This window comes from Mercenaria mercenaria, chromosome 13 (genome assembly GCF_021730395.1).
Source record: "Mercenaria mercenaria strain notata chromosome 13, MADL_Memer_1, whole genome shotgun sequence".
Taxonomy (NCBI): Eukaryota; Metazoa; Mollusca; class Bivalvia; order Venerida; family Veneridae; genus Mercenaria; species Mercenaria mercenaria.
Window position 1 is genome coordinate 35951630 of NC_069373.1, and position 62784 is coordinate 36014413.

General features: G+C 36.0%; 1 protein-coding gene across 3 annotated transcripts; it reads left to right on the top strand.

Annotated features, from left to right (window-relative positions):
* The first annotated feature begins 323 nt into the window (after nt 1-323).
* LOC123529639 (uncharacterized) lies at nt 324-38835 on the top strand. 3 transcript variants are annotated; one of them, XM_045310041.2, is made up of 10 exons: nt 324-418; nt 16433-17035; nt 20077-20155; nt 21788-21929; nt 25916-26028; nt 26681-26783; nt 28572-28676; nt 29274-29419; nt 30635-30775; nt 34432-38835. In XM_045310041.2, exons 2-10 carry the CDS (start codon nt 16443-16445, stop codon nt 34561-34563), a joined length of 1554 nt encoding a protein of 517 aa, XP_045165976.2. In that variant the 5' UTR covers nt 324-418; nt 16433-16442; the 3' UTR covers nt 34564-38835. The 3 variants fall into 3 exon arrangements, with proteins under 3 accessions (XP_045165976.2, XP_045165978.2, XP_045165974.2); XM_045310039.2 differs by lacking the exon at nt 324-418 and adding an exon at nt 7683-8265; XM_045310043.2 differs by lacking the exons at nt 324-418; nt 30635-30775 and adding an exon at nt 7676-8265.
* The last annotated feature ends 23949 nt before the right edge of the window (nt 38836-62784 follow it).

A 62784-nucleotide genomic window follows, 5' to 3' on the forward strand; every position in this document is an offset into this window, starting at 1 on the left:
GTAGATCACAAGTTTTAAAGAAGATATATCAGGTGCTATTGACATATTCTATTTTCTACACGAAGTTGCTATGCTGTTTAAGTCACTGTGGAGTTCTGCCTCTTGTAAACTCGCCAACATTAAATCATACGCATGTATTTGAGTGTAAAATATATTGACTAAAAGTTAGAGTTAGGTTTAACATTGGCCTACATTCAATGCGAGCTATACGGTACCAGTAAGGGGAAGTAACACTTTCTTGGAGTCGGATCCATAGAATAATTGTAAACGAAATTGTTTCCCTTTTACGATATGACTGTTTTGTTAAGATTTGAGTTACGTCCCTTTAAACCAATAGCTCCCTTTGTAAACCTGAGATGGGTGTAACAGTGTAAGCTGTTATGAGCCAGATATCGTTAAAATGGGTAGAATGAATTCGGTACGTCAGTAGTTTTATAGGCATAAATTGAGTTATAAACGTCCGATTTCAATTCCAGTACATGTACTTGTTTTAAAAACGGACTAAAATGTTAGGGAAATACAACTGATTTTTTTTCTCATAGTTTTACGAGGATGTTGACTTTTAGTTGTTGTTTTTAATTCAAATTAAATTCCCTGTCAATAAAATAAAGCAAAGTCTTACAACCAGCTTTCACATCTCCTTCTCGCCCTGCAGGTAATGTCACATGCGTCCCAGAAATAAACTTTTGGCACACCGGACTGGCGTTTCTGGTGATTTTACCCATGCCAGCAAAACCCATCTGGCACCCCCCATGCCAGATGACTCTCGCGCTGTTAATGACAACTAGTGGTTCATGCACTGATAATATATTGTTTATGTATAAATACCAAAAAAGCAGGTGGCTAGACTTTAGAATCTGTCCGTAGCTATTCTCGTTATTTGGGCATTCTTTTATTTATCGATATGGTAGCATGGATATATTTTCCTCGCCAGGTTTAGAAAATGCGGGGGGTGTGGGGGGCAGCAGCCCCCCAATTATGAAATATACAAACTAAAAAAGCCTTACCTTTATTTAAACCATACAGGTACTGGATATTGCAAATTATGCAGATTTTACCTACGGACAGATTCTAAAAGTGCTCCAAGCAGGTACCTTGATAGTTTCTCTCCGTTCCTTATAGTATATTTCTCGATTCAAAATACGTTAGTTTACCGTTAGAACAAACGATAAAACTAAAGTGGAACTTTGTTATTGTGCGTAATGCAAAACATCGTGAAGTCACTTCTGTTTACGGACGTTAATTTCCCGCGCTCTAATATAAGAAAGAGTGCTACAAAGAAAGTACGGTATTTCTACCTGTTATTTGTAAAATACGGTATGCAAGAAAAATAATCTGCCAGAATAAAATGCTAACATGTATACGATATGCAAGAAAAAATATCAGTCACGTTTACGAATTGAATGGAAATATCCGTCCCTCGGCCACCTGCGCATGGGCGGTAATTCGGCAAGCCTCTACTGCCCAATGCGCAGGTGCCCTCGGGACGGATATTTCTATCCGATTCATAAACACATGACAGATATTATTAATCTACTTGCAAGATATCTATGAACATGTAAGTCAAGGTAGCCGGCTGTAATAAACTGTATAAAAAAATATCATAACTTTATCATGACAGCACAGTACATTAGGGGTTATAACTGACCAATCAGAGAGCTGCATTTTCGAGTACCTGCCAGTTTCCACTTGACAATGCACATAATTATTATAATGACTTTAGAAATAAATATCACACTATTTTAGAAATCAAATTAAGATTTTTCATTGATTTAATACCTTTATTTTAGTTTGAGATTTTACACACGGAGTCTATGATAAAACTAAAATGTAATCATTACCCAAGTGAAATTAGTATCATTCCTCAATGTTTCGGACCTGTTAAAATTAATGCGTAAATATGGTGAAATAAACAGGAAATCAAAAATAGTAAATAATAAATCACAAGAAATGTAATTTATTTTACTAATATAATGATCCTTTATAGACACAGTTTATTAAGGAGCTGACTACCTTGACTTACATGTTCATATACGATATGTATATAATTATATATATAAAGAGCCGGCTATCTAGACCTTTAGTCTAGGTAGCCGGAACCGGCTACATAGACCTTTGGCCGTATATGTTCATATATGATTTGTGTATATAGAGCCGGCTACCAAGCCACTGCCAATTTGATTATTAAGTACGTACCCTATAATCCATTTATTTGGACCTTTTCAGTTAATTAATAATTTGATTTTTCTTTTGTTTACAAATTTCACACGGGGAGATAAAATCAAACAATTTAATAAATTTGAAGCATTTGTACTACAGTAGTTACATACCGGTACATGTACTAGTTTTTAAGTTTTCAAAATTGGGTTTAAGTAATTTATTTACCCCAAAGAAAGGTTAGGGTACTTATCCTACAATTTTCTATGTAAATAGGCTTGATAGAATGATGAGCATTCAAAGTTTACGAAAATAAAAACTTAGATCACATTTTTAGGAATGAGGCCAAAATTATCTATTTCTTTCCTTCTTTATATCTTTACATAAATCAAAGTCCTTAAAACAGACAACATTGGATCAAATGCCAGTATAAAAGCACTGAAAGATATCATACCTACTTAGCTGGTAGCGACTTTACCCTGAATTTGAAATAATTAACACCTTCCACAATGTTTAAAGTAGACGTCGTAAATGTTTGATATATGTTGATCTTTTATCATTTCATGAATGTCTGTCCATATGGGATTAATTTTAAAGACCCACCACATTCTAATGACATACATTTTATCCCAAAATCATCTTGCTCTTATAGCTTTACTTCAAAAATGACACTTGGACAATTTAAGATCCTTCCTGAGTTTTCCCTTTTATTTAGTCAGTATCTTTTCAGTATATTTTTAAAAACACACAACTTAATAAATGTCATACACTGTAGAAATAAAGTATGGTCTAAACTTAACTGAATATACCATGGACTGTGCATACAGTTACATTAATTCAATAAACATTTAGGTGACATGTAAAAAACAGGACGGCCCGCTTAGCTCATAGAGCATTTGGGAGAGGTGAGTTACGTTGTTGTTTAAAATCTGATTTATATGTGTATTGTGTTTATGGTAGTTAATATGCCTTTGTTAGAAGTCCATGAAGCAGTCGTATTTAGAATGTATGCACAGCTTTTAGTTATTTGTAACCTTCACTATGATCAATGTAAACTAAAAGCAGTGATGTTTTATAAGCAAAAGTAAAATATGTATTTGTCCATGAGACCCCCTTTATTACGACATCCTGGCGTCACAAAACAACTGTTTTCTATTTTTTGTTGGAGTATTGCTTGTCATCAGCTGTAAAACACATTTTAGACTGATTCAATTTACTGAACTGCGCGTTTATGTTAGAAATATGCAATTGAAGTAGGTTAGTATATTTTCCCTTTCATGACCATGGTTTTTATAGTATACCAAGAGGTACTAAGGGTAAAACTTGTACAGTGTTTTTTTCTTTCTAGTCTAGTGCCAGTGGGAAACACCAGGTTAGGTTTGAGTGAATGTAATCAGTTTGTTCACACAGATTTTGCCGGCACAGTAAAAGTAGATAAGTCTTTTAACCTTTACCCTGCTAGATTTCTAAAATGGACTGGTCCATCATTCAATTTTGCCAATAGTATTTTTTATTTGAAGGGGTGTCCACTAAAAGTTTACTGACTGAATAGTGAACAGTGCAGACCATGATCTTGGTCTGCACTGGTCGCAAAGGCAGAATCAGTTGCCACCAGCAGGCTAAGGGTTAAACAAGTTCTTCTCAAGAACCACTTGAGAGATCTTCACCAAATTTGATCTGTAGTCCCCTTGGTTTGACCTCTCAAGTTTTTTCAAATGGTTACACATTTTTGGGCTAGTCCGTTAAGAAACTTTGAATGAACTTACTGTTCACCAAACTTGGCCAAGGTCCCCTTTAGGTGAATAACTTAGGCCAATTTTGACCTCTTGTTTATATTATGAAATTGTCACCTTTTTTAAATGTGCTTCATTTTTAGCTCACCTGTCACAAAGTGACAAGGTGAGCTTTTGTGATCGCGTGGCGTCCATTGTCCATCGTCCGTCCGTGCGTGCGTGCGTTCGTGCGTGCGTAAACTTTTGCTTGTGACCACTCTAGAGGTCACATTTTTCATGGGATCTTTATGAAAGTTGGTCAGAATGTTCATCTTGATGATATCTAGGTCAAGTTCGAAACTGGGTCACGTGCATTTAAAAACTAGGTCAGCAGGTCTAAAAATAGAAAAACCTTGTGACCTCTCTAGAGGCCATATTTTTCATGAGATCTTCATGAAAATTGGTCAGAATGTTCACCTTGATGATATCTAGGTCAAGTTCGAAACTGGGTTACGTGCAGTCAAAAACTAGGTCAGTAGGTCTAAAAATAGAAAAACCTTGTGACCTCTCTAGAGGCCGTATTTCTCAATGGATCTTCATGAAAATTAGTCAGAATGTTCAACTTGATGATATCTAGGTCAAGATCGAAACTGGGTCACGTGGGGTCAAAAACTAGGTCAGTAGGTCTAAAAATAGAAAAACCTTGTGTCCTCTCTAGAGGCCATATTTCTCAATGGATCTTCATGAAAATGGGTCAGAATGTTTACCTTGATGATATCCAGATCAATTTCGAAACTGGGTCACGTGGGGTCAAAAACTAGGTCAGTAGGTCTAAAAATAGAAAAACCTTGTGATCTCTTAGAGGCCATATTTCTCAATGGTATTCATGAAAATTGGTCAGATGTTCACCTTGATGATATCTAGGTCAAGTTCGAAACTGGGTCACGTGCGGTCAAAACTAGGTCAGTAGGTCTAAAAATAGAAAAACCTTGTGACCTCTCTAGAGGGCCATATTTCTCAATGGATCTTCATGAAAATTGGTGAGAATGTTCACCTTGATGATATCTAGGTCATTTTGAAACTGGGTAACGTGCGGTCAAAAACTAGGTCAGTAGGTCTAAAAATAGAAAAACCTTGTGACATCTCTAGAGCCCATGTTTCTCAATGGATCTTCATGAAAATTGATCAGAATGTTCCTCTTGATGATATCTAGGTCAAGTTCGAAACTGGGTCACGTGCGTTCAAAAACTAGGTCAGTAGGTCTAAAAATAGAAAAACCTTGTGACGTCTCTAGAGGCCATGTTTCTCAATGGATCTTCATGAAAATTGGTGAGAGTGCTCAGCTTGATGATATCTAGGCCAGGTTTGTAACTGGGTCATGTGCGGTGAAAAACTAGGTCAGTAGGTCGAAAAATAGAAAAACCTTGTGACCTCTTTAGAGGCCATATTTTTCATGAGATCTTCATGAAAATTGGTCAGAATGTTCACCTTGATGATATCTAGGTCAGATTCAGAAGTGGGTCACGTGCCTTCAAAAACTAGGTCATTAGGTCAAATAATAGGAAAACCTTGTGACCTCTCTAGAGGTCATATTTCTCAATGGATCTTCATGAAAATTGGTCAGAATTTTTTATCTTGATGATATCTAGGTCACATGTGCTCAAAAACTACGTCACTGTGTCAAATAATAGAAATAACGACGTCGTACTCAGTTCAACACTGGGTCATGTGGGGATAGGTGAGCGATTCAGGACCATCATGGTCCTCTTGTTCATGTTTTTAATACTTTAGAGATGACATTAATTCCATTGAAGCGATTTTAAAGTAACTTATTACAATAATACTTGTCATTAAGAGAAATTGTAAGACATCATAACCATAAATCTGCCCTGAACATTGAACTGGTTATATGCCAATTTGTCACTTCTCCAATAATGATGTCAAGAACGACAACTCTGTCATGAATATTTATAAAATAAACTCCCTTTTTAGCTTGTCTGATTTTTTTAAAAAATCTACGAGGTATTGTCGTCACTTGATCGTCAGCATCGGCATTGGTTAAATTTTTTGTTTGGGTTCACCATTTCTCAGAAACCATAAGAGCTATAGCTTTTAAACTTTGCTCACTTGTTTGTCATTGTTAGGTGACTTAGTACTGGTAAACCAAGAACCAGAACTCTGATATGCATTTTGTCAGAATTGTGGCCCTTTTTGTACTTAGAAAATTTGAGTTTCTTGGTTAAATTTTTTGTTTAGGTCCACCTTTGCTCAAAAACTATATGAGCTACAGCTTTGAAACTTTGCACACTTGTTAACCATCATTAGTTGACTACGTAGGTCAAGAACCATAACTCTAACTGGCATTTTTTTAGAATTATGGCCCTTTTTGTACTTAGAAATTCTGAACTATAACACTTCTCTTACATACTGACCAGCACTTGCAGACGAACGATGGCAACCGTAGGCGTTGCTCTTGTTTGTACTTACTTTTCATATTTTTTAAACATTTAATGACAATGAAAAGAACAACATGTAACTTGATACAATGAACACAAAAACATTCATCTGCCAGATTGAACATTAAAGTGGAATTATACGCATTTTTTCAAGTAAAAATCCAGCTGAAATAGATGTCTGTGTAAAAAGAGTGGAGGAAATTATACCTTTTAACCCGATATACCAAACTCTTCCTGTTACCAGAACAAAATAATAACTTTCCAAATATGACTTTCTTATTTTGACTGGGGCAGTTTTTTAAAGAAAAGTCAAACTGCACGCAGGAGTTGCTTCTCTTCAACTTCAGAAATCTCAACCTATAGGTAAGGGAGATAATTGCATAGAAGTCTTGTGACACCCTTAATCTTGGGACACCCCTAAAATCTGGAAAAATAATTATTTTTCTTGTCCCTAATTTTTTTGGACATGTACTTTCTCAGTGTATTTTTCGTCCCTAAGTGTTGGGACTATGGTTGTTTTAGTTGATATTCCTTGACAGTAAAGTGTTTTTTACCATACCAGTTAAGTGGTGTATATTTTTTTTTGCTGCAGCCAGGAAGTCTGTTTTCCGTCGAACCGTATTTAGTCTGATTTCTTTATTTCTAAAGAATCAACTTCAAATACTTATGCAGCATTATCGTTAATTTAACACATTTAAATGCACAGCAGCCGAAAATTGCTTTTGTAAAGCATTCACCAAAAACAAACTATGTGCAGTAAGATGCGCATAATGTCACTTTAAAGTTACAGTGGTTGTTATTTATTACCATTTTAAAGTTTCAAGCGTCTAGTGGGGGGTATGTATCACATGCAGCGATAGCTCTAATTACTTTTTGCTGAAGGGGGATATGAAATAATAATATATAACCATCGGCTGGCATTCTTCACCCTGTTTCATGATATATTGTATGATTATTGTTTAATCAATGGAATATTTGAGAATAAAAGTTGCATGAAATGTCAGTTTGATAGATAAGCTGAAACAAACCTTCTCTAATCAGATAAAAAAAATTGTACTCTGTCTTTATCAGACATTGAAGTGGAAATATGTTCTTACAGATTTCTATACCATATTCAAACCAAACTTCGATATCAGTTATTAATTATGTACATTTGTTGTTGAAAAAAACCTATTTATTTTAAAAAAAGGGAATTCTGATTAGAAAATTGAACACTTGAAAATGTATGTGAAAGTGACAAAAGGTTGGTTGAAATTTTTTTTTGAAGGCTAAACATGTATTACAAGTTGGATAAATTTGAAACTGCAAATAAAGGATCTATGACAGCTGATTTTTTAAAAAAAAAGTTCAGGATTTGTTTAGGAATAGCTTAACTTGATTAGATCACAGAGCATTAAATATTGGCTTTACTCAGTTGAGCGATCAAAGATTGTCAGGACTTTCTTGTTTTGATTTGGTTTTTTTAAAATCTGCAGAATTAGAAAACGATAAATCTGTGTCATTTATTTTTATATTCATGACAAGAATTCTATAAGTGACATAGCTCTTGCCAGTTCAAATATTTGAGCATTTCAATCAATATTGTTGTTGTTTTGCCTGTATTTCTTTGATGATGAATAGTGATATACCTGCAAAATTTTCAGCTGTCAATATTTAATACTTCCCGCGAGCATAATCATTGCTATAGAGACAATTGTTTGATTTTCATTTATGAAATGAAATGAAAGAATAATAGCTACATGTGAGCTAAGTAACACAACAGTCAAGTTTTAAAATATATAAAGGTGAATCTTCAACTTCATAAGCATTTTATGTACATGTCAATGTTGAATAATGATGTCCAGGAGATACACGTTGCTAAGGAGTAGGCAAGACATGCGGAGTTCGTCAATGAATGATATATATGGAGGATTATATGTACGACAAACAAGCAATTCTTCGTAAGTACACAGAATCATCACTAGTATCAGGGTTGGGATAACACATTGGGTCTCTGGGATCATTTAAACAAAGTCTTGAAATTTTGTCTGTCATGTGTATTTTTCTCCTGTTAAAGATTTATGGAGTAGATCTGATAGTCATCATGAAACTGCAGTTCTTTCTGAACTTAGTCTGCAAAGGTTATTTTCTAATAGGTGACAGTTTGATAAGAAACCATGTAAAGTGTCTTATCTGTATATTAAAGTAGGATTTATTTAGTGCACAGCTTGCATGTAGGGCTTATATTCCCACCGGCTAATCCTATTAAGTACTTAAGACTGTACATATGTCATGATCTATAGAATTTTTCTCTTAAGTGAATGCTCATTCATTACTTTTTCTATCGTTAATGTTTCTCTCTGGTAAGTGAACTTTATTTTAAATATGTTAAATACCTCTGTATGCGTGTTTTGATATTTTTTTTGTGTTTTGGTGCTTTTAATCATGCTAAGTTAATTTTTTGTTAATGTAGTGCCAATAAAATAATAATAGGAATAGATATTTTGATTTTTGTGAGAAGGATGCACAAGTCCGGCAGCCGGAACATGCCTACTTCAGAAAAGCATTCTAACTCTGTGAAGGAAGGAGGGCATATTTCCTGATGCATAGCTGGTAATTTTATTATTACCATAAACACACATTTAAACAAACAGTACTATATAAATGGTTTGTATTTGGTTCTTGAGTTTGAATAGATTGCAGAAGATTGCTACAATGGAAGCACTGATTTTATTTGAAAAGCAGTATTAGATATAACAAAAGAGGCAATCTATTCGTAACACATAAACACTGGCAAAATTAATGACTTTTTTCTTCATTTCTAATTGTTTTATTCTAAGGGCCTTATATGACTTCCTGTGTAAGACAGGGTTTTTCCAAATTAGGGGAACTGTGTGGAGCACTAGCTGTCCTGAGCATTGGGAAACAACCCGTCTTGCTCAGGCAGATATGTTAGGTCCTTTTACTTGTATTGCCTGCCATCAATATAATTGTAACATTTTCAAGGAGATTGTAAATTAAAAATTGTTCATACTATGATGTCATATTATGACATCAACACTTCTCTTTTTCCTAAGGAACCTAGTTCCCCTGTCCAGTCCCTCTCTCCAATTGAGTAGACAAGAAAATTTATTGTATACCTCATGCTTAACTTGGTTGTCTGGTATGTAAGGATCTATGATGTCACTGATAAGCTCTGCAATCTGAAGATAACACAAGTCTCATTGTGCAGACAAGCAATCAATTTGTTCTTTAAGGTATCAACAATAGTGTAAATTTGTTTTTGAGAATGCTTTAAGTTTTGGATTTCTCTTTTTTGTTTAGGTAAAATATACAATTTACAAATCTCCTAATACAGAACCACATACTTTGCCAAAATCTTTCTTGAAATTTTATATGCAGGGTGTCAGTAATATTGTTCTTTGAGGTATAGCCGGACACTAACCCAATAGCATCGTTTTTTATGATGATTTTCATTCCTAGTAATGAAATTTGCTTGTATATAAATGAACACAATTGTCATGTACATTTTGTAAAATGTAAATATAATCATATTATTGCATTATTTGATTTTGTTGAAAGTTTGCTCTTGAAAGTTTACATCATTGTATGATATACATACACAGTTATTTTGGCCTCATAGTCAGATTCCTTCATTGAATAAATCTGTCTTGTACGTTAATCACAATTTATTACAAATGACCCATTAGTGTTACATAGAATATTTTGAGTTTTGGTAATACCGTATTGTTCAGATGTAATTTGCGAAAACATGCTGATAATCTGATGTATTGTTCGTTTTAATCGACCTGGTGGGGCACGGTTGAGCGACGGTCCAAGTTGAAGTGAGTGCATTTGTGCAGGATATGTAGTACATAGAACCAATGAGGTGTTGAATTTTAGTCGTTGGTTACCGAAGATTACCGAATTAAACAATTATAAATTGCTCTACCTATTTTGCTTGTTTTTAGCTCACCTGTCACATAGTGACAAGGTGAGCTTTTGTGATCATGCAGCGTCCGTCGTCCGTCCGTGCGTCCGTCCGTCCGTGCGTCCGTAAACTTTTGCTTGTGACCACTCTAGAGGTCACATTTTTTGTGGGATCTTTATGAAAGTTGGTCAGAATGTTCATCTTGATGATATCTAGGTCAAGTTCGAAACTGGGTCACGTGCCGTTAAAAACTAGGTCAGTATGTCTAAAAATAGAAAAACCTTGTGACCTCTCTAGAGGCCATATATTTCAAAAGATCTTCATGAAAATTGGTCAGAACATTCACCTTGATGATATCTAGGTCAAGTTCGAAACTGGGTCACGTACCTTCAAAAACTAGGTCAGTAGGTCAAATAATATAAAAACCTTGTGACCTCTCTAAAGGCCATATTTTTCATGAAAATTGGTCAGAATTTTTATCTTGATAATATCTAGGTCATGTTCAAAACTGGGTCACATGAGCTCAAAAACTAGGTCACTATGTCAAATAATAGAAAAAACGACGTCATACTCAAAACTGGGTCATGTGGGAAGAGGTGAGCGATTCAGGACCATCATGGTCCTCTTGTTTTGAGATTACCATTATTTGCATAAGTCAGAGATTAACTCTGCCCCGCCATGTCAAATAAAATGCACAATAGCACCAACAATACCAAAACCAAGCCAAGCTATATACTTTCAGTCAAGAAAATGTTTGACTGAGTTTCAGACCACTACTGACATCCCAGATGTCTCCAGTCGAAGACCTGCATCAAGTTGGTGTCTAGCATTGTGTGAATCAAATATATGATATGAAAAATGTCATGAGTCTGCAGATATATGCTTTGAAAATCATAAATGAAAATTATTTTTACTGGGTATGGTACTGTGATCTTAAATGTTGTGCCGTGTCGTAACCAAAGACTTGTAGCTTCCACGTTTGGTGCTCAGCATTAAGAGGATAGTGATAGGACTGATTCGCCCAGTGTCAGTATAATATGAGTGAGTGGGATATCATGTCACGTGTCCACGGGAAGGTATTCCAGTGAAGCAGCACTATAAGTTGGGCATTGTGCTCACTGCTACAGGTAGACACCGTCATAAAAATTGTTGAAAAAGACATTTAACCTGAACAAAGACGCACGCACACACACACACGGTGTATGTGCGTGCATCTGTGCGTGCATGCATCTGATTTTGTCTGGACCATAACTTTGACATGCATGAACCAATCTTGTTTATATTTGGCATGAATGTTTATCTTAATAAGAAGGCGTGTCATGCGCAAACCCCATGTTCCTATCTCAAAGGTCAAGGTCACAGTTGCAGGTCAAAAGTCAAATTGAAGTTTGTCCAAAGCATTTCTTCTTCATGCATGGTGGGATTTTGATGTAACTTGGCATGAATGTTCACCATTAGATGGAGTGTCATACGTTAGAATCAGGTCCCTAGGTCTTAGGTCAAGGTCACACTCGACAGCTGGCAGGCTCGACATTCTGCCCGTGGGCTTACTTGTTTTTCATTTTGTCACATAAATGCTTACTTATGGTACTCAATCTGTATCATAATACGTACAGTATAGTTGGATCTGTATCCTGATATGTATTGTATTGTGAGACTAGCATATCGTTACACCCATATCTTGTCACATGTTTTACGATTCTTTGTATAGTTGCACAAAAGCATCTTCTAATAGAATGGATGTTTTGTGAGTCCATAATATGTATTCCAGCATAACAAACCTACACTATGCTTGATAGATCTAGCATACCATTTTTCCAGGGGTGTTCAATAATTGCCTAGGAAATTGCTCTCATTTATCTTCATCTGTCATTAAAAATGGATGAAACTGTAATAGAATCTAGGATAAGGAAATTATTTAAAACTTGATGTGTCAAAATCATGTTTTCTTAGGACGATTAACAAGTATTTAGGTAATGCTTGTCCGTCTGGCAACATCATGTAACGTCATCTGGCCCATTATCATATCTTTTCTTATTTTACATTACATTTTTACTAAGACATATCTTGCCACTTACTTTATATGCCTGAAGGGATGTATTACGTTATACCCCCGGTGTCTGTCCATCCATCTGTCCGTTAGCAATTTGGTGTCCACTCTGTAACTCTTGAACCCCTTGAAAGAAACTTTACACAAATGTTCACCACACTTAGGGGTCAATAATCATATGAGTGTGTTTCGTGTCCGGTCTGTATCTCTTGAACTGCTGGAAGGATTGGTTAAAAGGAGATATGCGATATCATTCTGTATTTTGAATAACACTCAAGAAAAGAGTCAGTTGCTATGCTGCATAACATCTCAGAGACAATTTCCAGAAGAAAACAATGCATTATTAGGGGTATGGGAGGTTCAAAAGTGACCATGACAGTCTTGCTTATGACTTGTGGTTCAGAAGGTAATAACTTTCTGTCACATTTTGAAAATTAAAGAGCTCTTGATAATGATGGGTAAAACGGATAACATGTATTTTACTAAGTAGTAATTTGATCTTTCTGATTTATTATTTGATCACATGTTTACCATTTAATCAGTACTAATCGGGAATGTTATATGAATAGTTTTTATTTGTTTGTAGAAAAGTGCCCGGCTGAGAAAATTCCAGAGGTTTCAATGGAATGTGTATTAATTTCCATGGAAATCCGGACTCGAGAGTATTCAAACAAACTTTCCAGAGTTCAATATTATGGAATACTGCCGAAAAATGAATTACATCACCTAATAAAGTTTCACTAATTTTTACACAACTTGTTTACTGAAATTTATAATATTACATAAGCACATTTAAGCATTATTCAGTAAATTATGTTAACATTGTTATTAAATTTAGAAATTAATAGAGCATTTTTCTTGGTATTTATTGAACGCCCCTCGTATATAGGACTTAATCATGATTTTCAATCTGTTGGCATCTATAAGTAACTGGATATTGGGGACTCTAAAATTTTCATTTATACCACCTCTATAGCTATGTATTTAAAAACAAGAGGACCATGATGGTCCTGAATTGCTCACCTGTTCCCACATGACCCAGTTTTGAGTATGATGTCGTTTTTTCTATTATTTGACATAGTGACCTAGTTTTTGAGCTCATGTGACCCAGTTTTGAACTTGACCTAGATATCATCAAGAAAAAAATTCTGACCAATTTTCATGAAGATCCATTGAAAAATATGGCCTCTAGAGAGGTCACAAGGTTTTTCTATTATTTGACCTATTGACCTAGTTTTCGAAGGAACGTGACCCTGTTTTGAACTTGACCTAGATATCATCAAGGTGAACATTCTCACTAATTTTCATGAAGATCTCATGAAAAATATGGCCTCTAGAGAGGTCACAAGGTTTTTCTATTTTTATACCTACTGGCCTTGTTTTTGACCGCACGTGACCCAGTTTCAAACCTGACCTAGATATCATCAAGATGAACATTCAGACCAATTTTCATGAAGATCCATTGAAAAATATGGCCTCTAGACAGGTCAAAACATTTTTCTAATTTTAGACCTACTGACCTAGTTTTTGACCACAGTTGACCCGGTTTCAAACTTGATCTAGATATCATCAAGATGAACATTCAGACCAACTTTCATATAGATCCCATGAAAAGTATGGCCTCTAGAGAGGTCACAAGGTTTTTTTATTATCTGACCTGCTGACCTAGTTTTTGATGGCACGTGACCCAGTTTCAAACTTGACCTAGATATCATCAAGGTGAACATTCTGACCAATTTTCATGAAGATCCATTCAAGGGTATGGCCTCTAGAGAGGTCACAAGGTTTTTCTATTTTAAGACCTACTGACTTAGTTTTTGATCGCAGTTGACCCAGTTTCAAACTTGACCTATATACCATCAAGATAAACATTCTGACCAACTTTCATACATATCCCCTGAAAAATATGGCCTCTAGAGAGGTCAAAAGGTTTTTCATTATTTTACCTACTGACCTACTTTTTGATGACATGTGACCCACTTTCGAACCTGACCTAGATATCATCAAGATGAACATTCTGACCAATTTTTAGCTCGACTATTCATAGAATAGTAGAGCTATTGGACTCGCCCATGCGTCGGCGTCCGCGTCCGCGTCCGCGTCCGCGTCCCGATTTGGTTAAGTTTTGTATGTAAGCTGGTATCTCAGCAACCACATGTGGGAATGGATTGAAACTTCACACACTTATTCACTGTGATAAACTGACTTACACTGCACGGTCCCATAACTCTATTTTGCTTTTTTACAAAATTATGCCCCTTGTTTGACTTACAAATTTTTGGTTAAGGTTTTGTATGTAAGCTGGTATCTCAGTAACCACTTGTGGGAATGGTTGAAACTTCCACACTTATTCACTGTGATAAACTGACCTACATTGCAAAGGTTCCATAACTCTATGTTGCTTTTTTACAAAATTTATGCCCCTTTTTCGACTTAGAAATTCTTGGTTAAGGTTTTGTATGTAAGCTGGTATCTCAGTAACCACTTGTAGGAATGGATTGAAACATCACACACTTATTCACTGTGATAAACTGACCTACATTGCACAGGTTCCATAACTCTATTTTGCTTTTTTACAAAATTATGTCCCCTTTTCGACTTAGAAATTCTTGGTTAAGGTTTTGTATGTAAGCTGGTATCTCAGTAACGACTTGTGGGAATGGATTGAAACTTCACACACTTATTCACTGTGATAAACTGACCTACATTACACAGGTTCCATAACTCTGTTTTGCTTTTTAATGAAATTATGCCCCCTTTTCGACTTAGAAATTGTTGGTTAAGGTTTTGTATGTAAGCTGGTATCTCAGTACACACTAATGGGAATGGATTGAAACTTCACACACTTGTTCACTGTCATGATCTGACATGCACTGTATAGGTCCATAACTCTACTTTGCAATTTTTTCAAAATTATGCCCCTTTTTAGACTTAGCAGTTTTTGGTTAAGTTTTTGTATGTAAGCTGGTATTTCATTATCCACTTATGGGAAAGGATTGAAACTTCACGCACTTGTTCACTTTATGAGCTGATAAGCACTGTGAAGGTTCCATAACCCTTTTTTACAAAATTATGCCCCTTTTCGACTTTTGTATTCATTCAGTTGACAAGGCTGTTGAATAGTCGAGCGTTGCTGTCCTCCGACAGCTCTTGTTATGAAGATCCATTCACAAGTATGGCCTCTAGAGAGGTCACAAGGTTTTTCTATTTTTAGACCTACTGACCTAGTTTTTGACTGCCTGTGACCCAGTTTCGAACCTGACCTAGATATCAAGATGAACATTCGAACCAACTTTCATACAGATCCCATGAAATGTATGGCCTTTAGAGAGGTCACAAGGTTTTTCTATTATTTGACATACTGACCTAGTTTTTGATGGCACGTGACCCAGTTTCGAACTTGACCTAGATATCATCAAGGTGAACATTCTGACCAATTTTCCTGAAGATCTTATGAAATATATGGCGTCTAGAGAGGTCACAAGGTTTTTCTATTTTTAGACCTACTGACCTAGTTTTTGACCGCACGTGACCCAGTTTCGAACTTGACCTAGATATCATCAAGATGAACATTCTGACCAATTTTCATAAAGACCCCATGAAAAATGTGACCTCTAGAGTGGTCACAAGCAAAAGTTTACGGACGGACGATGGACGCTGCGCAATCGCAAAAGCTCACCTTGTCACTTTGTGACAGGTGAGCTAAAAAGCAAAAGAATTTCATAAAGGTTTCTGCATTCTTTCAATGTTAAATGAGTACTGTTTGCTGAGAGTTAACAGGAGCATGGTGGGTATTTTATAAGGAATTTACATATGCTTTGTAATGTTTAGCAGTTATGAGAATGTCTGTTTTACTTGAGATAAAACATTGTTATTTAAATCGAGAGGATAAATTTTGGAGTAATTTAGAGACATCATTTGTTTTTGACAACTAGGACGTCTAAAATTTCAATCAATCTTGTCACTTTTTTCCTAATCCTAACTGTATTTGTTACAATGCTGTTTATGTTATGTTTACTTGATTGAAATAAATACTGTTTAAACTAAAATTTCAATCAAAAGGTAATGAATTAAAAAATCAAACTAAAGTAAGACTGAAGACATACCTTGAATGTATTTTATTGAGTATATTCTATTTTAATTTCAGGTTGGATAAAATGTCGAGGAGAAGGGCCTCAGAGGGATCAACCTCAATATCTAACGTAAAATCTAAAAGAACTAAAGTACAAAAGTTGAATACAAGTCAAGGACCTTTTTCCATAAAATTGATCGTTATCACTAGTTGCATTTTAATTATAGCCTTAATTATTTATGAACTTCGACTGGAGTTGTATGATTTTGTTAGTGTTAACTTAATTAATGATAAAAATTCTACTAATGACTCATTGAACACTGACATAGTGGAAACTGGCGGTTGGCGATTAGCAGATGAACAAACTAAACAACTTTATAGCAGTGATTTGTGTAATATAGATAGGAAATTCGCACATGAACTTACTGATAGAGATTTTGAAAACACTTATCGACATAAAAGACCGGTGATTGTTACTTTTGAAAATGGTGCCAAAGACTGGACTGATCCAAGAAAATGGACGGTAGATAGTTTGAAGCAGGAGTATGGAAAATGGTCAGTTTTATCTGGAAATGCACGAGAAATTGTTCGCAGGGGTGGCACTGGATACGTGGACACCTCATTTTCAGAATATGTTGATGATCTCATGAAAGGTGATGGCCTTAGTGGTGAACCATTGTAAGTACAAATATATCATATTTTTCGTCTTAAATCAAAGGCATTATTAATCGTACTTTAATTTCTGCTTGATATGAAAATTTGTCAGATTATGAAATCCAGGTCAAGTTCGAAAATAAGTTACCTGAGGTCAAAAACCAGGTAATCCAGGGATTTTTTTCCATCATAAACTGACCACTCTGTCCCCAGCTTAAAAAGTATGCTTCCTCCTCCCCCAAACGAAGGCAGATATGCCCCAAATTCAGTTGCCAAAAAAATGGAAGCTTATGTTATATCTGAAAGCTGCATCTGAAAACCTTAATATGAACATTATCTTTTAAGAGAAACACGTTCAAACACTGCCGAATATTTCTCGCAGCAGACAACACTACCTTTGACGCCGCTGATGATAGAATTTAGTCATTTACGTTCAATACAATTTGTAAACAACTGGTAAACTAGACAAATAGTTCGCTATTAAAAATATTAGGGTATGGACAATGCAGATGCATATTTTTTTGTATTATTGAAATAATATGTGTTAAAATTGATGTATGGATGAACTTAATAACAAGTTATGGCCGTTTTGCCCATAAAAATCAGAGGTAATTGTGGACAGCATGATAACTTTTCACAATCCGTATTTTGTTAGATGGATGGCAGCTATAAAATATCAGATCATAAAATAAGCCATCCCATTATGCCAAACACCAAATATTTAGACTACCTGCAGCACTAGATGTACAAAATGTCATCCCCAAAACCATCGAGTATTACACCTGCTGCCCCACCCACAGCTATTAGTAACACTGCATCAAATTCTTTTTTCCCCAGATCTTTATTTTATGACACATTTTTCCCCATTTTACTGGAACTGTTACCATCCCCAGAATTTGAAAAAATCTCTGTACCTAGATCAAATTATACGATAACTATGTTAACATTCTAGAGGCCACATAACTAGCATGAAATATTAACTTCACCAAGACAACATGCATAGTGCTTGACCCAGGTCACTCAGCCCAAGTTTAAGATCACACTTGGAGGTCACAAGTCAGATAACAAGATTTTATGTCCATTCCATGCTTTCGAAACCTGGTCAAAGATTTCATAAAACTTACATCAAAAAGGTCAAAGTCACACTTGAAGGTAAAGGATCAAATAGTTAAAATTTGTGTCTACTCCATTATCTTCGTAAGAACTAAAAGGATTTTCATAAAGTTAGCCTCATCAGGACCACTAGCAGAGTTCAGAGCACAGGTCACAGGTTAAATATTAATCAATGCATGTTTCCATTCTCTTTATTATGCCCCCCTTCGAAGAAGGAGGGGTATAGAGAATAATAGGTTAGTGCCGTAGATGAGAAAGTTTATCTGGCGAGGTGGAGGAGGTTATCGGGTGAGCTGAAGGCGAACTTGATAACGTCCGGGCAGAGCCGAGGCAGATAAACTTTCTCCGTCTTAGGCACTAACCTGTTATTCTATTTATCTTGTCATTACTTCATTTTCCGATATTTGGCAATTTATTTTACAAAAATAAGTGTGCGACAACCGCTTCAATGACGTCATATTCGTAATGACATCACTTATATAATGACGTGATTACCGGCAAAATCGCAATAACTTCTTCGTTTTTGAATAAAAACTCATTATTTGACCACTCATTTTCTTAGTTCGGACATTTCCAACACAATGATGATGGTTTCGTTGCAAAATTTCTTATGACAACAATATCGATCATAAGGTCACATGATCAACTGACCATATATCACTGGTCTCATGATCAACTGACGGTATATCAAGAAAGATATACGGCACCCTGATATTGGGTCGAAAATACTGCAAGTGACAGGATAAATATTGTTTTGCAGAATGTCTGTCGGTCGGTCTGTCGGTATGTAGACCAATCCGTTTCCGGGTGATAACTCAATAACGCTTGGGCCTAGGATCATGAAAGTTGATAGGATGGTTGGTCATAACAAGCAGGTGACCCTTATTGGTTTTGAGATCAGTAGGTCAAAGGTCAAGGTCACAGTGACCCAGACCAGTTAAATGGTTTCCGGATAATAACTCAAAAACCCTTAGGCCTAGGATCACGAAAGTTGATAAGGAGGTTGACCAGCAGATGACCCCTATTGATTTTGAGGTCAGTAGGTCATAGGTCAAGGACACAGTGACCTGGAACAGTAAAACCATTTCCAGACGATAACTTGAGAACGCTTGGGCCTAGGATCACGAAAATTAAAAGGGAGGTTTATCCTGACCAGCAGATGGCCCCTATTGATTTTAAGGTCAATAGTTCAAAGATCAAGGTCACTTTGACCAAGTACAGTAGAACTTTTGTGCACAGTAACCATATAATTTCTGTTCCTTGTGCAATTACTGAATGCATCAAGTGGGGGGAGGGGGGCGCATTTCGTGTTCTACGAGCTCTTGTTATATTCTGAAACAGTATCAAACTAAACAGTTTTTCATGCCTTTTATGGATGTGCATTTTTTAAACAAAAAAAGACACAAATAATCTTATTTTCAGAAAAAATAATTAACTTATTACTATTTTGAATGAATGACCATCTGATCTTGGTTTGCGCTGGTCCCAAAGGCAGAAAACCTTGCCAGCAGACTAAGGGTTTTTCTAAATATCTAAGTATGACCAGTCTGATCTCAGTAACTGTATGCAAAAAAAATTGTTTTCCAAGCAAAAATGTTGAAATATATCCATCTGAAAAAAGGGGTCCACTAAATTAGGCTCCGAAACAGTAATTTCTTCTGTAAAATTAGTTAACAAAACGCCAGTTTTATATGGCGACACAGTGCCATACACAGTAATAATTCCAGGCTGTGAAAAGTCCTGTTAAAATCTGAGGTTAGATCCAGCTGAACTCTAGCTGGTATTTGCTGAGACAACATTTACTGTAGGAACAGATATATTGGAATCACCTTGGTATATTTTGTTTACGAAAACTCAATTTCACTTTGAAATAGGACTTAGTAATTGTATTTTTTTTTGTTCAAAAGGTGAATTAGTGCTTGTTAATGAGAAATTTTGTATTTACATTTCAGTTATGTCTTTGATAGAGACTTTTACAATGACTCAAGTCTTCCATCTACTCTGAAACCACCAAGCTACTTTCATATTCAGGTAGTATGATTTCTTGTAGTGCCATTATATAAGAATACACAAAAATAACATATATTGAAGACAGACTCAGACAGAGATTATGCTCACTGAAACATTTTCTTTGGTACAGACATGAAGTTGCCATTTTTAGCTCGACTATACGAAGTATAAGGAGAGCTATCCTACTCGCCCCAGCATTGGCGTCGGCGGCGTCTTTCCGCATCCCCACCTTGGTTACAGTTTTTAGCTCATCTGATTTTTTGAAAAAAAATGATGAGTTATTGTCATCACGTGATCGGTGTCGGCGTCGGCGTTGCCTGGTTAAGTTTTATGTTTAGGTCAGCTTTTCTCCTAAACTATCAAAGCTATTGCTTTGAAACTTGGAACACTTGTTCACCATCATTAGCTGACACTGTACACCAAGAAACATAACTCCATCCTGCTTTTTGCAAGAATTATGGCCCCTTTTGGACTTAGAAAATATCAGATTTCTTGGTTAAGTTTTATGTTTAGGTCAGGGTTTTTTCCTAAACTATCAAAGATATTGCTTTGAAACTTGCAACTGTTGTTCACCATCATAAGTTGACCCTGTGCAGCAAGGAACATAACTCTATTCTGCTTTTTGCAAGAATTATGGCCCCTTTTGGACTTAGAAAATCTGATTTCTTGGTTAAGTTTTATGTTTAGGTCAGCTTTTCTCCTAAACTATCCAACGTATTGTTTTGAAACATGCAACATTTGTTCACCATCAATAGCTGACCCTGTACAGCAAGAAATATAACTCCATCCTGCTTTTTGCAAGATTTATGGCCCCTTTTGAACTTAGAAAATATCAGATTTCTTGGTTAAGTTTTATGTTAAGGTCAACTTTTTCTCTTAAACTATCAAAGCTATTGCTTTGAAACTTGCAACACTTGTTCACCATCATAAGCTGACCCTGTGCAGCAAGAAAAATAACTCCATCCTGCTTTTTTGCAATAATTATTGCCCCTTTTGGACATAGAGAATCAGTTTTCTTGGTTGAGTATTATGTTTATATCAACTTTTCTCATAAACTATCAAAGCTATTGCTTTAAAACTTACAACAGTTTTTCACCATCATAAGCGGACGCTGTACATCAAGAAACATAACTCTATCCTGCTTTTTGCAAAAACGATGGCCCTTTTTAGACTTAGAAAATCATGGGTAGGACAATATTTCTATTATACAAAAAAATCAGATGAGCGTCAGCACTCGCAAGGCGGTGCTCTTGTTTTACACTTTCTTTTGTACTGAAACAGAATGGCTTAGGCAATTTTGGTAGAGGGTCACCTAGAGATCTTTTCAACAAAATATTTTTGAAATCCGGCTAACAGTTTCTGACAAGTAGATTTTCAAAGTTTTTCCTTTCAGTTGCCATGGCAACCAGAGTTCTGCATGGAATTAAATATTATGGGCAGTTTTAAAAGGGGGCCACCCAAGGATCATTCCTGTGAAGTTTGGTGTAAATCTGCCCAGTGGTTCTGAAGAAGAAGATTTTTTTACAAATTGTTGACACATGACACACAACGGACGATGGACACTGAGCGGTCACAAAAGCTCACCTTGAGCCTTTGGCTCAGGTGAGCTAAAAAGTTCAGAAATAAACATGTTGTATTTTTTGTTTGTTTCAGGATGGAGTAGATGATAGTATATTTTTCCTGGGCAGCTCTGGTTCAGGTGTCAGTTTCCACAAGCATGCAGATGCCTGGAATGGGGTTATTTTTGGCAAAAAACGATGGTTTCTATACATGAACAGTAAAACGCCACCTGGAGGTAAAGTATAGGCTGATTTCAGAAATGAAATATTTTGTCCATCATTAATGACATTGTGTTGGTTGCATTGTAGTGTTACCCTTGTCCTTATAGCTCTGCTTTTATTTATTTGAAGTGGTGTAAAGTGTCACAGGTCAGAGTCACAATTTGAGGTAAACGAGTCTGTCATTTTCTTGTGAGACATTCATGGTCTTGTCTGGTTTATATTTTTTTTTAAACATGGACAGATATTAAATAACCTCGTGCTCAGTTCTGGCTCAGAGGCAAAGGTCAGACATGGAGATACAAATTTATGCCTGTCTAACCTGTAGCCTGCTGGCGGTGAGTTATTTTGCCTTTGTGACCAGTACAGACCATGATTAGCCTGCACATCCGTGCAGGCTAATCATGGTCTGCACTGTTTGTTATCCAGTCAGTAAATTTTCAGTTAACACCTCTTCAAATGATAAATGGTATTGCCCAAATTGAACGATGGACCAGCTCATTTTAGAATTTTAGGTGTCTGGTACAAACATCAGAACCCTGGAATATAGAAAGGTGATGATGGGACAATATGCAGACTACAATATGCAGTGCAGCAGTTCACATATCTCTTTCCTCCCCCTCCTCCCACATTGTTTTTTTCACTTGAGGGTTCTTGTGCCTTAGTATCCAGGCACTGCACAAAGCCTCCCAACTATCCAATCCCCCACCTACTACCAGATTACTCGCCAACCCAACCTCAAAAACCCAAATTTTTCTCTCCAATCTAAATCCTCACGCATAAGTTGCCCCCAGCATGCAGATTCTGGTTTAAACATAGTAACTTTTCAGCTACAGAAGGGAATTTAATGAAACATTATACAATGATAGATGGCTTAGAAAATGAAATCTACATCAGTGGTTTGAGTCACCTTTTGTGATAGCACTAAAGTGTGATACAGGTTTAATCTTAGTTTGTACAAGAGAGAAGGTAAAGTACTGATTTCTGCAGTATTCTAGACTGCAGCCTCTATTAACCCTTACCGTGCTAAATTTCTAAAATGGGCTGGTCCATCATTCAGTTTGGGCAGTACCACTTAGTATTCGAAGGGATGTTCACTGAAAATTGAGTGATTGAATAGCGAACAGTGTAGACATTGATCAGCATGCATGGACTTTGCAGGCTGATCTTGGTCTGCACTGGTCGCAAAGGCAAAATCATTTGCCACCGGGAAGCTAACGGTTAACCATATACCTTACCTCACTTTTCTTTACCTTCTTGGTAGTTTAGTGATAAAGCATCTGCATGAGTGCTGGAGGTTGTAGGTTCGCTCCATGTATGAGTCATACCAAAGACTTGTTCCAGTTGTTGTTCAGGTTTATCAAACGTGCAGAACTACCTTAACATAGTTCTGCACTTCAGGTTTATCAAACGTGCAGAACTACCTTAACATAGTTCTGCACTTCAGGTTTATCAAACGTGCAGAACTACCTTAACATAGTTCTGCACTTCTGGTTTATCAAACCTGCAGAACTACCTTAACATAGTTCTGCACTTCAGGTTTATCAGACGTGCAGAACTACCTTAAAAAGGGAAACTGGCTTCTTCTCTCTCGTATTCTTGAGAGTGTTTAATGTACGTTTCACTATTGATGTAAGACAAATTAGTACAAAAAGTACAACCCTTATTCTTTTTTAGCTCACCTGTCACAAAGTGACAAGGTGAGCTTTTGTGATCGCGCAGTGTCCGTCGTCCATCGTCCGTCCGTGCGTCCGTCCGTCCGTCCGTCCGTAAACTTTTTGCTTGTGACCACTCTAGAGGTCACATTTTTCATGGGATCTTTATGAAAATTGGTCAGAATGTTCATCTTGATGATATCTAGGTCAAGTTCGAAACTGGGTCACGTGCGGTCAAAAACTAGGTCAGTAGGTCTAAAAATAGAAAAACCTTGTGACCACTCTAGAGGTCACATTTTTCATGGGATCTTCATGAAAGTTGGTCAGAATGTTCATCTTGATGATATCTAGGTCAAGTTCGAAACTGGGTCACGTGCGGTCAAAAACTAGGTCAGTAGGTCTAAAAATAGAAAAACCTTGTGACCACTCTAGAGGCCACATTTTTCATGGGATCTTTATGAAAGTTGGTCAGAATGTTTATCTTGATGATATCTAGGTCAAGTTCGAAACTGGGTCACGTGCCTTCAAAAACTAGGTCAGTAGGCCTAAAAATAGAAAAACCTTGTGACCTCTCTAGAGGCCATATATTTCAAAAGATCTTCATGAAAATTGATCAGAACGTTCACCTTGATGATATCTAGGCCAAGTTCAAAACTCGGTCATGTGCCGTCAAAAACTAGGTCAGTAGGTCAAATAATAGAAAAACCTTGTGACCTCTCTTAAGGCCATATTTTTCATGGGATCTGTATGAAAGTTGGTCTGAATGTTCATCTTGATGATATCTAGGTCAAGTTCGAAACTGGGTCACGTGCTGTCAAAAACTAGGTCAGTAGGTCTAAAAATAGAAAAACCTTGTGACCTCTCTAGAGGCCATATATTTCATGACATCTTCATGAAAATTGGTCAGAACGTTCACCTTGATGATATCTAGGTCAAGTTCGAAAGTGGGTCACGTGTCGTCAAAAACTAGGTCAGTAGGTCAAATAATAGAAAAACCATGTGACCACTCTAGAGGCCATATTTTTCATGGGATCTGTATGAAAGTTAATCTGAATGTTCATCTTGATGATATCTAGATCAAGTTCGAAAGTGGGTCACGTGCCGTCAAAAACTAGGTCAGTAGGTCAAATAATAGAAAAACCTTGTGACCTCTCTAAAGGCCATATTTTTCATTGGATCTGTATGAAAATTGGTCTGAATGTTCATCTTGATAATATCTAGGTCAAGTTCGAAACAGGGTCATGTGCGACCAAAAACTAGGTCAGTAGGTCTAAAAATAGAAAAACCTTGTGACCTCTCTAGAGGCCATACTTATGAATGGATCTCCATAAAAATTGGTCAGAATGTTCACCTTGATGTTGTCTAGTTGAAGTTTGAAACTGGGTCACGTGCCATAAAAAACTAGGTCAGTAGGTCAAATAATAATAAAACCTTGTGACCTCTCTAGAGGCCATAATTTTCATGGGATCTGTATGAAAGTTGGTCTGAATGTTCATCTTGATGATATCTAGCAAGTCAAGTTTGAAACTGAATCAACTGCGGTCAAAAACTAGGTCAGTAGGTCTAAAATTATTAAAATCTTTTGACCTCTCTAGAGGCCATATTTTTCAATGGATCATCATGAAAATTGATCTGAATGTTCACCTTGATGATATCTAGGTCAGTTTCGAAACTGGGTCATGTGCGGTCAAAAACTAGGCCAGTAGGTATAAAAATAGAAAAACGTTGTGACCTCTCTAGAGGCCATATTTTTCATGAGATCTTCATGAAAATTAGTGAGAATGTTCACCTTGATGATATCTAGGTAAAGTTCAAAACAGGGTCACGTACCTTCGAAAACTAGGTCAATAGGTGAAATAATAGAAAAACCTAGAGACCATATTTTTCAATGGATCTTCATGAAGATTGGTCAGAATTATTATCTTGATAATATCTAGGTCAAGCTCAAAACTGGGTCACATGAGCTCAAAAACTAGGTCACTGTGTCAAATAATAGAAAAAACGATGTCATACTCAAAACTGGGTCATGTGGGAAGAGGTGAGCGATTCAGGACCATCATGGTCCTCTTGTCTATTTAAGGCAAACAGCAGGAGAGTATTTAATTAACTTTTCCGCCTCACAAAAACATTAGATTCATAGAAAACAAGCAAAATTCTTTCCTCTTATGTGTAATAGTGCTCACTGTGGGTAAGAAAAAATTAGCGTGTACAGGAAACTGTTATTTAAACTATGCAGTAGGTCTGATGTGCTAAGTGATGATATTGTAATGTTACCCCCAGGAAGAGACTACTTTATTGTATGTATAATAACGAAAAAACAATCTGACATTTTGCAGTCTGTGTTTTAGGTGTTTATCCTGGTTATACTCAAAGAGAATGGTATGAAAATATTTATCCAAGTTTATCACCATATGACAAACCACTAGAGTGCATTCAGAATCCTGGTGAAATTCTGTACCTGGTAAGCTTGTTCGTTTTATTTCTAACCAAGTTTTATTTTCTTCATTATAATGTGAGGGTTAATCCAAAAGTAATGTCACTGGAGCCATAAGAATGTGTAGAATAAAAAGAAATCAACAAAAATTCCTACCCAAGTACCTTGATCTATTTGCAATATTTTGTGGAACTTTCATTGTTGTTTACTTATAGAAATATTGACACACACAGAAAGGCATGGTCATGAACTTTGCCACAGGTTATTGGCATTATTGACATTCAGAAATTGATTAGTTTGTCAATAAGCAATAACAAGTCTTAGCAAAACATAACAAACTTTATCCTTGAGTATGCCAATATTGTTTTCACTGTGTATTACCATAAAGTTTATACCATACCATACCATATGCCACAGAACTGTAAATCTGGGACACACTGTAGCCATTGAAACTTGATTTCTAATTCATTCTCCTAACTGTTGTAGCCTGAAGGAACATGCTATGAGACTATAATTAAGACACTGATTAGTGGTTGAAACTAATTCTGATGCATTTGCCCTACTTCTTTATTACCTTAAGCCTATACCATACCATACCATATGCTACAGAATTGTTAATCTGGAAGACACTGTATCTGTTGGGACTGATTTCTTATTCATTCCTCTTACTTTGTTGTAGCCTGAAGGTACATATCATGGAACAATAAATCTTGGAGACACAATAGCAATAGGTATACAGAAAAGGGAGGCAGTAACTACAGTGGAGAAACTTTTCTATGATGGTTTGTGTACTTTAAATATATGTTTTTAATGCTCCCTTGTGTTGAAGACCAAGACGGAATATAGTGTTTGAATTGTTGGTCAGTCTATCAGTCTGTCTATCAAACTTAGTTACGTACTTAACTCCTCTTAAGTTTCCTTTCAATTCAAATGAAACTTATTATATGTCATCAGCATGAAGTGATACATTGGATTATTATTGAGACTTCCATGTCCAGTGATTTTAGTTTTTGTTATGCCCCATTTTGGGCTATTTTTGGTGGTTATTTCTTGTTTTGGTTCACTTTTCTTGAATATAATAGCTTTGGAACTTTATACACATTTTTGTCATCAATCAGGAGTAAGATTGTGAAGAACTATACCTCTTTTCATGCATATTGCCTTACCTCAAGCACTTACAGACGATCATTGGCACCCGCAGTTGGTGCTCTTGTTAGTTAGCACAATGATTCTTGGCAGCTGACTTCTGGTAGAAAATATGTTAAATGCTCCAGACAAAAGGGTTCTGTTCAGTTTAGCATCTTGGTAGAACTGCTAACCCTCTCTGCAGGGCAGCTTGTTTCTTGCATACCAGACATGATAATGTCTCCACCCCCCCCCCCCCGTGTCCATCAGTCAGTCCGTCCATCCGTCACACTTCATTTCCAATTAATAGCTGGAGAACCATTTGACCTAGAACCTTCAAACTTCATAGGATGACAGGGCTTATGCAGTAGACAACCCCAGTTGTTTTTGGGGTCACTCTCTATCGAAGGTCAAGGTCACAGGGGCCTGAACATGGAAAACCATTTCTGATCAACAGCTTGAGAACTACATGACCCAGAATGTTGGAACTACATATGATGATTGGTCATGCAGAGTAGATGACCCATAATGATTTTGGGGTCACTGTTAAAGGTCAAGGTCACATTGGCCTGAACATGGAAAACCATTTCCGATCAATAACTTGAGAACCACTTGACCCACAATGTTGAAACTTCATAGGATGATTGGACATGCAGAGTAGATGACCCCTATTGATTTGGAAGTTTACTCTATTAAAGGTCAAGGTCACAGGGGCCAAAACATGGAAATCCATTTCCAATCAGTAGCTTGAGAACCATTTATCGTAGAACCTTCAAACTTCATAGGGTAATAGGACTTACAGAGTAGATGACCCCTATTGTTTTTGAGGTCACTCATCAAAGGTCAAGGTCACATGGGCCTCAACATTGAGTGAGATGATTGGACATGCCAAGTAGATGATCCCTATTGCAGCCACCCATCAGTGTCTCTTTGACTTTCACTCCTGTCTCCTATTGACTTCTTGCCTATTACTACTATGCATTGGGGGAGACATGTGCTTTTCTACAAAAGCATCTTCTAGTTCTACCTTGGTTTTGCTGATGCCGAAAAAAGTTGTCATACACCCAGTGTGTAAGATGACTGTCCCTGTTATACTTAATGAATGGATATGTAAATTCATATGCTACTGTAGTAAAGTAATTCTTAATAGAAAACTAATTGTTTTATTTTGTTTCTTGTGTTATTTGGAGAATACAGTAAGCAAGAATGAAGAATATTTCCAGTTGCAGATGTGGATGGAAATATCTGACTTTTGGATAACTGCTTTTGTAGTAGCTCAGTAGAGCCTTATTACCATCTTAAACAGTTACCCAACACTTTATGACATCATCTTCAACAATTAGGGGGAATTAATTCAAAGTTGGGGAAATAATTTAAAATTGGTGAATGAAAGAGAATGCAGTGAGATTACACTTTGTTTATAAATATTTTATCATTTATTACAGAGAGAAAACTTGTTGAATCTATGAGGAACAAAGATGAGATAGAGAGACAAAAGATTATGAACAAAAAACTGAAGATTGTTGAAAAACTTCTGGAATTGTTGCCAGGTTTGTACACAATCAACTGTAACCATTTCAGCTGACCTGTAAATGTTGCATGCACTTCTTAATCCAGTTACACTGCATATTTTTTCTTTAAATATTAACGCTACTGTCCCATTTTGTTCCATTTGAGAAAGTTTTCTGTTATGTAATATGCTTAACCCAAAAAGGTTTTCATGACTGTTTATAGTGGTTGTCCTTAAGAGTTCTGGTTATAATTCCAGAGTAATTAGTCATGATTGCCCTGTTTTACTTTGTTAACACAAAACAGCTGCATTGCATTAGCAGTTTTTATGAAACTCTCAAAGAATATATATTACTTAGAGATCTAGTACAAGTTTAATAATGAGTTAGGTTGCTTATATAACAAAACAGTTGTGACCCTTGCATTTCTCCAGATAGCCTTATTTCGCATTGCTAAACCAGCTGCATTTCTTGAGCAGTTTCCACTCATAGCTTCTTTCCTGCAAGTATTATGAAAATGAATATATTGTTACCAAAGTTATAGCCCCTTAAATGTTTTAATTTACTGCTGTTGAATAACTTACTTTTTATTTACCTTGGAATATGAGTCCAGCAAAATTGCTTGTCTATGTTTCACAGAGAATGCAGAAGTGCAAATGAAGGTAGGGGGAATATACTCCGAAGTTGGAGACTTTGTAAAGGCTCGGCATCACACGCAACGAGCCATCAAACTGGACAAGCATTTTGTTGTTGCAGTTTTGAATCTTGCCGGTGTTGAAACAAAGGTAAATATAACAAGAATGGTATTATTTGATTGATAAAGCATGCATGAGTTGATCTTAAATGAATCTCTAGCATAAATAAATAAATAACATAATGCATATGTAAAGAATCTAACATTTACACAAATGCTTGCAAATCTGACTAACATCAAGAAATTAAAACTTTATCAGACCAAAATTAATCTAATCTTCATAAGATAGCCTCTAGACATGTGGTTTTGACAAAAGAAATATGCATGGAGTCATTCTTCTTCCACCTCTGTTGTCAACAGAGAATAAGTCAGTATTGGATGGGATTCAAGGCCCAGTAGTTAACTGGTTGACATCACATATGAACTGAACTACAGTTGAAAATGATGTTATATCCATATTAAACAAATTTATAAATTGTATTTCTTGGCACAACTGTGAATTTTTATAGTGATTTTGATTATGATATACTGTGAAATCATTAATATTCGTGAGGGACTAATTTTCATGGATTTCTTTGTTAAGTCAATCCACGAAATTTAATCCCAACAAAAAGTAAAATTCCCATTCATTTTATGTTCAAAAGTTGAAATCCACAAATTCATATCCCCACGAAATTGCTGTTTTGACCAAAACCACGAAATTTCCTGCCCATGAAATTAAATGATTTTACAGTAATCAATATTCCAATGTTACTGCATGGATAATATTTATTTCATAAGCTTTTATTTATTGATATTAACGTATTTTTCCTGCAGTTTGCTTATTATGTATCTGAATTATTATGAATGTGGACAAAATCTACCCTGCTCAGTTTTGCTTTAGAATTAAAGAATGTCCATGTTTTTTTGCGCCCCCAAAAAGTGTTTGAGGTGGGGTGGGGGTACTTAGAGTTGCCCTGGTTTGTCATGGGGGCATACATGCTTTACAGACTGCTCTTGTTCTGAATAAACCTGGTACTTGACAATAGGGAGAACACACATTATTCTTTAGTTTGTTCAAACATCAAAAAAAAATGAGTTGCTAAGGCTACATTTTATTTTGTTGCTCCTTCTTAAAATTTCATTTCAAGTTCTTGTCACCTGGTAGGGGATGTTTATTGCTAGGCAGCCATCTTTCTGCATTTCCTTTGTCCAGTTGAAATAATTCAAAGCATGAAAAAGGATTTTCCTCTGAAAAGAAAACTGAGCAGATTTGCCCTATATTCATGTTACTAACATTGTATATAGCATGATTATTGAAATTTAGTTAGGTAATATGGAAGAGGCAGAACGTTTGTACAAGCATGCAAGAGAGATGAATCCAAACTTGTGGGATGTGTATGCACAATATGGGGACTTCCTAATGAATTCTGGACGCGCACATGATGCAGTACACATATACAGAAAGGTGTGTTTGTTTGATCTTTGATTACCTGGCAAAAAGAGAATTTGTCATTTCTTTCATGTTCATTCTGGCACCAAAAATGCCATGAGTTATGCCCCCTTTTTACCAGAATTTCTGGTTTGAGTTGTGATGCACTTCTGTTCTGTCTCACCTATTTGATTAAAACTTCAAATAGTTGCTCCACATTATTAGCCACATGATATGACACAATGTCCTGGTGCATTACTTTTGCAGAAATTTCCATAAATTATGTCTCTTTTATACTTATTTAATGTTTTGATACACTTGTTTATCCCTGTTATTATCCCCCCGCCAAAGGTGAAGGGGATATTAGAAATGCTCTCCGTCCGTGCGTGCGTGCGTGCGTCCGTCCGTCCGTCCGCAACATTCTTTGTCCGGAGCATAACTCCAAAAGTACTGGAGGGATTTTCTTCAAACTTCATACACTGATAGAACACATTGGGAGGAAGTGCAGTGTGCAAGAACAATAACTCTACCTTGCCTATTTTTGAGTTATTCCCCTTTATCTTATTTTCTTAAAAAATTTTGTCCGGAGCATAACTCCAAAAGTACTGGAGGGATTTTCTTCAGACTTCATACACTGATAGAACACATTGGGAGGAAGTGCAGTGTGCAAGAACAATAACTCTGCCTTGCCTGTTTTTGAGTTATTCCCCTTTATCTTATTTTCTTAAAAACTTTTGTCCGGAGCATAACTCCAAAAGTACTGGAGGGATTTTCTTCAAACTTCATACACTGATAGAACACATTGGGAGGAAGTGCAATGTGCAAGAACAATAACTCTACCTTGCCTATTTTTTGAGTTATTCCCCTTTATCATATTTTCTTAAAAAAAATTGTCCGGAGCATTTCTTCTTCATGCATAGAGGGATTTTGATATAACTTGGCACAAATGGTCACCACCACGAGACAGAATGTCATGCGCAAGATCCAGGTCCCTAGGTCTAAGGTCAAGGTCACACTTAGAGGCCAAAGGTCAGATACAAGAATGACTTTGTCCGAAGCATTTCTTCTTCATGCATGGAGGGATTTTGATGTAACTTGGCACAATTATACACCATCATGAGACGAAGTGTCATGCGCAGTTCCCTTCTTTAGAATTACCTCCCTTTGTTGTTACTTTAAATAGCTTTTATTGTAACTTTTTCATTACTAGTCGTATGGAAAAATCGAGACCACTTTTCTGTAGTACAACATGCATGCTACATCCAATTTTGAGGTGTATTTTGACCAATCTCTACCTGGTAAAGATTTTTTTGTGGACTTGGAATTTTTTTTTTTTTTTTTTTTTTTTTTTTTTTTTTTTTTTTTTTTAAGATTAACTTCCCTTAGTTGTTACAATAAATAACTTATATTGTAACATTTTTATAATTGACCGTAGGGAAAAAACAAGACCACTTTTCTGTGGTACAACATGGATGTTACTTTCCAATTTTACGTGTATTTTAAGATATCTCTACCTGGTAAGGAGTTTTTTTGTGGACTTAGAAAAACAAAAGACTTACAATGATTACCAAACAACCACAAAATTAAAATTCCATTTGCAAATACAGCTGCTAGAGTAAAGAAATTTGCTGTGACGGGCATATATTGTGACATTCTGGCACTCGTGTTCCCTGTTAGCTTTCCATTCCTTCTTTTTACAGTAGCCATATAGAAAAACATCATAGCTATACTGTTCATGATAAGTAATAAAATTTAGCAGTAAACCACCTCACCATGCACTGACTTATTCTTTCTTCCACATCTTTAAAACCCCTGATGCGGACCACAACTAAATGGTTCTTCAAAGCTTTCCCCAAAATTAATACTTTCAAACTTGCCAGGAACTTTAGCCTTCAGTTATAATATGCCCGGCGGGGGGATTGGCCATGTCTAACATGGCTCTTGTTACTAAATACATTTGACACAGACTTAAGCTATTGTCCAATATCTTCATCCACATTGGAGTAATTAAACACTTCAGTGAAAGCTGCAGCTTCCTCACATGTACACAGTTTCACTATCCGTCATCAAAATAGTTGAGCGCGCTGTCTCCTGTGACAGCTCTTGTTCATCCATTCCTTTTGTGGCAGAAATGGCAGTTTTCAGCAGGATTTTGCTCAGTTTGCTACTTAACAGGAAATAAAATCAGTGAAAATATCCATTGGAATCATAGAACATAAATCTGTAAAAATATCCATTGGAATCATAAAACATGACCAAGCAACGAAGTAGTAGACTCGGTTTGATTGAGTCTATTCATGACAGGGAATGAAATGTACAACACTGCTCACCCCCTAGCTCTGGCTTAAATGTCATACTATTACAATAAAAGTGAATGCACTCAATGTATCCCAAAGGAACAGAAAATATTACAACACTGAGTCCAAATATGGGAAGCCTTTTCTTTTTGCTCTTTTTGTTAAATTAGCCAGATTGTAATTGAACTTTGCATGAACGTGCATTTTGCAGTTCAGTTATTTTGATTTGTCAAAAAACATATCCACTTCTTCAAACACCTAAATTTTCAATAAATTTTACAGAAATTAGATATTCTTTCTTTGTCAGTATGACTAACATTTTTCTAAGAGTCCATCTTTTACAGTGAGGCAGATTTTCTGTCCAGGTTAATGAGGATTTGATTGAAACTTTACAGTATGTAAGAATATTAAATCTTACCCTGCTAAATTTCTAGAATGAACTTGTCCATCTTTCAATTTGGACCATACCATTAACTGTTAAAAGGGGTGCTTACCAAAAAGATACTGGCTGAATAGCGAACAGTGCAGATCATGATCAGACTGCATGGATGTGCAGGCAGATCATGATCTACACTGGTCGCAAAGGCAGAATCAATCGTGTCCAGCTTGGTAAGGGCTAAAATACTGTATAAATGTATTGTATGATTGTTTATATTAGTTGTCTTAACCGCCTCAGTAGCCTAGTGGTAGAGCGTCCGCTTCGAGTGCGGGAGGTTGTGGGTTCGATCCCCGGCTGCGTCATACCAAAGACGTAAAAAATGATACTAGCAGCTTCCTCGCTTGGCGCTCAGCATTAAGGGGATAGTGCTAGGACTGGTCAGCCCGGTGTCAGTATAATGTGACTGGGTGGGGTATCATGCCACGTGTCTACGGCGTGATATTCCAGTGAGGCAGCACTATAAAGTTGGGCATTGTGCTCACTGCTACAAGTAGACACCGTCGTTTATATGACTGAAAAATTGTTGAAAAAGACGTTAAAGCCGAACACACACACATATTAGTTGTCTTAAACCTTGAAATTCTCCTGTACCTCTAGTCATGAAGAAAGCATGTATGAATACTACAGTAGGACTTAACAGTAGTTTTGCCAAGAAAAAAAAAGTGGATACTAGTGGATGTGGCTTGTTTTCCCTATATGTCTTTATGGATACTAGTGGGTGGGACTTGGTTTTCCTATATGTCTATGTAAGTTGATGGGGCTTGTTTTCTTTATATTACTCCAGATACTAATGAACATTTATGGAAAAGACTGAGACTTTTTAAAAGGCTTTTACTAAAACACCACACTGTGCAGAGATGCTGTATTAGAAGCGTATTTTACTTTTTGTACAACTGTGTCACAGTGCAGATGAGATTCTGCTTTTGTAAACTTCAGTGTGCTGTTTTGAATTGCAGGGTACAGAGCTAGAACCAGATACTCTGCCTTTCTGGGTTCAGTTAAGATATGCACAGCAAGTGTCGGGGGATACTGCGGGAGCAGAGAAAACACTGGAAGTGATAGATCAAAAGAGGTCCAAACGTAAATAAGAAATCCACATTTGTATTTAATTTTATGTTGTTGTTTTTATAACTTCCATGATAACTCTGGTTTATTTATAGTATGGCTTCAGGTTATGAACAAAAAGTCTATTTATTTTCTCTTATTTCATTTTTTGGGCAAAAGATATGTCTTGCATACTTAAAACTAGATAGTGCAATTAAGTGTATTGTTAAATCTGTTATTTGTAATTATCTCCCTTTATAGCTCTAGTCTATGTTTGTTCACCTGTTATATACTGACTATTTTCAAATTCCATTTGATACGGACTATATCCGGTGGCTGGACTACTTGCTGATATATGATGTCAGAAATGATGTCATGATGGTGTCTAGACATTCCATGCCTCAGTAAAAACACCATTCCAAATGAGTGGTCAGTCTTATTTGCGTTGTATTTTAGTCGGTTTTGGCTAAGATAACAGTAGAAATAGGTAGATGTATATAACAAGTGGGTCATTAAACAGTACATTGATCTACAGCCATGCATTTTAGCTCTTGTTGATTTTACCTGGCAGCATCACACTCTACTCAAATGCTGCTGAATACAACAGTACAGATCAAGGTATTGTAATAATAACCTCATTACATAACATTAAAAGTAGTGCTTCTAGAACCATGCAATTCTGTATAATTATTTTTGAACAATGGCTTTGTCTCTTTTTTTAACATAAATTTATAAGCATTATTGAACTTTAAATTTACATTCCAACATTTTTACATTATGTCTTTACATTTGCTTTTTGTTGTTTGTTTTTATTTTATCTAAATTTAATTAGATATATGACAGTATTTTCATGTTAATATTGTTTATACCCCACCAATTACAGACAGGGTTGTTGTAGTTTGCAGAGGAATAACTTTATATTTGAAATTGTGATTGTTTATTTGAAAATGTACTGAAAAATATTCCATATTCAATTTTATCTAAAGGATCTATACAATCCTAGGACAAAGTGTCAGTTTTGCTATATTGTAACCATTGTTTTTACTGACTAAATAACATTAGACATGTTGTTCCTGTTTGTTTGTTTGTTTGTCTTCTTCTTCCATTTTTACACCCTACTATAAAGTCATGTTGTCCCATCTGTCCCAAATTGTTTTCCTTGAATATCTCTGGAACCAATATAGATATCGTTTTGAAACTGAAGATGGATTTTAAGAATCAGGAGAACAGTTCATATAATTATGAGGTCGTATAGCTGACTTTTTTGATAAAATTGTTTCCTGTTCTGTGCTTGGAAATTAGTTTTCCATGAATGTCTCTGGCAAAGATACAGCTATCATTACGAAATTTTAAACAGATTGAGGATCTTGAAACCTGTTGGCAAAATCATTGTTTTCCAAGAATACTGTAAACGCACATATTTTCGCGGGGTCAAAATTTCACGAATTTGAAATTTTGAGTATGTTCGTGAGGTTAATATTCACTAAATTGTAAAAATGGTATCCTACTTGAATTAGAATTATACTAATGGTGAATATTTATGCAAGGATTAATTTTCCCGAGATGTAGGGCCTTGTGAATATAGCGAAAATTAAACCCTCGCGAAAATTTCTGCTTTTACAGTATCTCTAAAATGAATGTAAAGTAGTGCAATTGAAGTTTTCAAATAAGCCTCTGGAGAGGGAGAGTGAAATGTACATAGTGACAAGGTGAGCTTTTGTGATCACCCGTCGTCAGTCCGTGCGTCCGTGCATGCATCCGTCAACAATTTCTTGTCTGCACGATAGTGGTTTCATTTATGATTTTATTTTAACCAAACTTGCACACAACTTGTATCACCATAAGATCTCGGTTCCTTTCTTGAACTGGCCAGATCCCGTTATGGGTTCCAGAGTTATGGCCCCTGAAAGGGCCAAAATCAGCTATTTTGACCTTGTCTGCACAATAGCAGCTTTATTTATGATTTGATTTTTACCAAACTGGCACACAACTTGTATCACCATAAGGTCTTGGTTCCTTTCTTGAACTGGCCAGATTCCATTATGGGTTCCAGAGTTATGGCCCCTAAAAGGGCCAGAATTAGCTATTTTGACCTTGTCTGCACAATAGCAGCTTCATTTATGATTTGATTTTAACCAGACTTGCACACAACTTGTATCACTATAAGATCTTGGTTCCTTTCTTGAACTGGCTAGATTCCATTATGGGTTCCAGAGTTATGGCCCCTGAAAGGGCCAGAATTAGCTCTTTAGACCTTGTCTGCACACAATAGCAGCTTCATTTATGATTTGAATTTAATCAAACTTGCACAAAACTTGTGTTGCCACAAGATCTTGGTTCCTTTATTGAACCAGCCAGATCCCATAATGGGTTCCAGAGTTATGGCCCCTGAAAAGGCCAGAATTAGCTATTTTGATCTTGTCTGCACAATAGCAACTTCATTTATGATTTGATTTTAGCCAAACTTGCACACAACTTGTATCACCACAAGATCTTGGTTCCTTTGTTGAACTGGCCAGATTCCATCATGGGTTCCAGAGTTATGGCCCCTGAAATGTCCAAAACTGGCTATTTTGGCTTTTGCAGCCATATAGAGACTTCATCTATGTGGTTTTTTTATATAAACTTCCAAAATATTTTCAACAACAATAAATCTTGGATTCCATGACAAACCAGATCCAATCGTAGGTTATTTTATATCTGATTACCTCCCCTGATTGTAGTCAAAATGGATTTATATCAGTAAGTACTTATAGGACTTATTTGAAATTTCATTATTGTCATTAGTTGGACTGAGCCAATCAGGGTAGATAACTATGGACTGATTTTATGCCAAATTACCTCCCTTTATTTCAAATTAAAATGGGTATATCTCCGTAACTAATGAAGATACTGATCTAAAATTTCATTTATATCAACAGATTTATTTGGCAGATCCTTCTTTTGTTCACTTACAACAGTTTTCTTTTTAATTACTTCCCTTTTACGTTACTATAAATAGCTTATTTATAGTAACTTTTTTATTATTGGCCGTAGGGAAAAACCGAGACCACCTTTCTGTGGTACAACATGGATGGTACCTCCAATTTTTAGGTGTATTTTGACATATCTATACATTGTAAGGATTTTTTTTTCTTTTTGGTTAAATTTCTTTCCTTTGTTGTTCCTGTCCTTTGGACTTAGATATTTTTTCTGAGGACCTTCTTGTCCTCAAGTGCAATGATAACAGGTGAGCGATATAGGGCCATCATGGCCCTCTTGTTTAAATCAACTTGATATATTGCTAGACTACAAAGAGAAGTAGTGATGGCAAGGGAAACATAATTCTGCCTTACACAATAATATTTTTCCCCATTTTTAGCTTTCCTGAAAATTGTTTAAGGTGAGCTATTAGTAAAAGTGGATAGTCCAACAACCTGCCCCCATTGTCATGTGTCCGCATTTTTAATTAGACATCTCCCTTGGCACTACTTATCAGACTTAAATCAAAATTTGCCTGTAGCATCCTTAGATTGACTTCTGTCAAATGTGTTCAAGTGGTTTTACTTGGCTCCATTTAGGGGTCCACCAGAGTTAAAAATAGAAAAAAGTCTTTGTTTTACTTCTTCTCAAGAGCTTTTCATAAATCTTCACCAAACTTGGTCTGAAGCATCCTTGTATTGACCTTCCTCAAATTTGTTCAAATTGTTTGTTTTGCCCTGATTAGTGTTTATGGGCAGATAGAGCTAAATATAGAAACTTTAAACATTTTATTCCCATGAACCATTTGATGCATCTATATCAAACTTGATCTGTAACATCCTTGTAGAGTCCTCTCTAAGTTTTATTCAAAAACTTTTCTTGATCAGTTTTAGAGACCACCAGAGCTGAAAATAGTACTTCTATTCAATCAGTTAACTTCTTCTCATGAGGCAATTGACGGATCTTCACCAAACTTTGACTGTTCTTTTATGGATCTCTCTTAAATTTGTTTTTAGTGGTTACACTTGATCTCTTTTAGTGACTGTCGGAGTTAAAAATAGGAAAAAACACCTTCAGATGGCTTCTTCTAATGAACCAGTCAACGGATCTTCACCAAACATGACCTAAAGCATCCTTTTATGGTCCTTTCTGAATTTTATTCAAATGGTTCTGCTTGACCCTGCTTAGTTGCTGCCAGAGCTTAAAGTAGAAAAACCCTTAAATGTCTTCTTCTCATGAACAAATATATGGATTTTCACCAAACTTTGCAGCATCTGTATATGGACCTCTTTCAAATTTATTGATATGGTACTATATGACCCCATGTACAGGCTGCTAGAGTTGAGAATAGATAATTTTTAGCTCATCTGATTTTTTGAAAAAAAATGATGAGTTATTGTCATCACTTGAGCGGTTGTCGGCGTCGGCGTCGGCGTTGCCTGGGTAAGTTTTATGTTTAGGTCAGCTTTTCTCCTAAACTATCAAAGCTATTGCTTTGAAACTTGGAATACTTGTTCACCATCATAAGCTGACCCTGTATACCAAGAAACATAACTCCATCTTGCTTTTTGCAAGATTTATGGCCCCTTTTGTACTTAGAAAATATCAGATTTCTTGGTTAAGTTTTATGTTTAGGTCAACTTTTCTCCTAAACTATCAAAGCTATTGCTTTGAAACTTGGAATACTTGTTCACCATCATAAGCAGACCCTGTACATCAAGAAACATAACTCCATCTTGCTTTTTGCAAGAATTATTGCCCCTTTTGGACTTAGAAAATCAGTTTTCTTGGTTAAGTTTTATGTTTAGGTCAGCTTTTATCCTAAACTATCAAAGCTATTGCTTTAAACCTTGCAACACTTGTTCACCATCATAAGCTGACCCTGTACAGCAAGAAACATAACTCCATCCTGCTTTTTGCAAGATTTATGGCCCCTTTTGGACTTAGAAAATATCAGATATTTTGGTTAAGTTTTATGTTTAGGTCAACTTTTTCTCTTAAACTATCAAAGCTATTGCTTTGAAACTTGCAACACTTGTTCACCATCATAAGCTGACCCTGTACAGCAAGCAACATAACTCCATCCTGCTTTTTGCAATAATTATTGCCCCTTTTGGACTTAGAAAATCATTTTCTTGGTTAAGTATTATGTTTAAGGCAACTTTTCTCATAAACTATCAAAGCTATTGCTTTAAAACTTGCAACAGTTTTTCAGCATCATAAGTGGACACTGTACATCAAGAAACATAACTCTATCTTGCTTTTTGCAAGAATGATGGCCCTTTTTAGACTTAGAAAATCATGGGTAGGACAATATTTCTATTATACAAAAAAAATCAGATGAGCGTCAGCACCCGCAAGGCGGTGCTCTTGTTAAACATCTTCTCATGAACCACTTAATGGATCTTAATCAAACTTGGCTTGTTATGTTCTCTCTCGTGTTCATTTCTGAGGCTACCAGAGGTGACAATAGAAAAAAAAAGCTTTATAGAGCTTCCTCTTATGATAATAGTCTTCAAAAAGCCTGTTCAATAGTATTCTTGCAACTTCTACTCATAATTAAAGCTGCTTGAAAGGTCATAGCTTAACTTTGCCTGTAGTATATTTGGACTTTACTCACCTTCATTTAGACGTTCCTGCTTGATTGAAGGTAGAGGCTACCAGAGCTGAAATAGAAGAACGTTTAAATGATTTCTTCTCATGAACTTTATGGACTAGACTTGTTCTGTAGCACATTTAATTTGACATTTTTTAAGTTTTCTGTAATGGTTACACATTTTGGCACCATCACAGCAAAAATATTGAATAAGTTTTATATTGTTTTTAATGAACTGCTTAATGGATATTTACCACACTTATATTCAAATTCAAAGTCAAAAAGTCAAAGTCCATCTTAGGTAAGCAACTTCGACACATTCGGACTTCTTGTTTTCTGATTTTTTTCACATTATATATATATATATATCACTTTTAGAAAATTTAGGACTATAATTTTGATTTATTGAAGAAAAGTGATACATGGCAGCTAGACAAGTAGTCTCAGTAAACATAACTCCCCTGAAGAGAATTGATTGTGTAACATGTACTTAGTATTGATGATACAACAAGAAATGATGACCTTTCATATTTTCTCTGACAACGCAGTTTTATGGGGAGTATGAAACACTTGTTGCGATATCTATAATACGACTGTGTGGAAGTAGGATCACACTTATAGGTCAAAATCAAATAGCTTAAATTTGTGTCCACCCCCAAGTCTTTTCAAATAAATGATTTTTTATTCTTAAAAGTAGCATGGGTTTTAACCTTGTCAAGATAACATGCAGTGTGGATAACCCATTTGTTGGTTATAGTTATGTACATATATATATTTTCACCCTTCCATAATTATGAGCAGATTCTTTTCAATTTCAGTACTGTTAGTCTGCCGACTTCTACAGGTACATCTGCCCACTTTTACGGTATTTACGGAATGAATCTCTAGGTCAAACATATATCTGCCCACTACTACAGTATAGTAAAAATATATATATGAATCTATAAATCAAACATGTATCTGCCCACTACTACAGTATAGTAAAAATATATATATAAATTTGATGCAGCACTGATAAGTTGTTTGTAATGGTAAAAGTAGTGTATTTAAAGTGTAATGGTAAAAGTAATTTAAAATAATTTTGAACTAGCATTCTCACACCCGTCCACAAACTATTTTATTTCACATGTGCATTTTCAGCTTACCTGAAGATTAGCCTTTAGGATCATTGTATGCTCATCTCTACCTTGCCCTCAATCACAATTTATTGAAAAACCATCTCATTGATGTCCAAGCCAATTTCAAGCAAACTCACAGGAAGAATAGTTGACATAACAACTGAAAGGAAAAGTTTATAAAAATCTTCTCCTTAGAAACTGCTGACCAAATTTTAAAAGAATTTTACAGAAATGTTCCTTGGGTGACCCTCTACCAAATTCCTTTGAATTATCTTGATTTGTATAAAAACAAAGCCTTTGGATGGCAGATTTGTTGTTGTTTTTTTTCATCTGTATCTGAAACTGCTTCCCTTGATTTCAAAATAATGTAACTGAAATGTTTGTTTGATGACCCTCTGCCAGATTCCTTGAAACCTTGTTGATTTGTTAGAAAAGTTGGGCACACGGCAAAGAACTTATTTTCTCTATATAGCTATGTGAATACCTTTAAAAATCTTCTCTTCTGAAACACAAATGTACCTTGGGTAACATTCATCTGAATTCCTTAAGATCATTGTAGCCCCCGACATCAAAGTTGTAAGGGGGGGGGGTATACTGGTTTCTGGTTGTCTGTCTGTCTGTCTGTCTGTCTGTCTGTCCGTCTGGTCGTCTGTCCGTAGACGCAATCTTGTGCGCACCATCTCTCCTTATCCCCTTGACAGAATTTAATGAAACTTCACACAAGTGATCAGTACCAACAGTAGTTGTGCATGGGGCATGTTAGGTTCTTTTAGAAAAAAATTTTGCAGAGTTATGGGACTTTGTTTTTTGTTACTATACTATATACATAGACACAATCTTGTGCGCAGCATCTCTCCTCATCCCCTTGACACAATTTAATGAAACTTCACACAAGTGATCAGTAACAACAGTAGTTGTGCGTGGGGCATGTTAGGTTCTTTCAGAATTTTTTTTCCAGAGTTATGGGACTTTGTTTTTTTGTTACTATACTATAGACATAGACACAATCTTGTTGGCACCATCTCTCCTCATCCCCTTGACACAATTTAATGAAACTTCACACAACTGATCAGTAACAACAGTAGTTGTGCATGGGGCATGTTAGGTTCTTTCAGCGACAAAAATTGCAGAGTTATGGGACTTTGTTTCTTGTTAACGTACTATGTACATACAGTCTGCATATGCAATCTTGTGCATGCCTAATCTACCAAACCCTTGCACACAATTTAATGAAACTTCACACAAGTGATCAGTACCAACCCTAGTTGTGCATGGGGCATGTTACATTCTTTTAGATAAATATTCTGCATAGTTATGGGACTTTGTTTTTTGTTACTATACTGTATACATACAGTCTATATACATACAGTCCACATAATTATGCAGTCTTGTGTGTGTCAAATTGCAATGTACTGTGTCAGTGCATGCGGGGGGTACATTCATCACCTTTAGTGATAGCTCTAGTTTGGCTAAGTTTGGGGTAGGATTTCCTTATATGGCTATATTTGTAAATTTGAAAATCTTCTTGTCAGAAACTGTTTCATTCCTTCAAATCATTTTGCTTCATTCAAAAACATGGCCGCAAGTAGGTGAAGCAGGTTCTGTTCATTCTTTTACATAGTATATTTTAAATTTTGAGTCTTCTTTATGGGAACTGTTGGTCTGATTTCAAAGTTATTTTCTGAAATATTCCTTATTCGAATTATTTTGAATTGTCTAAAAACATGGCCCCCAGAGGGCTGAATCTTTTTTCCTCTAGATATATGCTCGTTAATGTAATGACAGCTAAAAAATCTTCTTCTCTGAATTTTGAAGTAATTCCATGCAAATGTTCCTTTGATGACAGTCTGCCAAGATTATTCAAATTGTCCTCAATCATCTTAACACAACAGAGCTAGAAATAGAAAATTCTTCAAACAACATTTCTATTCTAATTTAACCTTTACCCTGCTAAATTTCTAAAATGGACAGGTTCATCATTAAATTTGGACAGTACCATTTATTTCTTTAAGGTGAGTTCACTTAAAATTTACTGACTAAATAGCGAACAGTGCAGAACATGATCCATGCAGGCTGATCTTAGTCTGCACTGGTTGCAAAGGCAGAATCAATTGCCACCACAGGCTAAAGGTTAAATAAATTCACAGAAATATTTCTTGAGAACACTCTAACAAGATTAATCAAATTCTCTGTCAAAAACATGGTTACCAAAGCTATATATATCTTTAAACGACATTATCCTTTAATAATTGCTGGTTTCATTTTTCAAAATAAATTTTCAGAGATTGTTTTGGTAATCGTCCTCCAGTCTTGTTCAAATGAACAAATTTACACACTCCTTTAAATATTTCATACTGAATGATAAAGGAGTGTATAACAAAATATTATGTAAATGGAACTTTAATTCATTGTAGAACTAAATGTGATAATGAATTGTGCCTATATATTATATCACTGCATTTCAAAGGGATGGAGAATATGATAGTTGTTTACACCAAATTTAATCTGTGGTAATGAATTGATTTTAAGTCTGCATGTGTCTGTGTTGTGTAACTGTAATTTTGAAGGAGAAATGTTCCTTGGGTGACCCTCTACCAAATTCCTTTGAATTATCTTGATTTGTATAAAAACAAAGCCTCTGGATGGCAGAGTTTGTTTTTTTCTATATCTGAAACTGCTTCCCCTGATTTCAGTGTAACTAAAATGTTTGTTTGAAGACCCTCTGCCAGATTCCTTGAAGCCATCTTGATTTGCTAGAAAAGTTGGGCACATGGCAAGGAACTTATTTACTCTATATAGCTATGTGAATACCTTTAAAAATCTTCTCTTTTGAAACCATTTGCCCAATTTTAAAAAGAATTCATACAAGTATACTTTGGGTGACATTCTTCTGAATTCCTTGAAATCATTTGGAGAAGTTAAAAAAGAACAACATGGCAACTGGAGCCTGTGAGCCAGGATTTCCTTAGATTTGAATAAGTTTTGGTACATGGGTGTAACGTCATAAAATACAGAGCAAGTTTTACTTTGAGGTCAGTAGGTCAAAGTTCAAGGTCACAATGACCCGGAACAGTTAAACGGTTTCTGGATGATTTCTTAAGAACCCTTTGGCCTAGGATCACGAAAGTTAATAGGGAGGTTGATCATGACCAGCAGATGACCCGTATTGATTTTGAGGTCAGTAGGTCAAAGGGCAAGGTAACAGTGACCCAGAACAGTTAAACCATTTCTGGAAGATAACTTGAGAACTTGGGTCTAGGATCATGAAAATTGATACGAAGGTTGGTCATGACCAGCAGATGACTATTATTTTGAGGTCAGTAGGTGAAAGGTCAAGTTTACAGTGACCCAGAACAGTTAAACTGTTTTCAGTCGATTATTTGGGAATGCTTGGGTGTAGTATCATGAAACATAATAGGGAAGTTGATCATAACCAGTAGGTGACCCCTGTTGATTTTGAGGTTTGACTTTGACATTGGCTTACTTCTGTGACAAGGCCATATTGTGTGGGTATAATTCGTCACTCCTGTGACAGCTATGGATGAAAAAATGATTTGTTTCAGTGTTACTACTTTTTAATTCATCTAAGCACTAAGTGAGCTATTGTGATTACCCTTTGTCCGCATCCATCATGCATGGTCCATTATCAACAATTTGACTTCTAACATTCTAGAGGATAGAATTTTGGCCCAATCATTATTAAACTTAGTCATAACATTACCTTAATTGTTATAGGATCATCTAGGATCAAAAACAAGGTCACTATATCAATAAATTGAAACCCTTGTTAAAACCCTTGAGGCCAGATTTTCTACCTTATCTTCATAAAACTTGGTGAGAATTTATGTCTCAATATAATCTAGATCAGTTTGAAACCTGGTTACTTGAGGTTTTAAAGTAGGTCACTAGGTCAGGTCATAGAAAAAGCCATGTTAAGGAGGAAGGTTACCTTGTTACTTCAAATTAGTTTAATTGTAACAATGTCTTGTGGAGTGCAGTTACACTGACAAACCAGTCAGGAGAAAGGCTAGGTTCCATTTCTTTTCTGATATCTGTCTTCAAATTGATTTCTACCCTTATGTGTGTGCAGCGACAAAGGGTTCTATGTCCTTAAACAAAAAATTGAAACATCTCATTTTTAGCTTGCCTGAGCACAAAGAACTTTCAGAAGCACTTTCAGAACTTGCCTCACAGTTTTAGTAAGTTAGAAAATCAAGTGTCATATTCATAATCAGTAATCTTTCACATAAAAAGGTTGTAGATTAAAGAAATATATAGTTGTTTAAGTTTCTTGTTTTGTCTCAACTACTTATTAAGATTTTGCAGTTCAGTGTGTAGGCAATGATTTGCAAAACTGGTGTTTTAAATGATATAATTGATGGTTGCTTCAGTGCAGTCCATGTATACCAAACAGCTTTATATCTTTATGATATTATTAAACTGATTTATTATGCCCCCCTCCGAAGAAGGAGGGGTATATTGTTTTGCAGATGCTGGTCGTCGGTCGAGCGGTCTGTCAGTATGTAGACCAATCCATTTCTGGATGATAACTCAAGACCGCTTGGGCCTAGGATCATGAAAGTTGATAGGAAGGTTGATCATAAGTGGCAGATGACCATTATTGATTTTGAGATCAGTAGATCAAAGATCAAGGTCACAGTGACCCGGAACAGATTAACGGTTTCCGGATGATAACTCAAGAACGCTTGGGCCTAGGATCATGAAAGTTGAAGGGAGTCCTGTTGGCCCCACTGTGGTCATGACTATGACTTCTCATATGACACCGGTACTGGTTTTTCCAGGAAGCGGACTCGAGTGTGATTACAAAAAGCATGAACCTTTCATCACAATCAAGCTAAAACAAACTAGTATAAACTAAACTAACACATATTACGTCAAAGTGTAGAATTCAGAAACAGAGGTCTTGAAAAATGGTGTGGTAATTCCACAGTTCAGAATTAATACACATATTTGAAAAGCAGACTTTACGTGTAAGCTAACAGTAATCATACCTTCCTACCCATTTGCTATTTTCTTCAAGTTGGTCCAGTAGTCGCCAAAAGACTGAGTTGATCGTTGATATCCTTCACTAAATTCACTGCACTGTCCTTAAATAGTCTTTTCACTGCCCTTTAACTAATTTTTAGCTCACCTGATCTGAGTGAACCTCAGGGGAGTTATTGTGATGGCTCGATGTCTGGCGTCCAGCGTCTGTCTGTTGTGTGTCTGTCTGTCTATAAACATTTAGCTTGTGTAATGCGATAGAGGCTGTATTTTTCAATTGATCTTCATGAAATTTGGTCAAATGATTGTCTTGATGAAATATAGGTCAGTTTTGAAAATGGGTCATCTGGGGTCAAAAACTAGGTCACTAGGTCAAATCAAAGCCTTGTGTATGCAAAAGGGACTGCATTTTACACCAGATCTTCATGAGTCTAGGTCAAGTTAAAATATAGGTCATCTGGGATCAAAAACTAGGTCACCTGGTCAAATCAAAGAAAAACCTTGTGTACACACTAGGGGCTGCATTTTACAATGGATATTCATAAAGTTTTGGTCAGAATGGTTGCCTTGATAAAATCTAGGTTAAGTTTGAATATGGGTAATCTGGGGTCAAAATTAGGTTGCTAGGTCAAATCAAAGAAAAACCTAGTGTATGCAGTAGGGTCAGCATTTTACTCTGGATCTTCATGCAATTTTATCAAAATGTTTGTCTGGATGAAATCTAGGTCAAATTCGAATATGGGTCATCTGGGTTAAAAAACTAGGTCACCCAGTCAAATCATAGTAAAACCTTGCATATGCAATAGAGGCTGTATTTTTCAATTGATCTTCATGAAAATTGGTCAGAATGATTGCCTGATAAGATCTAGGTTAAGTTCGAATATGGGTCATCTTGGATCTAAAACTAGGTCAAATCAAAGAAAAACCTTGTGTATGCAATACACTGGATTTTCATGAAATTTGATCAGAATGTTTGTCTTGATAAAATCTAGGTCAAGTTCAAAAGGGGTCATCTGGGGTCAAAAACTAGGTCACCCAGTAAAATCAAAGAAAAACCTTGTGTATGCAATAGTGGCTGCACTTTACATTGGATATTCATGAAATTTGATCAGAATGTTTGTCTTGATAAAATCTAGGTCGAGTTCAAATAGGGGTCATCTGGGTTCAAAAACTAGGTCACCCAATAAAATCAAAGAAAAACTTTGTGAATGCAATAGGGGCTACATTTTAGGCAGGATGTTCATGAAATTTGATTAAAATGTTTGCTTTGATGAAATCTAGGTCAAGTTCAAATATGGGTCATGTTGGGTCAAAAACTAGGTCACCTGGTGAAATCAAAGAATAATCTTGTGTATGCAATGGGTGCTGCATTTTTCAATGGAACTTCATTGAATTTGATCAGAATGTTTGTCTTGATGTAAGCTAGGTTGAGTTAAAGTATGGGTCATTTTGGGTCAAAAACTAGGTCACCTGGTCAAATCAAAGAAATACCTTGCCTATGCAAAAGGGGTCGCATTTTATGCAAGATATTCATTAAATTTGATCAAGCTGTTCTCAGGTGAGTGACCTAGGACCATTTGGTCCTCTTGTTCATGGTCTTTTCTTTGTCTTTAAACAGAAGTTCTTATGCTGAACTAATTCTCCAAATTCTGTCATGTTTTGAATCACCGAAACAATGGTCTCCGAATCTGAAGGGTTTTGATATTACACACTTGTGTTATATATGTTACAATATGACCTACTGAGCTCAGAGTATATGTTAGTCAAGTCTGGTGTTAAGTATTGATTTTAGTTAATTATGTGGTTTCTGTTTAAAAATGACATTAAAAGTATCAAAATATAATAATTGAAACCTCTAATCTGCTCTTGATATTTTTAGCAATACGTTTCGTTATTATACTCCTGTGGGGCTATGTAGGAATCACTTTGTCCCATCCCACCCCTCCATGTCCTGCCCAGTCCCGTCTGTCTAGGGAACCAGTACAGACATCAGGTTGAAACTTATAAAACATTTAAATAAGACAACTTCACATGCAAGGTCCCACAGGTTTGACTACATTATTTGCCCTTTTTGCTTGGAAAATTTCGCAAATTCACAATTCTTTCAATATTTTTGAAACCTATTCATGCATTTGATTGAAATTTAATAGAAATATTCAGTCCTAATTATACTTGATATTAACACATTAAATACTTGTTATATCTAGGGGAGTAAACATCTAACAATCAAAACCGTATCTATCTGGTGCTTTTCTATTCTGTAATGGATATGGTCTTTCAGAGACAATGTCTTGTTTACTGTTAATCACCACAGGTGCATTATCAGTTTTCTGAGTACTATCTTGTTTCTCATGCACTGTTTTCTGGTCACCTTGTGCCTGATTATTTAGATTTTCCGGGCTGTAAGTAGGATTATTTTGCAGCGTGAAATGTTTCAATTCAGAGTTATCAACTTGACTTTCCTGCAGCATATAAATTAATCGCGGTTCCATCATTTCGGGTTTCCGCAATTTATTTGCATGTCTACGCCATTTTATTTTGTATCCTACATCTACTTGATACATAAGCGGACCCTCACGAGAAACTATAGTACCGCCAGTCCATTTGTCCTTACCTAGTCACGCGCCAACACGTTTTCACCAATTTCGAACTCACGAAATTCTGTCATCAGAAAAGGAAGACTTCATTTGCTTATCAGACACATAACGTTTTATGTCAGGTTTGACAAGATCAAGCCTACACCTCAAACTTCTGCCTAGAAATAACTTTGCAGGAGATTCATTTGTCGTACTGTGTGGTGTATTGCGATACCATAACAGAAAACAACTAAGTTTCTGATTGAAATCTCCTGTTTCAAAATGCATAGCTCGTATACTTTGCTTGAAATGACTGACAAATCTTTCTGTGAGACCATTTATGCTTGGGCTGTACAGTGCAGACCTTAAATGCAAAATACCATTGTCTTTCATAAATTTTGCGAAAATATCTGAACAAAACTGTGTTCCGTTGTCACTCACAATATTTGTAGGTAGCCCATTTCTTGAAAATACTGTACGCAAAACTTCTATTGTTCTTTTGGCCGTTGTATTTTTCAATTCAATGACTTCCGGCCATTTTGAATGTGCGTCGACCATAATAAGAAACATTCTTCCTAAAAAAGGTCCTGCAAAATCTATATGTACGCGCTCCGATGGAAAACTAGGCTATTCCCAGGGGTGAAGGTTAACTGCTGAAGGTGCCTTCTCAGCAGCTGTTTTTGACAACCGACACAACTTTTTACAAGCAATTCTAGATCTTGGTCAGTGCCAGGATATTATACATATCCTCTTACAAGATTCTTCACTCTCACAATGCCAGGATGGCTAGCATGCAGTAGATCTAAAATCTGTTTCCGTAACTTTGTAGGTATGGCCACTCTTATTCCCCATAATAAACATCCACGGTGGATTGATAATTCACTTTTCCAGTTCGCGTATGCCTTTAGCACTGAATCATTTTCTCTCGAATTCCAACCATTTTGCACTTGTTCATAAACACGTGACAAAATTTTGTCTTGTCGTGTTTCTCGTGTAATTTGAGAGCTAGTAACTGGTGATTGCTGTATTTGTGAAGTGTAAAATACATCTTCACCATTGCAATCTTCTTGTTGCGTACGCATGGGTAAACATGACAATGCATCGACGTTTGCTTTTTTCTTTGTACTCTTGTACTCTATATCATAATTAAAACCCGAGAGATACAAGGCATATCTCTGGATGGGTGCTGCGGTCGTTACTGCTATCTGTTTTTGTGGAGAAAAGATAGAAAGCTTAGAGCCTGGCAATTGACTGTCAGTGTGAATTTTCTACCATACAGGTACGTGTAGAATTTCTTCACAAAGTAATAGGCTGCTAAGGTCTCTCTATCGACCTGCGCATATTTCTGTTCAGTTTTTGTCAATTTTCGATTTTTCTCAAGCAATTCATTCAAGGGTTCGACGACCAAGATAACTACGGAGAGAACTTACGTTTGTAGGCCTGGGTGTGCCTAAAATAGCTCCAATTTTAGCTTGTGATTTCCATAATCCACTAATATCAATTTCATGACCACAGAAGCTTATCCGTTCTTGAAGGAATGCACAGATATCTTTGTTCACTCGTTGTCCATACTTTTCTAGTCTCGTTAATACTAAATCCAGATTTTTAAAAAGTTGCTCGTTGGTAGCACCGGTAATGACCATGTATGCACTGTACTCCATCAATTCCCTGGAGGATTTCTTCAATCGTTCTCTGCCATATTGACAGCGCTGAAGATATTCCGTAGACAAGTCTACTATACGAATACAGTCCCTTATGCATATTTATTGTTGGAAGCTTTTTGCTTTCGTCATTGACTTCCAGATGGAGATAGGCTTGTCGTAAATCCAGTTTCGTAAATTTTTGCCCCGACGATAAACTTGCGAAAAAATCTTCAATTCTTGGGAGAGGATATTTGTCTACTTTAGGCGCTTGGTTTACAGTAACCTTAAAGTCACCACATATTCTTACGTTTCTGTTTGGTTTTACTACTGGAATAATTGGAGTTGCCCAGTCACTGTTATTCACTTTTCGAAATTATTCCCTGTTGTTCGAGATTTTCAAGTTCTTTCTCGATTTTCAGATTGAGTGAGTATGAACTGGTCTTGCTTTGACGAACTTTGGAGTTGTATTTTTTTTAGCGGTAAACTTGCCTGCATGCGCTTTACTTTTCCAATGCCCTCAGTAAATACTGAGCGATGTCGATCTAGTATTTCCTTCAAGCGACTCTGTAATTTTTTACTGTCAATTGTATTTACCTGTAAAATGTTCTTTCAGTTAAGCTGGATTTGCTGTAACCAGTCTCTTCTGGATAAAGCTGGCCCTTTTTCATTCATGACACAAATCCACAAAATTTTAGATTGGTCATTTACCTTGACATGTACTAATTTTGTCCCAGCTTGTGTGATTTCTTCACCTGAATATGTCCTTAATATTGACATTGGTCTGTCCAATTCCTTATTTCCAAACAATTTTTGGAATTCCTCTTTGGATATCAATGTAACAGCAGAGCCAGTATCAAGTTCCATGTTTACAGGAATATTGTCAATTCCCGGCGTAATCCAAATTTTGTTTGACGAACGACCGTGTACCGAATTAACATAATTCATGTCATATTCTTCATCACTTACTGACTTCACTTTGTTTGATTTACATACATTTTTCAGATGTCCCGTTTTCTTACAGATGTGGCATTTGTATGCCTGGTGGTTTGTTTTACCACAGTGTTTACAGGGATCGAACAAAGCTGGAGTCTGTTTCCGTTTTTGGGGCTTTTTTGTCTTCACCGGGAATCTGGCAGTCTTGTGCACTTGTTCTGCCAATGTTCGTAATTCTGACACATCTCTCGCTTCCGTTTCCATAGGTACCGCTTCTTCGATGGCTTTTTGTAATGTCAAGTCTGTTTTCAACAACAGCCGTTTTTGTATATTTTCTTCCCTCAAACCGCATACGAATCTGCCTCAAGGTATCATTTAGAGTATCACCAAAATCACATTGCTCTGATAACTTCCATAAAACAGCTATGTAATCATGCACACTTTCACTTGTACCCTGATTTCTTTTATGAAATCTAAATCGCTCTGCGATAGCTAACAGTTTGGGTGCCATATGTTCCTTTAACAGCGTTGTTAGTTCATCATACGATTTGTCTGCTGGTTTTATTGGCGAACACAAGTTTTCATCATATGGCTCAATTTTTCTTGAAAGAAGTAAAAGAAAAATAAGGAAAAAGAATTTAGTCCCAGTGGGGCTTAAACCTACGCCCTCTGAAAATTGCCGTCAAAGTAGGTTTATGGTAAGAACTGAATACTCTTCAAAAGGAGGTACTCTGTTACGGGTCTAATACCTTAAAGAATATTATTCTAGAGATTTGAAAAATTTAAAAAAGCACCATTAGTAACAGGAAACATATTGCCAAAGATATATATTTCATGAATTGTATATGAAACATTAATAGAGCTCATATTGGCTACACGAATGAACTCCAGTCAACATTGATTGAAGTCTGAAAATTTTGTTTTCTTAAAACTTCCCAGAGTAGTAATCTTAGCAACCAACTAAGAGTCCATTCCATGGAAACTGGAGGTTTCAAAATAAAGAATAAGAGCATGTGCTGTCATGATGTTGCATTCCAACATCACATGATTCTGAACATAATCTCCTAGGTAACCAATTAATATGTCTTCTGTTCCATAGAAGCTGGAGGTTTCAAAACAAAGGATTAGAGCATGATCTATAATGATGTTGAATTCCTACATCACATGATTCTAAAAATAATCTCCTCGGCAACCAATTAATATGTCCTCTATTCCATAGAAGAAGGAGGTTTCAAAATAAAGGATAAATCATAAGAGCATGATCTATAATGATTTCCTACATCACATGATTCTGAAAATAATCCCATTTGCAACCATTTGATATATCCACTAGTCGATATCAATTGGAGGATTTATAAGAAAGGATAAGAGCATGATCTGTCACGATGTTGCATTCCAACGTCACATGATGCTAAGCAAATAATTAAATTGATTTATTATACTAGTATCTATTTTTGCATAGAAACTGAAGGTTTCAAAATCTGTCTTAATTAAAATTCCATTGAAGAGCAAAGTATAGAATCTCTTTAAAGATTCTTTTAGTTTTCAGCTGTGTAACTGTGGTTTTTATATGCCTGATTGAATAAAAGTGTCATATTATGTTTTCACCCTTAATTGGCAGGCGGTGTGCCGGGTGAAAAATTGGTGTCCACTCAATAACTTCAGTATTTTGTATCTGAACTAAACCAATTAATGTGTCCACTATTCAATAGAAGCTGGAGATTTCAAAACAAAGGATATGAGCATGATCTATAATGATGTTGACTTCCTTCATCACATGATTTTGAAAATAATCCCATTTGCAACCATTTGTCAATATCAATTGGAGGATAAGAAAAGATAAGAGCATGATCTGTCATGATGTTGCATTCCAACGTCACATGATGCTAAGCAGATAATTAATAATTTATTATACTAGTATCTATTTTTGCATAGAAACTGAAGGTTTCAAAGTTTGTCTTAATTAAAATTCCCTTGAAGAGCAAAGTATAGTTTCCCTTCAAAGATTCTTTTAGTTTCCAGGTGTGTAACTGGTTTTTATATGCCTGTTTGAATAAAAGGGTCATATTATGTTTTCACCCTACATGGGCAGACGGTGTGTCGGGTGAAAAATTGGTGTCCACCCAATAATTTGAGTATCTTGTATCTGAACTAAACCAATTAATATGTCCACTATTTAGTAGAAGCTAGAGGTTTCAAAACAAAGGATAAGAGCATGATCTATAATGATGTTGCATTTCTACATCACATGATTCTGAAAATAATCCCATTTGCAACCATTTGATATATCAACTAGTCAATATTAATTTGAGGATTTGTAAGAAAGGATAAGAGCATGATCTGTCACGATGTTGCATACCAACGTCACATGATGCTAAGCAAATAATTAAATTGATTTATTATACTAGTATCTATTTTTGCATAGAAACTGAAGGTTTCAAAGTTTGTCTTTATTAAAATTCCTTTGAAGAGCAAAGTATAGTTTCCCTTCAAAGGTTCTTTTAGTTTTCAGGTGTGTAACTGGTTTTTATATGCCTGTTTGAATAAAAGGGTCATATTATGTTGTTTTTTACCCTTCATGGGCAGACGGTGTGCCGGGTGAAAAATTGGTGTCCACTCAATAACTTGAGTATTTTGTATCTGAACTAAACCAATTAATGTGTCCACTATTCAATAGAAGCTGGAGGTTTCAAAACAAAGGATAAGAGCATGATCTATATTGATGTTGCATTCCAACGTCACATGATGCTGAGCAGATAATTAAATTGATTTATTATACTAGTATCTATTTTTCCATAGAAACTGAAGATTTCAAAGTTTGTCTTTATTTAAATTCCTTTGAAGAGCAAAGTATAGTTTCCCTTCAAAGATTCTTTTAGTTTTCAGTGTATCTATGGTTTTTATATGCCTGTTTGAATAAAAGGGTCATATTATGTTTTCAATCTTCTTTGGCAGGTGGTGTTCCGGGTGAAAAATTGGTATCCACTCAATAACTTTAATATTTTGTATCTGAACTAAACCAGTTAATGTGTCCATTATTCAATAGAAGGTGGAGGTTTCAAAACAAAGGACAAGAGCATGATCTATAATGATGTTGAATTCCTACATCACATAATTATGAAAATAATCCCATTTGCAACCATTTGATATATCCACTAGTCAATATTAATTTGAGGATTTGTAAGAAAGGATAAGAGCATGATCTGTCACAATGTTGCATACCAACGTCACATGATGCTAAGCAGATAATTAATAATTTATTTTACTAGTATCTATTTTTGCATAGAAACTGAAGGTTTCAAAATTTGTCTTAATTAAAATTCCCTTGAAAAGCAAAGTATAGTTTCCATTCAAAGATTCTTTTAGTTTTTAGGTGTGTAACTGTAGTTTTTATATGCCTGATTGAATAAAAGTGTCATATTATGTTTTCACCCTTAATGGGCAGGCGGTGTGCCGGGTGAAAAATTGGTGTCCGCTCAATAACTTGAGTATTTTGTATCTGAACTAAACCAATTAATATGTCCACTATTCCATAGAAGCCGGACCAGGTTTCAAAACAAAAGGATAAGAGCATGATCTATAATGATGTTGCATTTCTACATCACATGATTCTGAAAATAATCTCATTTGCAACCATTTGATATATCAACTAGTCAATATTAGTTTGAGGATTTATAAGAAAGGATTAAGAGCATGATCTGTCACGATGTTGCATACCAACGTCACATGATGCTAAGCAAATAATTAAATTGATTTATTATACTAGTATCTATTTTTGCATAGAAACTGAAGGTTTCAAAGTTTGTCTTTATTAAAATTCCTTTGAAGAGAAAAGTATAGTTTCCCTTCAGAGATGTTTTTAGTGTTCAGGTGTGTAGCTGTGGTTTTTGTACGCCCGAAGGGACGTATTATGTTATGACGCTGGTGTCCGTCTGTCCGTCCGTCTGTCCATCAGCAATTTCCTGTCCGCTCTGTAACTCTTGAAACCCTTGAAGGATTTCAAGGAAACTTCACACAAATGTTCAGCACACTGAGACCACTTGCAGAGCACATGTTTTGGGTGTCTCGCTTCAAGGTCAAGGTCACACTTAGGAGTCAAAGGTCATATCAGTTTGTTTCATGTCTGCTCTGTAACTCTTGAACCCCTTGAAGGATTTCAAAGAAACTTGACACAAATGTTCACCTCACCAAGACGACTTGCAGAGCGCATGTTCCGGATGACTTGCTTCAAGGTCAAGGTCACACTTAGGGGTCAAAAGTCATATCAGTTTGTTTCATGTCCGCTCTGTAACTCTTGAACTGCTGGAAGGGTTTCAAAGAAACTTGGCAGAAATGTTCACCACACTTAGACGACGTGCAGGAGCGCATGCTCCGGATTACTTTCTTCAAGGTCAAGGGCACACTTAAGGGTCAAAGGTCATATATGACTTTGCTTTGTGTATATTGCTCTGCATTGCAGTGCTTTTGTTCTAATTTGGCAGATCTCTTTTTTTGTTCACTTACAATAATTTTTTTAAGATAAATAAATGCTGTTGTTCATTAAAATATATTTTACAATGCATTTCTATAACTGATCATTAAGTTTTTAACAAGACCTGTGTAAAACTTTCCCAGCGTGTTTTCACACATTTTGCATTAAAATACTTGAAACTGCTTATCAGGTAGCCCGGAAATCGATTATCTAGTCTTCAAACATAATTTTGATTGTTGTCTATAATCCTCTTGTTCATCGAGAAATTCACGCTCGAGGCATTAGTACTTATCTCACACCTACTGTCTCAATCTGCAAACAATGAACCATTTATTCATACCTGGAGGCAATTGTAAACATGTGCATGCGAGATTTTAGACTGATTCAATATGATCATAGTCGCTGATCCGTAATGTTCAAAACAATTTGCAAACCAGTCTTAGAATAATGTCATTTTACCGCCACGTGCCAAAGTGTACTTTCATTTTCACTGGCGTCAATATTCATGGAGTGATCAGAGGATGCGGCAGTTTAGTGCTTACACAGAGTTTATGCTTTTCAGTTTAAATACTTGCACAACATGCAAGAACATCAACAATGATTTAGCAAAAACCGGCGAATTTATAGAAACTATAGCAAATTTCGGACAAACATAAATTCAGATAAGTGATATGTGGGTATAAGTATTTTTCTAGAATGCTGCTGATATTTTTTCACTGCGTCCGTGCGACCTATAATCGGCCGATTACGGTAAATGAAACTTATACAAATTGTATATCTCCATAAAATCTAGACCCAAGTTCAATAACCAGTCATTTCCTACCAGAATCTACAGAGTTATGGCCTTTGAATTGAATTCTTTGATGTCAACCATACTTTTACAAAAGATATATTACTATAAAATCAAGGTCATGTTGGATAACTAGCTGGTTTGGACCAGTATCTCTAAAATTTTCTTAAATTGGTTAAAATTGCCAAAATTTACAATGTCTTTGATGTCAACCATACTTATCTAGAAGATGACATTGTATAACTGTAAAGTTTAGACCAAGTCTAATAACAAGCCTGTTTAGAGAAGAGTTTCAAAATTGCCCAAATATACAGTGCTTGATAGCTAGAGCAGTTTTTTCTCAGACTTAAACATAACTTTTACAGAGTGTGTATCCCTATAAAGCCTAGGTCGGACTTGATAACCAACTAGTTCAGATCAGTATCTTTAGGGTTGTGGCCTTTTTATAACTCAAAATTGCAAAAATTGACAGCGTCTGCTCTCTAACTTTTGTTCATTCAGTATTTGCTATACTTAGTCCACACTTAGTCATTCAGTCAGACCAGAGTTATGGCCATTTTTAAGTAAGAAATATGCATAAAAGACATTCAAAAAAGTTTATTTCACATTTAACTCTAAAACCTGGAGTCATGAAACCATATAATTATATTATTCAGCATGTGACTGTGTTTGGGATTTTAGTCACACCTATCTACCTAGAGTCGTGAAACTTTTAAGAATTGTTCAGCATGCAAATTTGTGCACCTGTTGATTTGGTTTGGTTTTCATACCACTTGCCCTTCCATGCCTCTCTACAATGATTTTTACTCTTTCATTTTTAGCTCATCTGATTTTTTGAAGAAAAAAAAAAAAGATGAGTTATTGTCATCACTTGGTCGGCGTTGGTGTTGGCGTTGCCTGGTTAAGTTTTATGTTTAGGTCAGCTTTTCTCCTAAAATATCAAAGGTATTGCTTTGAAACTTGCAACACTTGTTCACCATCAGTAGCTGACCCTGTACGGCAAGAAACATAACTTCATCCTGCTTTTTGCAAGAGTTATGGCCCCTTTTGGACTTAGAAAATATCAGATTTCTTGATTAAGTTTTATGTTTAGGTAAACTTTTCTCCTAAACTATCAAAGCTATTGCTTTGAAACTTGCAGCACTTGTTCACCATCATTAGCTGACCCTGTACAGCAAGAAACATAACTCCGTCCTGCTTTTTGCAAGAATTATGGCCCCTTTTGGACTTGGAACATATCATATTTATTGGTTATTAAGTTTTATGTTTAGGTAATCTTTTCTACTAAACTATCAAAGCTGTTGCTTTGAAACTTGCAACAGTTGTTCACCATCATAAGCTGACTCTGTACAGCAAGAAACATAACTCCATCCTGCTTTTTACAAGAATTATGGCCCTTTTTGGACTTAGAAAATCATGGGTACGACAATATTTCTATTACAGAGACAAAAAAATCAGATGAGCGTCTGCACCCGCATGGCGGTGCACTTGTCTTTTATCTTGTTTCTTGATGATATTTTATAATATCAGTACCCCGCATGTGACTCACACGTGTGAGTGCACACATCTAAATTCATGTGGATTGTAAGTTAGTATAAAATGTGATATCTCGGTAAGGTGGATTATTATTATGTCTCCCCACCCCCCCCCCACCCACCCACACACATTGGGGTAGCATATTGTTTATAAATGGAGAAAATGACCAAGAACATTCAAACTTTATAGGGTGGCAGGGCTTATGGAGGGTTTTTGGGTCTCCTCCATCAAAGGTCAAGGTCATAGGGGGCCGGCCTGAACATTTAAAACCATTTCTAATCAATATTTAGAGAACCAAATGGCCCAGAATATTGAAACTTCATAGAATGATTGTACATGCATAATAGATGACCCTTATTGATTTTAGGGTCACTCTGCTGAAGGTCAAGGTCACAGAAGCCTGAACATGGAAAACCATTTCTGATCAATAACTTGAGAACCACTTGATCCAGAATGTTTAATCTTTATATAAAATGATTAGACATGTAGTGCAGATGACCCCAACTGATTCTTGGGTCACTTGATCAAAGCTCAAGGTCGCTGGGACCAAAACATGGAAAAGGGTTTCAAATCAATAACTTGAAAACCATTTGACCCAGAACCTTAAAACTTCATAGGATGATAGGACTTACAGTGCTGATGACCCCCATTATGGGGTCACTTGAACAAAGGTCAAGGTCACAGGGGCCTGAACATGGAAAACCCTTTCTCATCAATATTAACTTGAGAACAACTTGACCCAGAATGTTGAAACTTGATAGGATGATTGGACATGCAGAGTAGATGACCCCTAGTGATTTAAGGGTCACTCTGCTAAAGGTCAAGGTCACAGGGGCCAGAACATGGAAAACAGTTTCAAGTCCATAACTTGCGACCTACTAGGCCCAGAATGTTGAAACTTCGTATAATGATTGGACATGCCAAGTAGATGATCCCTATTGCAGCCAACCATGAGTGTCTCTTTGACTCGCTGCTGTCCCCTATTGACTTCCTGCCTATTACAGCTATGAACTGGGGGAGACATGCGCTTTTCTACAAAAGCATCTTCTAATTTCTAATACAATTTAATAATCTTTATGTATTTTCACTTTACTTTATGCTGCTATAGATATATACACTCACAAGTATATCATTAAAACTAGCAAAGTCAGAAACTGGTTTAGAATCAAAACCTGGCTTGTTTTGATGCTGAATTCCAATGTCACAAGTAACCGAACAAGATCCCCGTAGCACTCTACTGTTCCATCTGCCATGTAATAGGCATGTACAACTGTGTTCAAAAACATAAATATACATATGTTAGTTGTTGGAACATGAGCATTATTGTGGTTGTCTTCGGAAATGTTTGATCTACAGAGATGATTGAAAGTGTCCATTGACCTGATTGAACTGACTTTTAAATATCTCTATATAACATGCAAAGCAGAGATTGTAATATATGATGTATTGAATTTTATATCATCTGTCGTCTTTCTTATCCCCTGCCAAAGGCGGAGGGAGGCGGAGGGATATAGTTTTTGCATTGTCCGTCCAGACCCATATCTAGGAAATGGTTTGAAATATTGAAATAAAACTTCAAATACATTTTGCCTGCTAAGTTTTAGTCAGATTTCCCAAGTAACATCAGAGTTATGGTCCTTAGTAGTTTCTAGACTAAGTGTTAATTATATAGGGTACTATAGATATTCATAACTTTTGACAATTTGATCTAGAACTATGAAACTTAAAATGAATTTAGAATGTGATAGTGTACACACAATTTCATCAGGATCTTTTCAGTAACATCAGAGTTATTGCCCTTTAATTGTTTAAAATTCCACATATTTGTACATTACAAATTTACCAAATGGTAGAATTTCATTAAACTTCTTCTTTTTTTTCCATGAGCATTTATTATTAACATGTAAAGTTGCATACGCACACCTGGTCACTCTCACCGCCCTGGTCACACACCCTCCCCCTCCCTAATTATTTTTTGCCGTTTTCCTTTTTTCATCCTTAACCTTTCTTGAATATTTATCACCATGCAAAATTGTACACTTCGGCCACCTCGCTCTTCCACACAGTCGCTGCCCCACAATGCTCAGGTGAGTTATTGTGATCGCTCGATGTCTGGCGTCTGTTTGTCGTCTGTCAACATTTAGCTTGTGTATGCGATAGAGGCTGTATTTTTCAACCAATCTTCATGAAATTTTTTCAGAATGATTACCTTGATGTCACCTAAGCCTAGTTCGAAAATGGGTCATCTGCGATCAAAAACTAGGTCACTAGGTCAAGTAAAAGAAAAACCTTGTGTATGCGATAGAGGCTGTATTTTTCAATTGATCTTCATAAATTTTGGTCGGAATGATTACCTTGATGAAATCTAGGCGAAGTTTGAAAATGGGTCATCTGGGGTCAAAAACTAGGTCACTAGGTCATATCAAAGAAAAACCTTGTGTATGCGATAGAGGCTGTATTTTTCTATTGATCTTCATGAATTTCGTTCAGAATGAAAATTGCCTAGATAAAATCTAGGTGAAATTCGAATATGAGTTATCTAGGGTCAAAAACTAGGTCACTAGGTCAAATCAAAGAAAAACTTTGTGTATGCAATAGGGGCTGCATTTTACACCGGATCTTCATGAACTTTAATAATCAGACTGTGTTTGAAAATGGGTCATCTAGGGTCAAAAACTAGGTCACCTGGTCAAATTAATGAAAAACCTTGTGTACGCAAAATGGGCTGCATTTTACACTGGATATTCATAAAATTTTGTCAGAATGATTGTCTTGATGAAATCTAGGTCAAGTTCCAATATGGGTCATCTATTGTCAAAAACTAGGTCACTAGGGTAAATCAATTGTGTATGTAATAGAGACTGTATTTTTTAATTCATCTTCATGAAATTTGGTCAAAGAGATAGCCTTAATGAAATTAAGGTCAAGTTTGAATATGGGTCATCTAGGATCAAAAACTAGGTCACTAGGACAAATCAAAGAAAAAACGTTTTGTATTCGATAGAGGCTGTATTTTTCAAGTGAGATTGATGAAATTTAGTCAGAATGATTGCCTTGATCAAATCTAGGTCATGTATGAATGTAGGTCATCTTAGCTCAAAACCTAGGTCACTAGGTCAAATTGAAGAAAATGCTTGTTTACACTTAAGAGGCCACATTTTTGGTCCAGTCCAATGAATATTGGTCAGAATAATTGTTTCCATGAAATCACTTAGTCAAACATGTTTACACTGTTATGGTGTGTTTCTCAGGTGAGCGACCTAGGGCCATCTTGGCCCTCTTGTTTGTTTTATTTTTCAAACCTTCCATGAATATTTTCCAACATGTGAAGTTCCCCCCCCCCCACCCTCTCCCCCCCCCCACACACCAAGTCAAATTTCTCACTTGATTGTGCACACTTAAGGACATCATTAAATCATTAAATTAAAATGTAATGAAATTATTTGCATCTTGGTAACATCCTAACCTTTTTGCCCGATATATTTCGTTGCCATTCCTCACTACAAACCCATGTGGCGGGGGATATCAGTATATTGAATTTGATTGTTTAAATAACTTAAACATTGTATCTGTGTTGTTTTTTTTTTAAATTCTCCAAAGCAATTACAGATCTCCATTCCGGCTCGGGTTTTTCATTCATTGAATTGCTTTTGTATATTGTCTTCTAGTGTAAAAAGATTTACCCATCTTACGTGGATGGAATCTTTTTTCATTTCTTTCTTTAAAATGTACATTGTTTATTTCACTGTTTGTTATTTTTCACTGTTTGTTATTCTATTGATTTGCCATGAAACTATGCTACTGATATTTGGGTTTTGATATACAATCAACAAAATTCCTAATCGGTCAGTTTATATTGTATTACTATTTTGTTAATAATGCATGTATTCACACGAACTTTTACATTCCGACATTTGAATAGGTACTGCAGCTAATTAATAATTTATTTTTTACCGACTCATGGCCAACATAACTGCATTAGGTGTTTTGACCAATATAGCATATTTTGCACGTGCAGTGCATGTGCACCAATATGCATGTGTTCATAAACACTTTTGGCATTACTGACGAATGTCCTGTTAGAAAAACACATATGGTGAAATTAATACAAGAACAATGAGCCCAAGCTGTTGGTATTTTACTACAAAGTTCCAAACCAGTCATTTAATGAAACTTTGCCAAAAGCTCGGTAGATAGCCACCGTTGAAGGTTCTTGTAAACGGAAATAAGGTTAAAAATGAAAATAACCATCAAAGTAACAGCTACAAATAAATTATATCAAAATTCTTTTGAAATTGCAAAAAAAATTAACCATGTTTCATCAATATGTCCCGGCTAGCAATATTCTGACAGCTTGATCGCATTGCTGTTGTGTCAATTTCACCATGGTATGTGTTTTTCTAGTAGGACTTTCAAAAGTGGAAATGAACATGTGCATGTTTGTGCACATGCCCTGCACGAGCAAAATATGATATATTGGTCAAAAGGCCTAATGTGGTTACGTTTGCCGTGAATCGCTAAAGATGAATTAATAGTTAGCTGCAGTGCATATTCAAATGTTGTATGTGAAATTTCGTGTGAATACATGCATTATTAACAAAATAGTAATACAATATAAACTGACCGATTAGGAATTT

Excerpts from the sequence above, each read along its gene's own strand:
- LOC123529639 (XM_045310039.2), top strand. The coding sequence starts at position 8,159 with ATGATGTCCAGGAGATACACGTTGCTAAGGAGTAGGCAAGACATGCGG. Across the intron at positions 20,156-21,787 it reads CAAGCTACTTTCATATTCAG|GATGGAGTAGATGATAGTAT; the intron begins GTAGTATGATTT and ends TGTTTGTTTCAG. Across the intron at positions 26,029-26,680 it reads CTGGTGAAATTCTGTACCTG|CCTGAAGGTACATATCATGG; the intron begins GTAAGCTTGTTC and ends ACTTTGTTGTAG.